This window comes from Coregonus lavaretus (assembly GCF_964263955.1).
Source record: "Coregonus lavaretus genome assembly, contig: HAP1_SCAFFOLD_3241, whole genome shotgun sequence".
Classification (NCBI taxonomy): domain Eukaryota; kingdom Metazoa; phylum Chordata; class Actinopteri; order Salmoniformes; family Salmonidae; genus Coregonus; species Coregonus lavaretus.
This window is the reverse complement of record NW_028158482.1, coordinates 1-66163: the sequence shown is the minus strand read 5'-3', so window position 1 is coordinate 66163 and position 66163 is coordinate 1. Positions and strand designations below refer to the sequence as shown.

The window sequence follows — 66163 nt, the reverse complement described above, 5'->3', positions numbered from 1 at the left end:
CTTGTCCACTTCCCTTCATGGATTTAAAAGGAAATGACTGGTATATGTAAACTCCCTCTACCCCATGCCAACACCAATCCAATTCTGTACAATTAATTCCATAGCTTAACAACATACATCACTCACACACACACTCACACAGACACACCTATTCACTTGGGCCTTCTCCCTCATGCCCTGCTGACATCCATGCAGGCCCACATTGACCTTGTGACCTCTGGAGCTCCATGCATCTTGTTCTACACTCCCTGCCTAGTAAAACCCTTTCTCCCATGGGCCTGAGAGTACAGCTCATTTGAGACCATTTTGGAAAAGATTTTCTGTCATTTTTAAATGCCCACAAAAAATTTCACATTATACTGCTGTTTTGAATGTATAGCAAAACCAGGTAGTTTTGAGGTTGAATAGCTACTTGAGTTGCTTGGTTCTACTGAAATTACCAACAGGCATTGGTCCAGGGTGATCAGGCCTATAATTTGAGACCATTTGGGTAAAGATTAGAGCTTTCTTTCCTTTTTAAATCACTCCAGGCAATATGTAATACAAATCTGATTTGGTTGCAATGCTGGGAAGAACTACACAACAGTAGATCCACGTTGCCTTTCAACTTTTTTCAAATAGGTTAAATCCTTCCAAAATGTCATATGAGGTGCAGCAGGCTAGGAGAAAGGGGGGAGAGAGTGGCCAGCCTCCACAGGGGATATAGAAATACATTGCCTGCTGCCCTAACTTCAACTTGATGCCTATGTGGGTTTATATTGCCATATCAAACTGTCTTCTTTGTCAACCCATCAGGCCACTATAAGGATTACCTGTGTTGAGTTTAAGCTTCCTGGAGCAACCGGAAGTGGGAAGATTGACCCTAAACATGGTTTAGATGTATCCACCAGCAGATAGTGAAAACGCTACATTCAACCCTCTGTAAAAAGTTTAGTTTTTCACGGATTGACCTGAAACTCAGGATTCTGTAAGAGCTTATCCCAATGAGGATATGTGTTTAATTACAGCTTCCTGTGACAACCGGAAGTGCCTTACATTGTTGTCATAGGTGCTGTTTCGAAGGGTTAAAAAGGTCACATCCTTCCAAAATGTCACATGTGTGATTAGGCAACCCTCATGAACCCGTACATATTAGAAAACCAGGTTTTTATCCGTTTGTTTTTTTATAAAGCTAGAAAAAAATATATTAAAAAAATAAAAAATATGAAGAAAATATGCATCACTAACTGTAAGTCGCTCTGGATAAGAGTGTCTGCTAAATGACTACCAAAAATATATATATATATATTTTTTTTTCATAAATATGAAAATGAAAAAAAAGACGACTACCAGGTGAACGCATAACTTACCACGTGCCCGTAGCCAAACACGTCTTTAAATGACCAGTGGGGTCAAATCCGGGTGGGGGGGGTGTGATAACTGCCTGAATGGAGGTGAAGCTTCACTTAATCTACTTTGAAGCAGAGAAAAAACCGGAATGTTGGAGAAGCTGACTTAATCTACTTTGAAGCAGAAAAAAAAATATGAAAAATTATTTTTTCAAAAATATGAAAATGAAAAAAAAGAAGACATGGGGGCGTGCGGGACGCACTCGCTAAGCGGACCGGCACATTGAACGCGGGTCGACGACTCCCCGCTTGCCAGGAGCCCTCCGAAAACGTGGACGGATCCTGCCGAGTAAGAAATGATACTCGGGAGGTGTTTACCCAGCTGACAGAGAGAGGGAGAGGGGAGTTTTTTTTTTTTTTTTTTTTTTTTTTGTCATTTAGCAGACGCTCTTATCCAGAGCGACTTACAGGAGCAATTAGGGTTAAGTGCCTTGCTCAAGGGCACATCGACAGATTTTTCACCTAGTCGGCTCGGGGATTAGAACCAGCGACCTTTCGGTTACTGGCACTATGCTCTTAACCACTAAGCCACCTGCCGCCCGACTCTCTCCAATCCCACTGACCTCACTGTTGGGTACATGCTGTCTGGACTATTTTCAGAGAATAGACTGCTTAATGTAACCGACGGGATATGAACCAGGTCTACCGCGGGAGAAAGCAACAGCTTGACCGTTACACCAAGAGGACATTCCCTACATTGGAGCTGAATGTCAACATTAAAGATGAAGAAGAGGAGGAGAAGATTGGGGAATCTGTTTCTCATGGTAAGAGCAGGTTCTATCACATTAATCATGATGTATGTTTCTGATGTGTATTGGTTGGCATTCAGAACCATTGATATGTTTTCTCAATTGGAACTATTATCTCCTTTCTAAGTGTGAACTTGTCCACTTCCCTTCATGGATTTAAAAGGAAATGACTGGTATATGTAAACTCCCTCTACCCCATGCCAACACCAATCCAATGCTGTACAATTAATTCCATAGCTTAACAACATACATCACTCACACACACACTCACACAGACACACCTATTCACTTGGGCCTTCTCCCTCATGCCCTGCTGACATCCATGCAGGCCCACATTGACCTTGTGACCTCTGGAGCTCCATGCATCTTGTTCTACACTCCCTGCCTAGTAAAACCCTTTCTCCCATGGGCCTGAGAGTACAGCTCATTTGAGACCATTTTGGAAAAGATTTTCTGTCATTTTTAAATGCCCACAAAAAATTTCACATTATACTGCTGTTTTGAATGTATAGCAAAACCAGGTAGTTTTGAGGTTGAATAGCTACTTGAGTTGCTAGTTTCTACTGAAATTACCAACAGGCATTGGTCCAGGGTGATCAGGCCTATAATTTGAGACCATTTGGGTAAAGATTAGAGCTTTCTTTCCTTTTTAAATCACTCCAGGCAATATGTAATACAAATCTGATTTGGTTGCAATGCTGGGAAGAACTACACCACAGTAGATCCACGTTGCCTTTCAACTTTTTTCAAATAGGTTAAATCCTTCCAAAATATCATATGAGGTGCAGCAGGTTAGGAGAAAGGGGGGAGAGAGTGGCCAGCCTCCACAGGGGATATAGAAATACATTGCCTGCTGCCCTAACTTCAACTTGATGCCTATGTGGGTTTATATTGCCATATCAAACTGTCTTCTTTGTCAACCCATCAGGCCACTATAAGGATTACCTGTGTTGAGTTTAAGCTTCCTGGAGCAACCGGAAGTGGGAAGATTGACCCTAAACATGGTTTAGATGTATCCACCAGCAGATAGTGAAAACGCTACATTCAACCCTCTGTAAAAAGTTTAGTTTTTCACGGATTGACCTGAAACTCAGGATTCTGTAAGAGCTTGTCCCAATGAGGATATGTGTTTAATTACAGCTTCCTGTGACAACCGGAAGTGCCTTACATTGTTGTCATAGGTGCTGTTTCGAAGGGTTAAAAAGGTCACATCCTTCCAAAATGTCACATGTGTGATTAGGCAACCCTCATGAACCCGTACATATTAGAAAACCAGGTTTTTATCCGTTTGTTTTTTTATAAAGCTAGAAAAAAATATATAAAAAAATATAAAAAATATGAAGAAAATATGCATCACTAACTGTAAGTCGCTCTGGATAAGAGTGTCTGCTAAATGACTACCAAAAAATATATATATATATATTTTTTCATAAATATGAAAATGAAAAAAAAGACGACTACCAGGTGAACGCATAACTTACCACGTGCCCGTAGCCAAACACGTCTTTAAATGACCAGTGGGGTCGAATCCGGGTGGGGGGGTGTGATAACTGCCTGAATGGAGGTGAAGCTTCACTTAATCTACTTTGAAGCAGAGAAAAAACCGGAATGTTGGAGAAGCTGACTTAATCTACTTTGAAGCAGAAAAAAAAATATGAAAAATTATTTTTTCAAAAATATGAAAATGAAAAAAAAGAAGACATGGGGGCGTGCGGGACGCACTCGCTAAGCGGACCGGCACATTGAACGCGGGTCGACGACTCCCCGCTTGCCAGGAGCCCTCCGAAAACGTGGACGGATCCTGCCGAGTAAGAAATGATACTCGGGAGGTGTTTACCCAGCTGACAGAGAGAGGGAGAGGGGACTCTCTCCAATCCCACTGACCTCACTGTTGGGTACATGCTGTCTGGACTATTTTCAGAGAATAGACTGCTTAATGTAACCGACGGGATATGAACCAGGTCTACCGCGGGAGAAAGCAACAGCTTGACCGTTACACCAAGAGGACATTCCCTACATTGGAGCTGAATGTCAACATTAAAGATGAAGAAGAGGAGGAGAAGATTGGGGAATCTGTTTCTCATGGTAAGAGCAGGTTCTATCACATTAATCATGATGTATGTTTCTGATGTGTATTGGTTGGCATTCAGAACCATTGATATGTTTTCTCAATTGGAACTATTATCTCCTTTCTAAGTGTGAACTTGTCCACTTCCCTTCATGGATTTAAAAGGAAATGACTGGTATATGTAAACTCCCTCTACCCCATGCCAACACCAATCCAATGCTGTACAATTAATTCCATAGCTTAACAACATACATCACTCACACACACACTCACACAGACACACCTATTCACTTGGGCCTTCTCCCTCATGCCCTGCTGACATCCATGCAGGCCCACATTGACCTTGTGACCTCTGGAGCTCCATGCATCTTGTTCTACACTCCCTGCCTAGTAAAACCCTTTCTCCCATGGGCCTGAGAGTACAGCTCATTTGAGACCATTTTGGAAAAGATTTTCTGTCATTTTTAAATGCCCACAAAAAATTTCACATTATACTGCTGTTTTGAATGTATAGCAAAACCAGGTAGTTTTGAGGTTGAATAGCTACTTGAGTTGCTTGGTTCTACTGAAATTACCAACAGGCATTGGTCCAGGGTGATCAGGCCTATAATTTGAGACCATTTGGGTAAAGATTAGAGCTTTCTTTCCTTTTTAAATCACTCCAGGCAATATGTAATACAAATCTGATTTGGTTGCAATGCTGGGAAGAACTACACCACAGTAGATCCACGTTGCCTTTCAACTTTTTTCAAATAGGTTAAATCCTTCCAAAATATCATATGAGGTGCAGCAGGCTAGGAGAAAGGGGGGAGAGAGTGGCCAGCCTCCACAGGGGATATAGAAATACATTGCCTGCTGCCCTAACTTCAACTTGATGCCTATGTGGGTTTATATTGCCATATCAAACTGTCTTCTTTGTCAACCCATCAGGCCACTATAAGGATTACCTGTGTTGAGTTTAAGCTTCCTGGAGCAACCGGAAGTGGGAAGATTGACCCTAAACATGGTTTAGATGTATCCACCAGCAGATAGTGAAAACGCTACATTCAACCCTCTGTAAAAAGTTTAGTTTTTCACGGATTGACCTGAAACTCAGGATTCTGTAAGAGCTTGTCCCAATGAGGATATGTGTTTAATTACAGCTTCCTGTGACAACCGGAAGTGCCTTACACTGTTGTCATAGGTGCTGTTTCGAAGGGTTAAAAAGGTCACATCCTTCCAAAATGTCACATGTGTGATTAGGCAACCCTCATGAACCCGTACATATTAGAAAACCAGGTTTTTATCCGTTTGTTTTTTTATAAAGCTAGAAAAAAATATATAAAAAAATATAAAAAATATGAAGAAAATATGCATCACTAACTGTAAGTCGCTCTGGATAAGAGTGTCTGCTAAATGACTACCAAAAAAAATATATATATATATATTTTTTCATAAATATGAAAATGAAAAAAAAGACGATTACCAGGTGAACGCATAACTTACCACGTGCCCGTAGCCAAACACGTCTTTAAATGACCAGTGGGGTCGAATCCGGGTGGGGGGGTGTGATAACTGCCTGAATGGAGGTGAAGCTTCACTTAATCTACTTTGAAGCAGAAAAAAAAATATGAAAAAATTATTTTTTCAAAAATATGAAAATGAAAAAAAAAGAAGACATGGGGGCGTGCGGGACGCACTCGCTAAGCGGACCGGCACATTGAACGCGGGTCGGCGACTCCCCGCTTGCCAGGAGCCCTCCGAAAACGTGGACGGATCCTGCCGAGTAAGAAATGATACTCGGGAGGTGTTTACCCAGCTGACAGAGAGAGGGAGAGGGGACTCTCTCCAATCCCACTGACCTCACTGTTGGGTACATGCTGTCTGGACTATTTTCAGAGAATAGACTGCTTAATGTAACCGACGGGATATGAACCAGGTCTACCGCGGGAGAAAGCAACAGCTTGACCGTTACACCAAGAGGACATTCCCTACATTGGAGCTGAATGTCAACATTAAAGATGAAGAAGAGGAGGAGAAGATTGGGGAATCTGTTTCTCATGGTAAGAGCAGGTTCTATCACATTAATCATGATGTATGTTTCTGATGTGTATTGGTTGGCATTCAGAACCATTGATATTTTTACATTTTACATTTTAGTCATTTAGCAGACGCTCTTATCCAGAGCGACTTACAGGAGCAATTAGGGTTAAGTGCCTTGCTCAAGGGCACATTAACGTCATTTAGCAGACGCTCTTAGCCAGAGCGACTCACAAATTGGTGCGTTCACCCTATAGCCAGTGGGATAACCACTTTACAATTGGGGGGGGGGGGGTAGAAGGATTCCTTTATCCTATCCCAGGTATTCCTTAAAGAGGTGGGGTTTCAAATGTCTCCGGAAGGTGGTGATATGTTTTCTCAATTGGAACTATTATCTCCTTTCTAAGTGTGAACTTGTCCACTTCCCTTCATGGATTTAAAAGGAAATGACTGGTATATGTAAACTCCCTCTACCCCATGCCAACACCAATCCAATGCTGTACAATTAATTCCATAGCTTAACAACATACATCACTCACACACACACTCACACAGACACACCTATTCACTTGGGCCTTCTCCCTCATGCCCTGCTGACATCCATGCAGGCCCACATTGACCTTGTGACCTCTGGAGCTCCATGCATCTTGTTCTACACTCCCTGCCTAGTAAAACCCTTTCTCCCATGGGCCTGAGAGTACAGCTCATTTGAGACCATTTTGGAAAAGATTTTCTGTCATTTTTAAATGCCCACAAAAAATTTCACATTATACTGCTGTTTTGAATGTATAGCAAAACCAGGTAGTTTTGAGGTTGAATAGCTACTTGAGTTGCTTGGTTCTACTGAAATTACCAACAGGCATTGGTCCAGGGTGATCAGGCCTATAATTTGAGACAATTTGGGTAAAGATTAGAGCTTTCTTTCCTTTTTAAATCACTCCAGGCAATATGTAATACAAATCTGATTTGGTTGCAATGCTGGGAAGAACTACACCACAGTAGATCCACGTTGCCTTTCAACTTTTTTCAAATAGGTTAAATCCTTCCAAAATGTCATATGAGGTGCAGCAGGCTAGGAGAAAGGGGGGAGAGAGTGGCCAGCCTCCACAGGGGATATAGAAATACATTGCCTGCTGCCCTAACTTCAACTTGATGCCTATGTGGGTTTATATTGCCATATCAAACTGTCTTCTTTGTCAACCCATCAGGCCACTATAAGGATTACCTGTGTTGAGTTTAAGCTTCCTGGAGCAACCGGAAGTGGGAAGATTGACCCTAAACATGGTTTAGATGTATCCACCAGCAGATAGTGAAAACGCTACATTCAACCCTCTGTAAAAAGTTTAGTTTTTCACGGATTGACCTGAAACTCAGGATTCTGTAAGAGCTTGTCCCAATGAGGATATGTGTTTAATTACAGCTTCCTGTGACAACCGGAAGTGCCTTACATTGTTGTCATAGGTGCTGTTTCGAAGGGTTAAAAAGGTCACATCCTTCCAAAATGTCACATGTGTGATTAGGCAACCCTCATGAACCCGTACATATTAGAAAACCAGGTTTTTATCCGTTTGTTTTTTTATAAAGCTAGAAAAAAATATATAAAAAAATATAAAAAATATGAAGAAAATATGCATCACTAACTGTAAGTCGCTCTGGATAAGAGTGTCTGCTAAATGACTACCAAAAAAAAAATATATATATATTTTTTCATAAATATGAAAATGAAAAAAAAGACGACTACCAGGTGAACGCATAACTTACCACGTGCCCGTAGCCAAACACGTCTTTAAATGACCAGTGGGGTCGAATCCGGGTGGGGGGGTGTGATAACTGCCTGAATGGAGGTGAAGCTTCACTTAATCTACTTTGAAGCAGAAAAAAAAATATAAAAAATTATTTTTTCAAAAATATGAAAATGAAAAAAAAGAAGACATGGGGGCGTGCGGGACGCACTCGCTAAGCGGACCGGCACATTGAACGCGGGTCGGCGACTCCCCGCTTGCCAGGAGCCCTCCGAAAACGTGGACGGATCCTGCCGAGTAAGAAATGATACTCGGGAGGTGTTTACCCAGCTGACAGAGAGAGGGAGAGGGGACTCTCTCCAATCCCACTGACCTCACTGTTGGGTACATGCTGTCTGGACTATTTTCAGAGAATAGACTGCTTAATGTAACCGACGGGATATGAACCAGGTCTACCGCGGGAGAAAGCAACAGCTTGACCGTTACACCAAGAGGACATTCCCTACTTTTTTTTTATTTATTTCACCTTTATTTAACCAGGTAAACCAGTTGAGAACAGGTTCTCATTTACAACTGTGACCTGGCCAAGACAAAGCAAAGTAGTGCAACAAAAAACAACACAGAGTTACATATGGGGTAATAAAAAAAAACATAAAGTCAGAGATACAACAGAAAATATATATACAGTGTGTGCAAATGTAGCAAGTTATGGAGGTAAGGCAATAAATAGGCTATAGTGCAGAATAATTACAATAGTATTAACACTGGAATGCTAGATGTGCAAGAGATTATGTGCAAATAGAGATAATGGGGTGCAAAAGAGCAAATTAAATAACAATATAGGGATGAGGTAGTTGGGTGGGCTAATTTCAGATGGGCTGTGTACAGGTGCAGTGATCGGTAAGGTGCTCTGACAACTGATGCTTAAAGTTATTGAGGGAGATAAGAGTCTCCAGCTTCAGAGATTTTTGCAATTCGTTCCAGTCATTGGCAGCAGAGAACTGGAAGGAATGGCGGCCAAAGGAGGTGTTGGCTTTGGGAATGACCAGTGAGATATACCTGCTGGAGCGCAGACTACGGGTGGGTGCTGCTATGGTGACCAATGAGCTAAGATAAGGCGGGGATTTGCCTAGCAGTGATTTATAGATGGCCTGGAGCCAGTGGGTTTGACGACGAACATGTAGTGAGGACCAGCCAACAAGAGCGTACAGGTCACAGTGGTGGGTAGTGTATGGGGCTTTGGAGACAAAACGGATGGCACTGTGATAGACTACATCCAATTTGCTGAGTAGAGTGTTGGAGGCTATTTTATAAATGACATCGCCGAAGTCAAGGATCGGTAGGATAGTCAGTTTTACGAGGGCATGTTTGGCAGCATGAGTGAAGGAGGCTTTGTTGCGAAATAGGAAGCCGATCCTAGATTTAACTTTGGATTGGAGATTCTTTATGTGAGTCTGGAAGTTGAGTTTACAGTCTAACCAGACACCTAGGTATTTGTAGTTGTCCACATACTCTAGGTCAGACCCGTCGAGAGTGGTGATTCTAGTCGGGTGGGCGGGTGCTAGCAGCGTTCGATTGAAAAGCATGCATTTAGTTTTACTAGTGTTTAAGAGCAGTTGAAGGCTACTGAAGGATTGTTGTATGGCATTGAAGCTCGTTTGGAGGTTTGTTAACACAGTGTCCAATGAAGGGCCAGATGTATACAAAATGGTGTCGTCTGCGTAGAGGTGGATCTGAGAGTCACCAGCAGCAAGAGCGACATCATTGATATACACGGAGAAAAGTGTCGGCCCAAGAATTGAACCCTGTGGCACCCCCATAGAGACTGCCATAGGTCCAGACAACAGGCCCTCCGATTTGACACACTGAACTCTATCTGAGAAGTAGTTGGTGAACCAGGCGAGGCAGTCATTTGAGAAACCAAGGCTATTTACTCTGCCAATAAGAATGCGGTGGTTGACAGAGTCGAAAGCCTTGGCCAGGTCGATGAAGACGGCTGCACAGTACTGTCTATTATCAATCGCGGTTATAATATCGTTTAGGACCTTGAGCGTGGCTGAAGTGCACCCGTGACCAGCTCGGAAACCAGATTGCATAGCGGAGAAGGTACGGTGGTATTCGAAATGGTCGATGATCTGTTTATTAACTTGGCTTTCGAATACTTTCGAAAGGCAGGGCAGGATGGATATAGGTCTGTAGCAGTTTGGATCTAGAGTGTCACCCCCTTTGAAGAGGGGGATGACCGCGGCAGCTTTCCAATCTCTGGGGATCTCAGACGTTATGAAAGAGAGGTTGAACAGACTAGTAATAGCGGTTGCGACAATTTCGGCGGCTAGTTTTAGGAAGAAAGGTTCCAGATTGTCTAGCCCAGCTGATTTGTAGGGGTCCAGATTTTGCAGCGCTTTCAAAACATCAGCTGTCTGAATTTGTGTGAAGGCGAAGCGGGGGGGGCATGGGCAAGTTGCAGCAGAGGGTGCAGAGTTGGTGGCCGGGTTAGTGGTAGCCAGATGGAAAGCATGGCCAGCTGTAGCAAAATGCTTGTTGAAATTCTCGATTATTGTAGATTTATCGGTGGTGATAGTGTTTCCTAGCCTCAGTGCAGTGGGCAGCTGGGAGGAAGTGCTCTTATTCTCCATGGACTTTACAGTGTCCCAAAACTTTTTGGAGTTAGTGCTACAGGATGCAAATTTCTGTTTGAAAAAGTTAGCCTTTGCTTTCCTGACTGCTTGTGTATATTGGTTCCTAACTTCCCTGAAAAGTTGCATATCGCGGGGGCTATTTGATGCTAATGCTGTACGCCACAGGATGTTTTTGTGCTGGTCAAGGGCAGTCAAGTCTGAGGAGAACCAGGGGCTATATCGGTTCTTAGTTCTGTATTTTTTGAAAGGGGCATGTTTATTTAAGATTGAGAGGAAATTACTTTTAAGGAACAACCAGGCATCCTCTACTGACGGAATGAGATCTATATCCATCCAGGATACCTGGGCCAGGTCAATTAGGAAGGCCTCCTCGCTAAAGTGTTTTAGGGAGCGTTTGACAGTGATGAGGGGTGGTTGTTTGACCGCGGACCCGTTACGGACGCAGGCAATAAGGCAGTGATCGCTGAGATCCTGGTTGAAGACAGCTGAGGTGTATTTAGAGGGTATGTTAGTCAGGATGATATCTATGAGGGTACCTATGTTTAAGGATTTAGGGTTGTACCTGGTAGGTTCGTTGATAATTTGCGTGAGGTTGAGGGCATCTAGCTTGGATTGTAGGATGGCTGGGGTATTAAGCATATCCCAATTTAGGTCACCAAGCAGTACAAACTCAGAGGATAAATGGGGGGCAATCAGTTCACATATGGTGTCCAGGGCACAGCTGGGGGCTGAGGGGGGTCTGTAGCAAGCGGCAACAGTGAGAGACTTATTTCTGGAAAGGTGGATTTTTAGAAGTAGAAGCTCAAACTGTTTGGGCACAGACCTGGATAGTATGATAGAGCTCTGCAGGCTATCTCTACAGTAGATTGCAACTCCACCCCCTTTGGCAGTTCTATCTAGACGGAAAATGTTGTAGTTGGGGATGGAAATTTCAGAATTTTTGGTGGCCTTCCTGAGCCAGGATTCAGACACTGCTAGAACATCAGGGTTGGCAGAGTGTGCTAACGCAGTGAATAACTCAAACTTAGGAAGTAGACTTCTGATATTTATGTGCAAGAAACCAAGACTTTTGCGATTACAGAAGTCAACAAATGATAGCTCCTGGGGTGTAGGAGTGATACTGGGGGCTACAGGGCCTGGGTTAGCCTCTACATCACCAGAGGAACAGAGGAGGACTAGAATAAGGATACGGCTAAAGGCTTTAAGAACTGGTCTTCTAGTGCGTTGGGTACAGAGAATAAAGGGGGCAGTTCTCCGGGCATTGTAGAAAAGATTCAGGGCATTATGTACAGACAAGGATATGGAAGGACATGAGTAAAGTGGAGGTAAACCTAAGCGTTGGGTAACACTGAAAGAGATAGTATCTCTAGAGGCATCAATTGAGTCGGTTTCTGAGTGTATTGGTGGAGGGACAAAGGAGCTAACTAAGGCATGTTTAGCTAGGCTGGGGGGTCTACAGTGATATAGTACAATTAGAAATAACCGAAACAACAATAAACTAACCATGTTTGGGCTGAGGCTAAACATAAACAGGATGTAGTACCGTAAAAAGGAACAGTCCAGCAGATATCAGCTGTATAGCTGAGTTATCATAAGGTCCGGTGGTGAAGCACTAGTAAGAGGCCACGGCTAGCGTGTGCTAGCGGGCCAGGGCTAGCAGATGGATGGAATCTTCGTGGTTAACGTCGTAACCACATCAGACGATTTCGTCGGCAGACCAGTCGTGTAGGATCGGCGGGGCTCCGTGTCAATACTATGTGGTCCCGTCCAGTTGATAGAGAGGTAGATAGCCGGGAGATGGGCCTAGCTCAGGTTGATTAGCCAGACCACAGCGTCCGTTTTGTTGTAGCCAGCTGGTGGCGATGAATCCGGAGTTAAAGGTCCAGTGAATCAGTGATTCCGCGGAAGAACTGATATGTTCTGGGTCGATAACGCGCTGTGCAGACTGGCCGAATATCCGGTGATCAATGTCCAGTGATTAAAATTAATCCCGCGGAAAAAATCCAATGTTCTGGATGAAAACACCTTAGCTGTGGCTAAAAGCAAATAGCAAGTAGCTAGTTAGCTGGCTAGCTAGTTTCAACTGGAGATTCTAGATTCTAGATAAAGGTAAGTCAATAATATAATCCGTTCCACATTGAGTGAGGCGGGTTGCAGGAAAGTATATCTTGTAGAAGGATGAAAAGTCTGATAGGGAAATATGTACGAAAAATGTACGAAAATAGAGTATTTACAGGCTATTTACAGACAGACGATAAAAAAACAACTGCACTACCTCGCCATCTTGGTTGAAGCGAATGTCAACATTAAAGCTGAATGTTGGAGCTGAATGTCAACATTAAAGATGAAGAAGAGGAGGAGAAGATTGGGGAATCTGTTTCTCATGGTAAGAGCAGGTTCTATCACATTAATCATGATGTATGTTTCTGATGTGTATTGGTTGGCATTCAGAACCATTGATATTTTTACATTTTACATTTTAGTCATTTAGCAGACGCTCTTATCCAGAGCGACTTACAGGAGCAATTAGGGTTAAGTGCCTTGCTCAAGGGCACATTAACGTCATTTAGCAGACGCTCTTAGCCAGAGCGACTCACAAATTGGTGCGTTCACCCTATAGCCAGTGGGATAACCACTTTACAATTGGGGGGGGGGGGGGGTAGAAGGATTCCTTTATCCTATCCCAGGTATTCCTTAAAGAGGTGGGGTTTCAAATGTCTCCGGAAGGTGGTGATATGTTTTCTCAATTGGAACTATTATCTCCTTTCTAAGTGTGAACTTGTCCACTTCCCTTCATGGATTTAAAAGGAAATGACTGGTATATGTAAACTCCCTCTACCCCATGCCAACACCAATCCAATGCTGTACAATTAATTCCATAGCTTAACAACATACATCACTCACACACACACTCACACAGACACACCTATTCACTTGGGCCTTCTCCCTCATGCCCTGCTGACATCCATGCAGGCCCACATTGACCTTGTGACCTCTGGAGCTCCATGCATCTTGTTCTACACTCCCTGCCTAGTAAAACCCTTTCTCACATGGGCCTGAGAGTACAGCTCATTTGAGACCATTTTGGAAAAGATTTTCTGTCATTTTTAAATGCCCACAAAAAATTTCACATTATACTGCTGTTTTGAATGTATAGCAAAACCAGGTAGTTTTGAGGTTGAATAGCTACTTGAGTTGCTTGGTTCTACTGAAATTACCAACAGGCATTGGTCCAGGGTGATCAGGCCTATAATTTGAGACCATTTGGGTAAAGATTAGAGCTTTCTTTCCTTTTTAAATCACTCCAGGCAATATGTAATACAAATCTGATTTGGTTGCAATGCTGGGAAGAACTACACCACAGTAGATCCACGTTGCCTTTCAACTTTTTTCAAATAGGTTAAATCCTTCCAAAATGTCATATGAGGTGCAGCAGGCTAGGAGAAAGGGGGGAGAGAGTGGCCAGCCTCCACAGGGGATATAGAAATACATTGCCTGCTGCCCTAACTTCAACTTGATGCCTATGTGGGTTTATATTGCCATATCAAACTGTCTTCTTTGTCAACCCATCAGGCCACTATAAGGATTACCTGTGTTGAGTTTAAGCTTCCTGGAGCAACCGGAAGTGGGAAGATTGACCCTAAACATGGTTTAGATGTATCCACCAGCAGATAGTGAAAACGCTACATTCAACCCTCTGTAAAAAGTTTAGTTTTTCACGGATTGACCTGAAACTCAGGATTCTGTAAGAGCTTGTCCCAATGAGGATATGTGTTTAATTACAGCTTCCTGTGACAACCGGAAGTGCCTTACATTGTTGTCATAGGTGCTGTTTCGAAGGGTTAAAAAGGTCACATCCTTCCAAAATGTCACATGTGTGATTAGGCAACCCTCATGAACCCGTACATATTAGAAAACCAGGTTTTTATCCGTTTGTTTTTTTATAAAGCTAGAAAAAAATATATAAAAAAATATAAAAAATATGAAGAAAATATGCATCACTAACTGTAAGTCTCTCTGGATAAGAGTGTCTGCTAAATGACTACCAAAAAAAAAATATATATATATTTTTTCATAAATATGAAAATGAAAAAAAAGACGACTACCAGGTGAACGCATAACTTACCACGTGCCCGTAGCCAAACACGTCTTTAAATGACCAGTGGGGTCGAATCCGGGTGGGGGGGGTGTGATAACTGCCTGAATGGAGGTGAAGCTTCACTTAATCTACTTTGAAGCAGAAAAAAAAATATGAAAATTTATTTTTTCAAAAATATGAAAATGAAAAAAAAGAAGACATGGGGGCGTGCGGGACGCACTCGCTAAGCGGACCGGCACATTGAACGCGGGTCGGCGACTCCCCGCTTGCCAGGAGCCCTCCGAAAACGTGGACGGATCCTGCCGAGTAAGAAATGATACTCGGGAGGTGTTTACCCAGCTGACAGAGAGAGGGAGAGGGGACTCTCTCCAATCCCACTGACCTCACTGTTGGGTACATGCTGTCTGGACTATTTTCAGAGAATAGACTGCTTAATGTAACCGACGGGATATGAACCAGGTCTACCGCGGGAGAAAGCAACAGCTTGACCGTTACACCAAGAGGACATTCCCTACATTGGAGCTGAATGTCAACATTAAAGATGAAGAAGAGGAGGAGAAGATTGGGGAATCTGTTTCTCATGGTAAGAGCAGGTTCTATCACATTAATCATGATGTATGTTTCTGATGTGTATTGGTTGGCATTCAGAACCATTGATATGTTTTCTCAATTGGAACTATTATCTCCTTTCTAAGTGTGAACTTGTCCACTTCCCTTCATGGATTTAAAAGGAAATGACTGGTATATGTAAACTCCCTCTACCCCATGCCAACACCAATCCAATGCTGTACAATTAATTCCATAGCTTAACAACATACATCACTCACACACACACTCACACAGACACACCTATTCACTTGGGCCTTCTCCCTCATGACCTGCTGACATCCATGCAGGCCCACATTGACCTTGTGACCTCTGGAGCTCCATGCATCTTGTTCTACACTCCCTGCCTAGTAAAACCCTTTCTCCCATGGGCCTGAGAGTACAGCTCATTTGAGACCATTTTGGAAAAGATTTTCTGTCATTTTTAAATGCCCACAAAAAATTTCACATTATACTGCTGTTTTGAATGTATAGCAAAACCAGGTAGTTTTGAGGTTGAATAGCTACTTGAGTTGCTTGGTTCTACTGAAATTACCAACAGGCATTGGTCCAGGGTGATCAGGCCTATAATTTGAGACCATTTGGGTAAAGATTAGAGCTTTCTTTCCTTTTTAAATCACTCCAGGCAATATGTAATACAAATCTGATTTGGTTGCAATGCTGGGAAGAACTACACCACAGTAGATCCACGTTGCCTTTCAACTTTTTTCAAATAGGTTAAATCCTTCCAAAATGTCATATGAGGTGCAGCAGGCTAGGAGAAAGGGGGGAGAGAGTGGCCAGCCTCCACAGGGGATATATAAATACATTGCCTGCTGCCCTAACTTCAACTTGATGCCTATGTGGGTTTATATTGCCATATCAAACTGTCTTCTTTGTCAACCCATCAGGCCACTATAAGGATTACCTGTGTTGAGTTTAAGCTTCCTGGAGCAACCGGAAGTGGGAAGATTGACCCTAAACATGGTTTAGATGTATCCACCAGCAGATAGTGAAAACGCTACATTCAACCCTCTGTAAAAAGTTTAGTTTTTCACGGATTGACCTGAAACTCAGGATTCTGTAAGAGCTTGTCCCAATGAGGATATGTGTTTAATTACAGCTTCCTGTGACAACCGGAAGTGCCTTACATTGTGGTCATAGGTGCTGTTTCGAAGGGTTAAAAAGGTCACATCCTTCCAAAATGTCACATGTGTGATTAGGCAACCCTCATGAACCCGTACATATTAGAAAACCAGGTTTTTATCCGTTTGTTTTTTTATAAAGCTAGAAAAAAATATATAAAAAAATATAAAAAAATATGAAGAAAATATGCATCACTAACTGTAAGTCGCTCTGGATAAGAGTGTCTGCTAAATGACTACCAAAAAAAATATATATATATATTTTTTCATAAATATGAAAATGAAAAAAAAGACGACTACCAGGTGAACGCATAACTTACCACGTGCCCGTAGCCAAACACGTCTTTAAATGACCAGTGGGGTCGAATCCGGGTGGGGGGGTCTGATAACTGCCTGAATGGAGGTGAAGCTTCACTTAATCTACTTTGAAGCAGAAAAAAAAATATGAAAAATTATTTTTTCAAAAATATGAAAATGAAAAAAAAGAAGACATGGGGGCGTGCGGGACGCACTCGCTAAGCGGACCGGCACATTGAACGCGGGTCGGCGACTCCCCGCTTGCCAGGAGCCCTCCGAAAACGTGGACGGATCCTGCCGAGTAAGAAATGATACTCGGGAGGTGTTTACCCAGCTGACAGAGAGAGGGAGAGGGGACTCTCTCCAATCCCACTGACCTCACTGTTGGGTACATGCTGTCTGGACTATTTTCAGAGAATAGACTGCTTAATGTAACCGACGGGATATGAACCAGGTCTACCGCGGGAGAAAGCAACAGCTTGACCGTTACACCAAGAGGACATTCCCTACATTGGAGCTGAATGTCAACATTAAAGATGAAGAAGAGGAGGAGAAGATTGGGGAATCTGTTTCTCATGGTAAGAGCAGGTTCTATCACATTAATCATGATGTATGTTTCTGATGTGTATTGGTTGGCATTCAGAACCATTGATATGTTTTCTCAATTGGAACTATTATCTCCTTTCTAAGTGTGAACTTGTCCACTTCCCTTCATGGATTTAAAAGGAAATGACTGGTATATGTAAACTCCCTCTACCCCATGCCAACACCAATCCAATGCTGTACAATTAATTCCATAGCTTAACAACATACATCACTCACACACACACTCACACAGACACACCTATTCACTTGGGCCTTCTCCCTCATGCCCTGCTGACATCCATGCAGGCCCACATTGACCTTGTGACCTCTGGAGCTCCATGCATCTTGTTCTACACTCCCTGCCTAGTAAAACCCTTTCTCCCATGGGCCTGAGAGTACAGCTCATTTGAGACCATTTTGGAAAAGATTTTCTGTCATTTTTAAATGCCCACAAAAAATTTCACATTATACTGCTGTTTTGAATGTATAGCAAAACCAGGTAGTTTTGAGGTTGAATAGCTACTTGAGTTGCTTGGTTCTACTGAAATTACCAACAGGCATTGGTCCAGGGTGATCAGGCCTATAATTTGAGACCATTTGGGTAAAGATTAGAGCTTTCTTTCCTTTTTAAATCACTCCAGGCAATATGTAATACAAATCTGATTTGGTTGCAATGCTGGGAAGAACTACACCACAGTAGATCCACGTTGCCTTTCAACTTTTTTCAAATAGGTTAAATCCTTCCAAAATGTCATATGAGGTGCAGCAGGCTAGGAGAAAGGGGGGAGAGAGTGGCCAGCCTCCACAGGGGATATAGAAATACATTGCCTGCTGCCCTAACTTCAACTTGATGCCTATGTGGGTTTATATTGCCATATCAAACTGTCTTCTTTGTCAACCCATCAGGCCACTATAAGGATTACCTGTGTTGAGTTTAAGCTTCCTGGAGCAACCGGAAGTGGGAAGATTGACCCTAAACATGGTTTAGATGTATCCACCAGCAGATAGTGAAAACGCTACATTCAACCCTCTGTAAAAAGTTTAGTTTTTCACGGATTGACCTGAAACTCAGGATTCTGTAAGAGCTTGTCCCAATGAGGATATGTGTTTAATTACAGCTTCCTGTGACAACCGGAAGTGCCTTACATTGTTGTCATAGGTGCTGTTTCGAAGGGTTAAAAAGGTCACATCCTTCCAAAATGTCACATGTGTGATTAGGCAACCCTCATGAACCCGTACATATTAGAAAACCAGGTTTTTATCCGTTTGTTTTTTTATAAAGCTAGAAAAAAATATATTAAAAAAATAAAAAATATGAAGAAAATATGCATCACTAACTGTAAGTCGCTCTGGATAAGAGTGTCTGCTAAATGACTACCAAAAAAAATATATATATATATTTTTTCATAAATATGAAAATGAAAAAAAAGACGACTACCAGGTGAACGCATAACTTACCACGTGCCCGTAGCCAAACACGTCTTTAAATGACCAGTGGGGTCGAATCCGGGTGGGGGGGGGTGTGATAACTGCCTGAATGGAGGTGAAGCTTCACTTAATCTACTTTGAAGCAGAAAAAAAAATATGAAAAATTATTTTTTCAAAAATATGAAAATGAAAAAAAAGAAGACATGGGGGCGTGCGGGACGCACTCGCTAAGCGGACCGGCACATTGAACGCGGGTCGGCGACTCCCCGCTTGCCAGGAGCCCTCCGAAAACGTGGACGGATCCTGCCGAGTAAGAAATGATACTCGGGAGGTGTTTACCCAGCTGACAGAGAGAGGGAGAGGGGACTCTCTCCAATCCCACTGACCTCACTGTTGGGTACATGCTGTCTGGACTATTTTCAGAGAATGGACTGCTTAATGTAACCGACGGGATATGAACCAGGTCTACCGCGGGAGAAAGCAACAGCTTGACCGTTACACCAAGAGGACATTCCCTACATTGGAGCTGAATGTCAACATTAAAGATGAAGAAGAGGAGGAGAAGATTGGGGAATCTGTTTCTCATGGTAAGAGCAGGTTCTATCACATTAATCATGATGTATGTTTCTGATGTGTATTGGTTGGCATTCAGAACCATTGATATGTTTTCTCAATTGGAACTATTATCTCCTTTCTAAGTGTGAACTTGTCCACTTCCCTTCATGGATTTAAAAGGAAATGACTGGTATATGTAAACTCCCTCTACCCCATGCCAACACCAATCCAATGCTGTACAATTAATTCCATAGCTTAACAACATACATCACTCACACACACACTCACACAGACACACCTATTCACTTGGGCCTTCTCCCTCATGCCCTGCTGACATCCATGCAGGCCCACATTGACCTTGTGACCTCTGGAGCTCCATGCATCTTGTTCTACACTCCCTGCCTAGTAAAACCCTTTCTCCCATGGGCCTGAGAGTACAGCTCATTTGAGACCATTTTGGAAAAGATTTTCTGTCATTTTTAAATGCCCACAAAAAATTTCACATTATACTGCTGTTTTGAATGTATAGCAAAACCAGGTAGTTTTGAGGTTGAATAGCTACTTGAGTTGCTTGGTTCTACTGAAATTACCAACAGGCATTGGTCCAGGGTGATCAGGCCTATAATTTGAGACCATTTGGGTAAAGATTAGAGCTTTCTTTCCTTTTTAAATCACTCCAGGCAATATGTAATACAAATCTGATTTGGTTGCAATGCTGGGAAGAACTACACCACAGTAGATCCACGTTGCCTTTCAACTTTTTTCAAATAGGTTAAATCCTTCCAAAATGTCATATGAGGTGCAGCAGGCTAGGAGAAAGGGGGGAGAGAGTGGCCAGCCTCCACAGGGGATATATAAATACATTGCCTGCTGCCCTAACTTCAACTTGATGCCTATGTGGGTTTATATTGCCATATCAAACTGTCTTCTTTGTCAACCCATCAGGCCACTATAAGGATTACCTGTGTTGAGTTTAAGCTTCCTGGAGCAACCGGAAGTGGGAAGATTGACCCTAAACATGGTTTAGATGTATCCACCAGCAGATAGTGAAAACGCTACATTCAACCCTCTGTAAAAAGTTTAGTTTTTCACGGATTGACCTGAAACTCAGGATTCTGTAAGAGCTTGTCCCAATGAGGATATGTGTTTAATTACAGCTTCCTGTGACAACCGGAAGTGCCTTACATTGTTGTCATAGGTGCTGTTTCGAAGGGTTAAAAAGGTCACATCCTTCCAAAATGTCACATGTGTGATTAGGCAACCCTCATGAACCCGTACATATTAGAAAACCAGGTTTTTATCCGTTTGTTTTTTTATAAAGCTAGAAAAAAATATATAAAAAAATATAAAAAATATGAAGAAAATATGCATCACTAACTGTAAGTCGCTCTGGATAAGAGTGTCTGCTAAATGACTACCAAAAAAAAAATATATATATATTTTTTCATAAATATGAAAATGAAAAAAAAGACGACTACCAGGTGAACGCATAACTTACCACGTGCCCGTAGCCAAACACGTCTTTAAATGACCAGTGGGGTCGAATCCGGGTGGGGGGGTGTGATAACTGCCTGAATGGAGGTGAAGCTTCACTTAATCTACTTTGAAGCAGAAAAAAAAATATGAAAAATTATTTTTTCAAAAATATGAAAATGAAAAAAAAGAAGACATGGGGGCGTGCGGGACGCACTCGCTAAGCGGACCGGCACATTGAACGCGGGTCGGCGACTCCCCGCTTGCCAGGAGCCCTCCGAAAACGTGGACGGATCCTGCCGAGTAAGAAATGATACTCGGGAGGTGTTTACCCAGCTGACAGAGAGAGGGAGAGGGGACTCTCTCCAATCCCACTGACCTCACTGTTGGGTACATGCTGTCTGGACTATTTTCAGAGAATAGACTGCTTAATGTAACCGACGGGATATGAACCAGGTCTACCGCGGGAGAAAGCAACAGCTTGACCGTTACACCAAGAGGACATTCCCTACATTGGAGCTGAATGTCAACATTAAAGATGAAGAAGAGGAGGAGAAGATTGGGGAATCTGTTTCTCATGGTAAGAGCAGGTTCTATCACATTAATCATGATGTATGTTTCTGATGTGTATTGGTTGGCATTCAGAACCATTGATATGTTTTCTCAATTGGAACTATTATCTCCTTTCTAAGTGTGAACTTGTCCACTTCCCTTCATGGATTTAAAAGGAAATGACTGGTATATGTAAACTCCCTCTACCCCATGCCAACACCAATCCAATGCTGTACAATTAATTCCATAGCTTAACAACATACATCACTCACACACACACTCACACAGACACACCTATTCACTTGGGCCTTCTCCCTCGTGCCCTGCTGACATCCATGCAGGCCCACATTGACCTTGTGACCTCTGGAGCTCCATGCATCTTGTTCTACACTCCCTGCCTAGTAAAACCCTTTCTCCCATGGGCCTGAGAGTACAGCTCATTTGAGACCATTTTGGAAAAGATTTTCTGTCATTTTTAAATGCCCACAAAAAATTTCACATTATACTGCTGTTTTGAATGTATAGCAAAACCAGGTAGTTTTGAGGTTGAATAGCTACTTGAGTTGCTTGGTTCTACTGAAATTACCAACAGGCATTGGTCCAGGGTGATCAGGCCTATAATTTGAGACCATTTGGGTAAAGATTAGAGCTTTCTTTCCTTTTTAAATCACTCCAGGCAATATGTAATACAAATCTGATTTGGTTGCAATGCTGGGAAGAACTACACCACAGTAGATCCACGTTGCCTTTCAACTTTTTTCAAATAGGTTAAATCCTTCCAAAATGTCATATGAGGTGCAGCAGGCTAGGAGAAAGGGGGGAGAGAGTGGCCAGCCTCCACAGGGGATATAGAAATACATTGCCTGCTGCCCTAACTTCAACTTGATGCCTATGTGGGTTTATATTGCCATATCAAACTGTCTTCTTTGTCAACCCATCAGGCCACTATAAGGATTACCTGTGTTGAGTTTAAGCTTCCTGGAGCAACCGGAAGTGGGAAGATTGACCCTAAACATGGTTTAGATGTATCCACCAGCAGATAGTGAAAACGCTACATTCAACCCTCTGTAAAAAGTTTAGTTTTTCACGGATTGACCTGAAACTCAGGATTCTGTAAGAGCTTGTCCCAATGAGGATATGTGTTTAATTACAGCTTCCTGTGACAACCAGAAGTGCCTTACATTGTGGTCATAGGTGCTGTTTCGAAGGGTTAAAAAGGTCACATCCTTCCAAAATGTCACATGTGTGATTAGGCAACCCTCATGAACCCGTACATATTAGAAAACCAGGTTTTTATCCGTTTGTTTTTTTATAAAGCTAGAAAAAAATATATAAAAAAAATTAAAAATATGAAGAAAATATGCATCACTAACTGTAAGTCCCTCTGGATAAGAGTGTCTGCTAAATGAATACCAAAAAAAATATATATATATTTTTTCATAAATATGAAAATGAAAAAAACCAGGTGAACGCATAACTTACCACGTGCCCGTAGCCAAACACGTCTTTAAATGACCAGTGGGGTCGAATCCGGGTGGGGTGGTGTGATAACTGCCTGAATGGAGGTGAAGCTTCACTTAATCTACTTTGAAGCAGAAAAAAAAATATGAAAAATTATTTTTTCAAAAATATGAAAATGAAAAAAAAGAAGACATGGGGGCGTGCGGGACGCACTCGCTAAGCGGAACGGCACATTGAACGCGGGTCGGCGACTCCCCGCTTGCCAGGAGCCCTCCGAAAACGTGGACGGATCCTGCCGAGTAAGAAATGATACTCGGGAGGTGTTTACCCAGCTGCCGAGTATACCAGGTGATGTAGGACAGGTTCACTCACACACACACTCACACAGACACACCTATTCACTTGGGCCATCTCCCTCATGCCCTGCTGACATCCATGCAGGCCCACATTGACCTTGTGACCTCTGGAGCTCCATGCATCTTGTTCTACACTCCCTGCCTAGTAAAACCCTTTCTCCCATGGGCCTGAGAGTACAGCTCATTTGAGACCATTTTGGAAAAGATGTTCTGTCATTTTTAAATGCCCACAAAAAATTTCACATTATACTGCTGTTTTGAATGTATAGCAAAACCAGGTAGTTTTGAGGTTGAATAGCTACTTGAGTTGCTTGGTTCTACTGAAATTACCAACAGGCATTGGTCCAGGGTGATCAGGCCTATAATTTGAGACCATTTGGGTAAAGATTAGAGCTTTCTTTCCTTTTTAAATCACTCCAGGCAATATGTAATACAAATCTGATTTGGTTGCAATGCTGGGAAGAACTACACCACAGTAGATCCACGTTGCCTTTCAACTTTTTTCAAATAGGTTAAATCCTTCCAAAATGTCATATGAGGTGCAGCAGGCTAGGAGAAAGGGGGGAGAGAGTGGCCAGCCTCCACAGGGGATATAGAAATACATTGCCTGCTGCCCTAACTTCAACTTGATGCCTATGTGGGTTTATATTGCCATATCAAACTGTCTTCTTTGTCAACCCATCAGGCCACTATAAGGATTACCTGTGTTGAGTTTAAGCTTCCTGGAGCAACCGGAAGTGGGAAGATTGACCCTAAACATGGTTTAGATGTATCCACCAGCAGATAGTGAAAACGCTACATTCAACCCTCTGTAAAAAGTTTAGTTTTTCACGGATTGACCTGAAACTCAGGATTCTGTAAGAGCTTGTCCCAATGAGGATATGTGTTTAATTACAGCTTCCTGTGACAACCGGAAGTGCCTTACATTGTGGTCATAGGTGCTGTTTCGAAGGGTTAAAAAGGTCACATCCTTCCAAAATGTCACATGTGTGATTAGGCAACCCTCATGAACCCGTACATATTAGAAAACCAGGTTTTTATCCGTTTGTTTTTTTATAAAGCTAGAAAAAAATATATAAAAAAAATAAAAAATATGAAGAGAATATGCATCAATAACTGTAAGTCGCTCTGGATAAGAGTGTCTGCTAAATGACTACCAAAAAAAAAATATATATATATTTTTTCATAAATATGAAAATGAAAAAAACCAGGTGAACGCATAACTTACCACGTGCCCGTAGCCAAACACGTCTTTAAATGACCAGTGGGGTCGAATCCGGGTGGGGTGGTGTGATAACTGCCTGAATGGAGGTGAAGCTTCACTTAATCTACTTTGAAGCAGAAAAAAAAATATGAAAAATTATTTTTTCAAAAATATGAAAATGAAAAAAAAGAAGACATGGGGGCGTGCGGGACGCACTCGCTAAGCGGACCGGCACATTGAACGCGGGTCGGCGACTCCCCGCTTGCCAGGAGCCCTCCGAAAACGTGGACGGATCCTGCCGAGTAAGAAATGATACTCGGGAGGTGTTTACCCAGCTGCCGAGTATACCAGGTGATGTAGGACAGGTTCACTCACACACACACTCACACAGACACACCTATTCACTTGGGCCATCTCCCTCATGCCCTGCTGACATCCATGCAGGCCCACATTGACCTTGTGACCTCTGGAGCTCCATGCATCTTGTTCTACACTCCCTGCCTAGTAAAACCCTTTCTCCCATGGGCCTGAGAGTACAGCTCATTTGAGACCATTTTGGAAAAGATGTTCTGTCATTTTTAAATGCCCACAAAAAATTTCACATTATACTGCTGTTTTGAATGTATAGCAAAACCAGGTAGTTTTGAGGTTGAATAGCTACTTGAGTTGCTTGGTTCTACTGAAATTACCAACAGGCATTGGTCCAGGGTGATCAGGCCTATAATTTGAGACCATTTGGGTAAAGATTAGAGCTTTCTTTCCTTTTTAAATCACTCCAGGCAATATGTAATACAAATCTGATTTGGTTGCAATGCTGGGAAGAACTACACCACAGTAGATCCACGTTGCCTTTCAACTTTTTTCAAATAGGTTAAATCCTTCCAAAATGTCATATGAGGTGCAGCAGGCTAGGAGAAAGGGGGGAGAGAGTGGCCAGCCTCCACAGGGGATATAGAAATACATTGCCTGCTGCCCTAACTTCAACTTGATGCCTATGTGGGTTTATATTGCCATATCAAACTGTCTTCTTTGTCAACCCATCAGGCCACTATAAGGATTACCTGTGTTGAGTTTAAGCTTCCTGGAGCAACCGGAAGTGGGAAGATTGACCCTAAACATGGTTTAGATGTATCCACCAGCAGATAGTGAAAACGCTACATTCAACCCTCTGTAAAAAGTTTAGTTTTTCACGGATTGACCTGAAACTCAGGATTCTGTAAGAGCTTGTCCCAATGAGGATATGTGTTTAATTACAGCTTCCTGTGACAACCGGAAGTGCCTTACATTGTGGTCATAGGTGCTGTTTCGAAGGGTTAAAAAGGTCACATCCTTCCAAAATGTCACATGTGTGATTAGGCAACCCTCATGAACCCGTACATATTAGAAAACCAGGTTTTTATCCGTTTGTTTTTTTATAAAGCTAGAAAAAAATATATAAAAAAAATAAAAAATATGAAGAGAATATGCATCAATAACTGTAAGTCGCTCTGGATAAGAGTGTCTGCTAAATGACTACCAAAAAAAATATATATATATATTTTTTCATAAATATGAAAATGAAAAAAACCAGGTGAACGCATAACTTACCACGTGCCCGTAGCCAAACACGTCTTTAAATGACCAGTGGGGTCGAATCCGGGTGGGGTGGTGTGATAACTGCCTGAATGGAGGTGAAGCTTCACTTAATCTACTTTGAAGCAGAAAAAAAAATATGAAAAATTATTTTTTCAAAAATATGAAAATGAAAAAAAAGAAGACATGGGGGCGTGCGGGACGCACTCGCTAAGCGGACCGGCACATTGAACGCGGGTCGGCGACTCCCCGCTTGCCAGGAGCCCTCCGAAAACGTGGACGGATCCTGCCGAGTAAGAAATGATACTCGGGAGGTGTTTACCCAGCTGCCGAGTATACCAGGTGATGTAGGACAGGTTCACTCACACACACACTCACACAGACACACCTATTCACTTGGGCCATCTCCCTCATGCCCTGCTGACATCCATGCAGGCCCACATTGACCTTGTGACCTCTGGAGCTCCATGCATCTTGTTCTACACTCCCTGCCTAGTAAAACCCTTTCTCCCATGGGCCTGAGAGTACAGCTCATTTGAGACCATTTTGGAAAAGATGTTCTGTCATTTTTAAATGCCCACAAAAAAATTCACATTATACTGCTGTTTTGAATGTATAGCAAAACCAGGTAGTTTTGAGGTTGAATAGCTACTTGAGTTGCTTGGTTCTACTGAAATTACCAACAGGCATTGGTCCAGGGTGATCAGGCCTATAATTTGAGACCATTTGGGTAAAGATTAGAGCTTTCTTTCCTTTTTAAATCACTCCAGGCAATATGTAATACAAATCTGATTTGGTTGCAATGCTGGGAAGAACTACACCACAGTAGATCCACGTTGCCTTTCAACTTTTTTCAAATAGGTTAAATCCTTCCAAAATGTCATATGAGGTGCAGCAGGCTAGGAGAAAGGGGGGAGAGAGTGGCCAGCCTCCACAGGGGATATAGAAATACATTGCCTGCTGCCCTAACTTCAACTTGATGCCTATGTGGGTTTATATTGCCATATCAAACTGTCTTCTTTGTCAACCCATCAGGCCACTATAAGGATTACCTGTGTTGAGTTTAAGCTTCCTGGAGCAACCGGAAGTGGGAAGATTGATCCTAAACATGGTTTAGATGTATCCACCAGCAGATAGTGAAAACGCTACATTCAACCCTCTGTAAAAAGTTTAGTTTTTCACGGATTGACCTGAAACTCAGGATTCTGTAAGAGCTTGTCCCAATGAGGATATGTGTTTAATTACAGCTTCCTGTGACAACCGGAAGTGCCTTACATTGTGGTCATAGGTGCTGTTTCGAAGGGTTAAAAAGGTCACATCCTTCCAAAATGTCACATGTGTGATTAGGCAACCCTCATGAACCCGTACATATTAGAAAACCAGGTTTTTATCCGTTTGTTTTTTTATAAAGCTAGAAAAAAATATATAAAAAAAATAAAAAATATGAAGAGAATATGCATCAATAACTGTAAGTCGCTCTGGATAAGAGTGTCTGCTAAATGACTACCAAAAAAAAAATATATATATATTTTTTCATAAATATGAAAATGAAAAAAACCAGGTGAACGCATAACTTACCACGTGCCCGTAGCCAAACACGTCTTTAAATGACCAGTGGGGTCGAATCCGGGTGGGGTGGTGTGATAACTGCCTGAATGGAGGTGAAGCTTCACTTAATCTACTTTGAAGCAGAAAAAAAAATATGAAAAATTATTTTTTCAAAAATATGAAAATGAAAAAAAAGAAGACATGGGGGCGTGCGGGACGCACTCGCTAAGCGGACCGGCACATTGAACGCGGGTCGGCGACTCCCCGCTTGCCAGGAGCCCTCCGAAAACGTGGACGGATCCTGCCGAGTAAGAAATGATACTCGGGAGGTGTTTACCCAGCTGCCGAGTATACCAGGTGATGTAGGACAGGTTCACTCACACACACACTCACACAGACACACCTATTCACTTGGGCCATCTCCCTCATGCCCTGCTGACATCCATGCAGGCCCACATTGACCTTGTGACCTCTGGAGCTCCATGCATCTTGTTCTACACTCCCTGCCTAGTAAAACCCTTTCTCCCATGGGCCTGAGAGTACAGCTCATTTGAGACCATTTTGGAAAAGATGTTCTGTCATTTTTAAATGCCCACAAAAAATTTCACATTATACTGCTGTTTTGAATGTATAGCAAAACCAGGTAGTTTTGAGGTTGAATAGCTACTTGAGTTGCTTGGTTCTACTGAAATTACCAACAGGCATTGGTCCAGGGTGATCAGGCCTATAATTTGAGACCATTTCGGTAAAGATTAGAGCTTTCTTTCCTTTTTAAATCACTCCAGGCAATATGTAATACAAATCTGATTTGGTTGCAATGCTGGGAAGAACTACACCAAAGTAGATCCACGTTGCCTTTCAACTTTTTTCAAATAGGTTAAATCCTTCCAAAATGTCATATGAGGTGCAGCAGGCTAGGAGAAAGGGGGGAGAGAGTGGCCAGCCTCCACAGGGGATATAGAAATACATTGCCTGCTGCCCTAACTTCAACTTGATGCCTATGTGGGTTTATATTGCCATATCAAACTGTCTTCTTTGTCAACCCATCAGGCCACTATAAGGATTACCTGTGTTGAGTTTAAGCTTCCTGGAGCAACCGGAAGTGGGAAGATTGACCCTAAACATGGTTTAGATGTATCCACCAGCAGATAGTGAAAACGCTACATTCAACCCTCTGTAAAAAGTTTAGTTTTTCACGGATTGACCTGAAACTCAGGATTCTGTAAGAGCTTGTCCCAATGAGGATATGTGTTTAATTACAGCTTCCTGTGACAACCGGAAGTGCCTTACATTGTGGTCATAGGTGCTGTTTCGAAGGGTTAAAAAGGTCACATCCTTCCAAAATGTCACATGTGTGATTAGGCAACCCTCATGAACCCGTACATATTAGAAAACCAGGTTTTTATCCGTTTGTTTTTTTATAAAGCTAGAAAAAAATATATAAAAAAAATTAAAAATATGAAGAAAATATGCATCACTAACTGTAAGTCGCTCTGGATAAGAGTGTCTGCTAAATGACTACCAAAAAAAATATATATATATATTTTTTCATAAATATGAAAATGAAAAAAACCAGGTGAACGCATAACTTACCACGTGCCCGTAGCCAAACACGTCTTTAAATGACCAGTGGGGTCGAATCCGGGTGGGGTGGTGTGATAACTGCCTGAATGGAGGTGAAGCTTCACTTAATCTAATTTGAAGCAGAAAAAAAAATATGAAAAATTATTTCTTGACTCGGAAAGCTAAATTGTTTGACGACATAATTGTCTGTGGGTTCCTATAGATTCAACAAGGCCTATCATTGACCATAAGGAGCGTGGACCAGCTTTCTTCCCTCATATCTCGAATGTAGGCTATGCTTTTGAATTCACCACAACAAGACGCTTTGAATATCCAAAAGGCATTTAGCAGAGTCAATTTCCATTTAGGCCTGCTTTCATGGGAGGTAGGCCTAAAGCCACATTCAATTCAACAGACCATACTGAGTTGAACAGTGCTGGCAGGTAGCCTAGCGGTTAAGAGCATTGAGCCAGTAACCGAAAGGTCGCTGGTTAAAATCCTTGAGCCGACTAGGTGAAACCTTTGTCAATGTACCCTTGAGCAAGGCATTTAACCCGAATTGCTTCTGTAAGTCACTCTGGATAAGAGCGTCTGCTAAATGACTCAAATGTCAAACATAAACACATTCCATACGTCACCATGTGGATATGTTATGCTCCCATAGAGAATGATAGAGACTAAAAGGCCATATTAGCATGGGCAGCGCCATTGAGGGCTTCCACCATGTAGTCAACTGGGTGGGTCTTCCACTTCATGATCTCTCCTGGTGACCCTGTTGGATGTCCAATCAGGTCATCTGGACGGATCAGCCAATCATGAAGAAGAAAAATGACTACTTTAAAATTGAGATAGCCTTAATGTCACAGACACAAAGAGGAGTCTTCTGTCTCTATGTTTGCTCCTCATCTGAATCTTGGGTGACAAGGGATGTGGTACTATGGCTACGTTTACACAGGCAGCCCAATTCTGATCTTTTTTCACTAATTGGTCTTTTGACCTGAAAAATATCTAAGTGAAAATATCTGATGTTTAGGGTCAAAAGACCAATTAGTGGAAACAAAGCTCAGAATTGGGCTGCCTGTGTAAGTAGACGCAGCCTATGTAGCATCTACCATTCAGACATGTTGGCTCATGTAACCTAGTAGGCTATAATTACAATTTCATCAATAAATAACGTTTAATCTAATTAGCCTATAATAAAGACTAACACATAATGAACCGTATGATGCTTTGTGCGTTTAAATGCAGTGGGAATAGACTGACAACACGAAGGCTACCGTGCAAGCACTATAGCGGTTATTAGGCCTACCGTATGAGGCGATTGCAAACTCCAAGAACAAATCGCGTAACATCCAATTGACCCGACATAGTGAATCTACCCAAGCCAGGGCCGCCGCCGCATTCCGCGGCCCAGCTGTCAAACATTCAACAACTCAGAATTGGCTTGCTTTCAAAACTAAGTTCTGGCCAATGGATAGTCTCGCTGCTATGGTACAAATTCATCTATAAAATAAAAACAAAAGACTGCACTAAACTGTCCTTGTTGTCTGTTTCAGATAGGCCTATAGAGTGCCCTTTACATCTACGCCTAATTTAGGCTTTAACATACCATGTCATTCGTTGACAATAACAATAATGTATTGTCTTTCATCAGCAAAAAGGTTAGGGGCAGGCAACAAAACATTTATATATTTTGAGACTAAGATCCAGAGAATTGTGAATGCGCACGTTACTTGTTTACGCGAATGTGGATAGCGAATATATCCAACAAAGAGAACATCCTATAGACTATAAATCACCTATCTGTCCCTAGATGTCTCAGTCGGAATATATTAGCAGCATATATCTTTGCACTTAATACCCAGTTTATCTTTTGACACTTACCGACTTTGAACGGGTGAAACGCGTTTTTTATTGGCCGGAATCTCTTTCCATGTCAGAATCACACGGTTTAACAATACTTCGAAGACGCTGTTTTTCAGGAGGAGTTGGGATGCCAATAACCTCGGTTGTTTTTCCATGTCTTCACCAATAAGTCACCACACTGGGTGACTTAGAGAGCGTATCAATGTTATCTTAATCTAAGCATTTCTTTAGTAATTTATCGGGTTACTGAGACCCATTCTCTACACAAGGAAACAATGTTGCTGTTTTCGACTGCCACAATTGGATAGCGGATTCTCCATTCACCAAAAGGGGACGGGCTGAAATTACGCTTGACGTCACGACGCATTCCAATTTTGGTGCTAGAGAAAGAGGCTTTGAGATGAGCTTGTTCAGAGAGCAAATATTTCAATAAAATAAAATATAATTAATATGATTGTAGGCCTATGTGTATATTTGTAAAATAAATACAATTAAATAAGTGTTATGTATTTTAAAAACGTCAGAATGACACTCAAACGGACCATTATTATTTCACTTTCATGTTAGGCCTACTACTTCTGTCCAATAGAGATAGATAGAGGACTCTAGTGGCCAAAATCCTGATCGTTTTAGCATGGGCAGCACCATTGAGGACTTTCACCATTTTGAAGTAGTGAACTGGATGGGACTTCCTAGGGGTTAAGGAAGGATCACAGAATTCCATCCAGGTCACCAAGAGGGATCAGCCAATGAATTATACTTGTGAGCAAACATTCCATAACTACAGGTGCCAGTAAATCGCCAACCTTGGCATTATATCTGTTCAAACAACACACTCCAGGTGGCAGTATGCACCCTTTCAGTTTGTTTACCAACTCATAAAAGTAGTAGTTGAAGAAAATTGACTACTTCAAAATGGAGATGGCCTTAATGGCAGTGCCCCATGCTCTCACAGACGCCATAATGGGACAGATACAATGATGCCATGTCTATCTAAGTCTATGTTCTATCCAGCACTTATAGTCCTTGATTTTGTGCCATAGGTGGACAAAAAATGAGTTTTATTTTGACATGAGGTAAGCCGAGAGGAAGTGGGTCTACAACAGACCCACGTTTGTAAAGTCTGTTCAATAATATTATCCTTTAGATATTTTGTCTCAAATTACCCCTCTCATAATGACCAACCGCCCTGCCCACCGGCACATTAAGTTTAAATGGAATTGTATTTAACTTCTGGCTTCCCAAGGACTGTTGTTGTGCAACCGAGTACATTTGAAAGCAACGCTAGTGTGTGTACTGTAAATACAGCTGCGTTGCTAAAAGTAACTAGTACATTGGGTGCAGTAGGTCTTTAGACTCTCCTGGAGGTGGTTTGTAAATCTTCCCTAGCGTGAGGTCATTTTTTTCTTATTTCTCTGGACTCTCGTTTGAGGTCAAGCAGGTCATAAACAGTTTCTCTGTATTGTAAAATTATGCTTTTGTTAATTCCATGAAGTTTGGACGTTGAAAGGGATTGAATGCATTTCTCACAAAATGTATTGCTGCAAAGCAGATCAATCTATGTGCTAGTTAGTCACTGCAGTAGATCATTCAAGAAAACAAAGTCTTCAATGGCCAGTACTGTATAATCAATGATCTCACTAACAAAGAATCATTGGTTTAATTGGAACACAACACATCTCTGTTATGTAGTGGCTGTGTGAGCAATGACAGCTTTGTCAGAGTCCCATTACAATGAACTGGGAGTCTGTAGTTGTACATAGTGAAGCATTGAGGATGAGTAGAATGCCATCTTGGAGTGATGTCATAATGGGGTCATAAGAAGATAGAATCCTCTTGCCATTAGGCCAGAATCTTAGGTGGGAGAACATTCAGAGAGAAGGTTAGTTGGAGAAAGTCATCATATTGGTAAGTAATGTTTCTAAATTGTTCCTAAAGTTATGGTGAATCTACTATAATGGAGAGGACGGTTTTAGGCAAATATGATAGAATTTCATATCACTTTGCGTAGCCTACTGCGAGTATCAAATTCCTGTCTTATGTTTAAATGAATATTTTCATGGTTAAATATTGGTATGCATTCATTTATCTAAACTGATTACTGTATAATCTAGATTACCGAACCTGAGAGTGATTTCTAATGAGATTGAATTGATTAGTACTGTCTTAAAACACATTTAACAGCATAGTGTACTATACTATAAACATTTTTGAAAAGATTTACACAAAATCTATAGTATAAAGAGAAGTTTGCATAATTGGTTTGTCACAGCTTGTTTAGTTTGGATACAGGGCTGTTTTATGGTGAGATGCAAAATAATGTGTTAGCGGCACTAGAAATGTAGGCATTGATGAAAGGCACCGCATAGGGTAAAAGGCTTTAATAGTAGTTTGAATGGCTATAGGGACACTGAGAGGTCATGTTTATTGGACATACTGTCACTATAATCACAGGATGCATAGCCGCGGGAAGTAGTTGTCACGATCGTCGGGAACAGAGGAGGACCAAGGCGCAGCGTGGAATGCGAACATATTTATTAATTGATGATCACACGAACAAAAACAAAACGAAAACGTGACGTCCCTGGTTACATTCACAAACCAACACGGAACAAGAAACCACACCAAATGAATGCCTAACGGCTACCTAAGTATGACTCCCAATCAGAGACAACGAGCTACAGCCGTCTCTGATTGGGAGCCACCCTGGCCAACATAGATATACAAAACCAGAACAAACACAAATGAAAACTCACACCCTGGCTCAACATACTAGAGTCCCCAGAGCCAGGGCGTGACAGTACCGAGTGGAGGACAGAGGAGCCTCTTAAAGAAGAAGTTACAGGTCTGTGAGAGCCAGAAATCTTGCTTGTTTGTAGGTGACCAAATACTTATTTTCCACCATAATTTGCAAATAAATTCATTAAAAATCCTACAATGTGATTTTCTAGATTTTTTTTCTCAATTTGTCTGTCATAGTTGACGTGTACCTATGATGAAATTACAGGCCTCTCTCATCTTTTTAAGTGGGAGAACTTGCACAATTGGTGGCTGACTAAATACTTTTTTCCCCCACTGTAAATGTAAATTCTGTCAATTTGGAATTTACGTTAATGTCAAATTAATCTTTGGCAATTGGGTAAAACATTTATGTGGAACTGTTAAAAGTGATTTGCTTAATTTCTTTTGATGTCGATGCTGTCTTTAGGTTGTTTAAGGATTTGTTTTCCATTAGCAGCATCCTGTAGGTTGCTAACATTTAGGAACTCTCTTTTAGAGCTCATTCGTATTGGAAGTGCACAGTATTGGTCAGGGCGACTTGCATGTTGAGGTGGGCCTGCTAAGGACGGAGCTGAAGCAATTGGCCTGTATGGGGGAGATGAGATGGATAGAGAGACAGTCTCTGGAGATGAATAGAGAGATGGTGTTGAAGGAAGTGGAGAGGGACAGACTTGAGAGGATGAAGAGGGAGGAGAAGAAGGAGCATGCAAAAATAAATCAGATGAAGGATGAAGAGTTGCTGTTGATGGATATTAGAATGAGGGAAAGGGAGAGAGAGATGGAGGAGGAAAGGAGGAGGTTAATGGAGAAATCTGAGAGGCACAAGGTAGAGAAACAGATGGCGCTCCAGAAGAAAAGACAGGAGGAGAGAGACAAGTGGGAGATATCTGAAAAGAAGAGAGTGGAGGAATGGAAAGAGTTTTACTGGAAGGAAGAAGAAAACCGAAAGGAAGATGCATGGATGAAAGCAGAGAGGAAGGCAAAGAGAAAGGTGGAAGAAGCAAATAGAAAGGTGGAAGAAGCAAAGAGAAAGATGGAAGAAGCAAAGAGAAAGGTGGAAGAAGCAAAGAGAATGATGGAAGAAGCAAAGAGAACGGTGGAAGAAGCAAAGAGAAAGGTGGAAGAAGCAAAGAGAAAGATGGGAGAAGAACAACAGAGGCTGAAAAAGCAAGCCAGGCTAACGGAGACCCTGAGCGATAGAAAAAGAAGAGACGGGGAAGAGAGAAAGGAAGATGAAAATAAGTGTGTGAAGGAAGCAAGGGAAGGAGACAGGAGAGAGCTCCTGAAAGAAAAGAGACTAAGTGCAGAAGAAAATATGACACACATGGAGAAACAAATGAGAGAGCTGGAGGTCAAAGGTAAAAAGGAGAGGGAATAGACGGAGAATAAAGTGTGATATGTGAGGTTAGCTTCAACACCTTAACTTATACTGTCTGTTTCCCAACTCCCTCTCTCCCAGATTCCTCCATCTTCTCAGCTGGTGCTGAGGTCAAACAGACCCAGTGCAAAGGTCATCTTAGTTTACAGTTCTTTTGTACATTGAAAGTGTTATACAACTGCACACATGGAGTGTGGTATTAACATCCTCCATTTTCCTTTGTCTTGTCAGATGTCTCCATGGTTACTGCAACTGAGTCAAAGACTCTGAACCCTCAGAAGGACCAGCCAGCAAAGTGCAAAGGTAAAGACCAGGGCCCGGTTTCCTGATAGCGATGGAACTTAAGCTTACTAGTGTTTTAACGATGTATCGTTTTTATAATGGCCGAAGATGTCAAAATTACAGACAGTGTAGCCTACAAATAGAAGTAAATTGACTGAACATGAAATTGATTTCAATATGATTGAAACATAGGCCTATACAGCCTACTGGATTTATTTTCTAATGCAGTCATCTCGGTTTTCAGTTGAAGCATATTTTTATCCTTCGCTTGTTGAATTGCAAAGATATTGGCAACTTTGTATTTGTAGTCAACTTCCTGTCGAAGTTATCGTAAGTCACAGAGAGACAGATAAACAGCTTGATTCTATGTTTAGCGGATGTCTTCTGTGTAGAAAGTGACGCGGAAGGGCAAAAAAGAATCTAACGACGCATTTAGCTGTCTGATATCAGTGGAGTTTTCTGGTTGAATCACCCTTCTTTCCACCCAATTTTGTTTTTATGTGATGACGTTGAATCAACATCTCTCTCTCTCTCTCTCTCTCTCTCTCTCTCTCTCTCTCTCTCTCTCTCTCTCTCTCTCTCTCTCTCTCTCTCTCTCTCTCTCTCTCTCTCTCTCTCTCTCTCTCTCTCTCTCTCTCTCTCTCTCTCTCTCTCAGAATTCTCTGTGTTTTCCATGAGCAGTCAAGGCGTGGCCAAGGTCCCCCAGGTTCTGCAGGTCAAAGTGAGTAAGAAAAGTGAGAGTGTCCAAAAGAAAGATGGGAATGACAAAGTAACAGCGCCAAAGACAGAGGCAGAGCTCCTTATGGACAAATTTGAGAGGATGGCAGAAGAGGAGAGAATTTGGCCTTGTCAGAAGGATAGGAGAGATAAAGACCAGGCCAAAGAGATAGAGGGAAAGAGAAAGGAGGAGGAGGTGCTGTCTAAAGAAGAGCAGCGCAGGCTGAGGAATGAGAAGGCCTTACAGGAACACCTGGACAGGGTAAAGAATCCGGAAAGGACAGGCAAACAGACCAGACAACCACAATGTAAAGGTAGGACCAGGCAAAGTGACAAGGGACTCAAACACAAAACATTTAATTCTCTGTGGTTTAAAAGCAAAGAGCACCATCGCGCTCTCCCTAAAGTTAGGTTGGTGCGTAAAACCCTTAAATTCAAATAAGCAATAAAGTGTGATGGTCCGCACTCAAAAAGATGTCGCATAAAGCTGACGTCATTTTTTTTGTTTTTGTTTTTGTCTTTTTCACTGCATGAGGGATAGCATACACAGATTTTTCTGCTTTGCATCCTTCAGGGTGGTTTAGCATCACGTTGTACTCCGACGATGCCATCTTAATCCCCATGGGGAGGCTAATAAAACTGTATTACATTTAAGTAACAGCAGTGTATCTCACTAAGGTACTGAGTTATGTGTGACTACTCCTCTGGTGCATTGAAACAGCCTATAGGACTTAACTCTACTTTTACTGCTGTGTGTTATTGTCCTATCAAATCTCCATTCATATATATTCCTTTTCTGTCCTTAGATTACTCTATTTTCACTGCATCAGGGCTAAAGAGCAAGGACCCGCATGATCAACAGTCAGCAAAATGCAAAGGTAAAACATGAAGGGGGATAGAGAGGGACAGACTTTTCACAAAGTATTTGATGACACAGTGCAAAGATAAAAAGGATGAGAGATCTAGAGAGAGGGAGACAAGGACGAGAGAGAGAAAGAGAGAGAGACAGAGAGAAAGAGAGAGAGAGAGAGAGACAGAGAGAGACAGAGAGACAGAGAGAGAGACACAGAGAGAGAGAGACAGAGAGAAATTCATTATTAGAGAGCGGACCCCATACTTCGCTGCCATATAGAGCACTTGGTTCTATAACTGATTGAGCCAGATTCTAATTGGAATTTCGATTTTAATATTCCTTTTAATGGCTCTTCTTGCTTTGTCTCTCAGCTCATTCACAGCCATGTGAAAGCTACCTGTGTTGCAGATATTTAGTCCTAGATACGTGTAATTTTTGGTGTGTTCTAATAGAACTGTGTCCAAATAGAATTTATATTTGTCATCCTGATTTCCTGACTTTTTTTGGAATATCATTATGTTCGTTTTTTTTTAGATTAACGGTCAGAGCCCAGGTCTGACAGAACCTGTGCAGATGATCTAGATGCTGCTGTAACCCCTCCTAAGTGGGAGACAGTTGCACCAGGTCATCTGCGTACAGCAGACACTTGATTTCAGTGTTGTGTAGGGTGAGACCAGGTGCTGCTGATTCTTTTAATGTTTTTGCCAATTCATAGAGGTTAAATAGTGTTGCACTTATTGGGCAGCCCTGTTTCACTCTACGTCCCTGAGAGAAGAAGTCTCGGCTTGTTGCCGATTTTAAGTTGTTTTTAGTGTACATTGATTTAACAACATCATATGTTTTCCCTCCAATACCACTTACTATTCATTTGTAATACAATACCTTAGTGCAAAATTGAATCAAATGCTTTCTTGAAGTCTAACAAACACGAGTAGATTTTGCCTTTGTTTTGGTTGACTTGTTTGTCAATTAGAGTGTGGAGGGTGTAAATGTGGTCTCTCTCTCTCTCTCTCTCTCTCTCTCTCTCAATTCAATTTCAATTTAAGGTCTTTATTGGCATGGGAAACGTATGTTAACATTGTCAAAGCATGTGCAGTAGGTAGTAAACAAAAGAGAAATAAACAATAAATATTAACAGTAAACATTACACTCAGAAGTTCCAAAAGAATAAAGACATTTCAAATGTCATATTACGTCTATATACAGTGTTGTAACGATGGGCAAATAGTTCAAAATTCTTTGTGGGTCTGTGTAATCTGAGGGATTCCACCACATTTTGTGGGCAGTGCCTACGGCGGCCTCTCTCAATAGCAAGGCTATGCTCACTGAGTCTGTATATAGTCAAAGCTTCTCTCTCTCTCTCTCTCTCTCTCTCTCTCTCTCTCTCTCTCTCTCTCTGTCTCTTTCTCTCTCTCTCCCTCTGTCTCTCTCAATTCAATTTCAATTTAATGTCTTTATTGGCATGGGAAACGTATGTTAACATTGTCAAAGCAAGTGAAGTAGGTAGTAAACAAAAGAGAAATAAACAATAAATATTAACAGTAAACATTACACTCAGAAGTTCCAAAAGAATAAAGACATTTCAAAATGTCATTTTACGTCTATATACAGTGTTGTAACGATGGGCAAATAGTTCAAATTTCTTTGTGTGTCTGTGTAATCTGAGGGATTCCACCTCATTTTGTGGGCAGTGCCTACGGCGGCCTCTCTCAATAGCAAGGCTATTCTCACTGAGTCTGTATATAGTCAAAGCTTTCTCTCTCTCTCTCTCTCTCTCTCTCTCTCTCTCTCTCTCTCTCTCACTCTCTCTCTCTCTCTCTCTCTCTCTCTCTCTCTCAGATTTCTCTGTGTTTTCCACGAGCAGTCAAGGTGTGGCCAAGGTCCCCCAGGTTCTGCAGGTCAAAGTGAGTAAGAAAAGTGAGAGTGTCCAAAAGAAAGATGGGAATGACAAAGTAACAGCGCCAAAGACAGAGGCAGAGCTCCTTATGGACAAATTTGAGAGGATGGCAGAAGAGGAGAGAATTTGGCCTTGTCAGAAGGATAGGAGAGATAAAGACCAGGCCAAAGAGATAGAGGGAAAGAGAAAGGAGGAGGAGGTGCTGTCTAAAGAAGAGCAGCGCAGGCTGAGGAATGAGAAGGCCTTACAGGAACACCTGGACAGGATAGAGAATCCGGAATTGAGAGGCAAACAGACCAGACAACCACAATGTAAAGGTAGGACAAGGCAAAGTGACAAGGGACTCAAACACAAAACATTGCATTCTCTGTGGTTTAAAAGCAAAGAGCACCCTCGCGCTCTCCCTAAAGTTAGGTTGGTGCGTAAAACCCTTAAATTCAAATAAGCAATAAAGTGTGATGGTCCGCACTCAAAAAGATGTCGCATAAAGCTGACGTCATTTTTTTTGTTTTTGTTTTTGTTTTTGTCTTTTTCACTGCATGAGGGATAGCATACACAGATTTTTCTGCTTTGCATCCTTCAGGGTGGTTTAGCATCACGTTGTACTCCGACGATGCCATCTTAATCCCCATGGGGAGGCTAATAAAACTGTATTACATTTAAGTAACAGCAGTGTATCTCACTAAGGTACTGAGTTATGTGTGACTACTCCTCTGGTGCATTGAAACAGCCTATAGGACTTAACTCTACTTTACTGCTGTGTGTTATTGTCCTATCAAATCTCCATTCATATATATTCCTTTTCTGTCCTTAGATTACTCTATTTTCACTGCATCAGGGCTAAAGAGCAAGGACCCGCATGATCAACAGTCAGCAAAATGCAAAGGTAAAACATGAAGGGGGATAGAGAGGGACAGACTTTTCACAAAGTATTTGATGACACAGTGCAAAGATAAAAAGCATGAGAGATCTAGAGAGAGGGAGACAAAAAAGGACGAGAGAGAGAAAGAGAGAGAGACAGAGAGAAAGAGAGAGACAGAGAGACAGAGAGAGACAGAGAGACAGAGAGAGAGACACAGAGAGAGAGAGACAGAGACAGAGACAGATAGAAACAGAGAGAGAGACAGAGAGAGAAACAGAGAGAGAGAGAGAGAGAGAGAGAGAGAGAAAGAGCGAGACAGAGAGAGAGAGACAGAGAGAAATTCATTATTAGAGAGCGGACCCCATACTTCGCTGCCATATAGAGCACTTGGTTCTATAACTGATTGAGCCAGATTCTAATTGGAATTTCGATTTTAATATTCCTTTTAATGGCTCTTCTTGCTTTGTCTCTCATCTCATTCACAGCCATGTGAAAGCTACCTGTGTTACAGATATTTAGTCCTAGATACGTGTAATTTTTGGTGTGTTCTAACAGAACTGTGTCCAAATAGAATTTATATTTGTCATCCTGATTTCCTGACCTTTTTTTGGAATATCATTATATTCGTTTTTTTTAGATTAACGGTCAGAGCCCAGGTCTGACAGAACCTGTGCAGAGGATCTAGATGCTGCTGTAACCCCTCCTAAGTGGGAGACAGTTGCACCAGGTCATCTGCGTACAGCAGACACTTGATTTCAGTGTTGTGTAGGGTGAGACCAGGTGCTGCCGATTCTTCTAATGTTTTTGCCAATTCATAGAGGTTAAATAGTGTTGCACTTATTGGGCAGCCCTGTTTCACTCCACGTCCCTGAGAGAAGAAGTCTCGGCTTGTTGCCGATTTTAAGTTGTTTTTTGTGTACATTGATTTAATAACATCATATGTTTTCCCTCCAATACCACTTACTATTCGTTTGTAATGAAATACCTTAGTGCAAAATTGAATCAAATGCTTTCTTGAAGTCTACAACACACGAGTAGATTTTGCCTTTGTTTTGGTTGACTTGTTTGTCAATTAGAGTGTGGAGGGTGTAAATGTGGTCTCTCTCTCTCTCTCTCTCTCTCTCAATTCAATTTCAATTTAAGGTCTTTATTGGCATGGGAAACGTATGTTAACATTGTCAAAGCAAGTGAAGTAGGTAGTAAACAAAAGAGAAATAAACAATAAATATTAACAGTAAACATTACACTCAGAAGTTCCAAAAGAATAAAGACATAAAAAATGTCATATTACGTCTATATACAGTGTTGTAACGATGGGCAAATAGTTCAAAATTCTTTGTGGGTCTGTGTAATCTGAGGGATTTCACCTCATTTTGTGGGCAGTGCCTACGGCGGCCTCTCTCAATAGCAAGGCTATGCTCACTGAGTCTGTATATAGTCAAAGCTTCTCTCTCTCTCTCTCTCTCTCTCTCTCTCTCTCTCTCTCAATTCAATTTCAATTTAATGTCTTTATTGGCATGGGAAACGTATGTTAACATTGTCAAAGCAAGTGAAGTAGGTAGTAAACAAAAGAGAAATAAACAATAAATATTAACAGTAAACATTACACTCAGAAGTTCCAAAAGAATAAAGACATTTCAAAATGTAATTTTACGTCTATATACAGTGTTGTAACGATGGGCAAATAGTTCAAATTTCTTTGTGTGTCTGTGTAATCTGAGGGATTCCACCTCATTTTGTGGGCAGTGCCTACGGCGGCCTCTCTCAATAGCAAGGCTATTCTCACTGAGTCTGTATATAGTCAAAGCTTTTCTCTCTCTCTCTCTCTCTCTCTCTCTCTCTCTCTCTCTCTCTCTCTCTCTCTCTCTCTCTCTCTCTCTCTCTATCTCTCTCTCTCTCTCTCTCTCTCTCTCAGATTTCTCTGTGTTTTCCACGAGCAGTCAAGGTGTGGCCAAGGTCCCCCAGGTTCTGCAGGTCAAAGTGAGTAATAAAAGTGAGAGTGTCCAAAAGAAAGATGGGAATGACAAAGTAACAGCGCCAAAGACAGAGGCAGAGCTCCTTATGGACAAATTTGAGAGGATGGCAGAAGAGGAGAGAATTTGGCCTTGTCAGAAGGATAGGAGAGATAAAGACCAGGCCAAAGAGATAGAGGGAAAGAGAAAGGAGGAGGAGGTGCTGTCTAAAGAAGAGCAGCGCAGGCTGAGGAATGAGAAGGCCTTACAGGAACACCTGGACAGGATAGAGAATCCGGAATTGAGAGGCAAACAGACCAGACAACCACAATGTAAAGGTAGGACAAGGCAAAGTGACAAGGGACTCAAACACAAAACATTTCATTCTCTGTGGTTTAAAAGCAAAGAGCACCCTCGCGCTCTCCCTAAAGTTAGGTTGGTGCGTAAAACCCTTAAATTCAAATAAGCAATAAAGTGTGATGGCCGGCACTCAAAAAGATGTCGAATAAAGCTGACGTCATTTTTTTTGTTTTTGTTTTTGTTTTTGTCTTTTTCACTGCATGAGGGATAGCATACACAGATTTTTCTGCTTTGCATCCTTCAGGGTGGTTTAGCATCACGTTGTACTCAGACGATGCCATCTTAATCCCCATGGGGAGGCTAATAAAACTGTATTCCATTTAAGTAACAGCAGTGTATCTCACTAAGGTACTGAGTTATGTGTGACTACTCCTCTGGTGCATTGAAACAGCCTATAGGACTTAACTCTACTTTTACTGCTGTGTGTTATTGTCCTATCAAATCTCCATTCATATATATTCCTTTTCTGTCCTTAGATTACTCTATTTTCACTGCATCAGGGCTAAAGAGCAAGGACCCGCATGATCAACAGTCAGCAAAATGCAAAGGTAAAACATGAAGGGGGATAGAGAGGGACAGACTTTTCACAAAGTATTTGATGACACAGTGCAAAGAATTTTATTTTTCTTTATTTTATTTTATTTTTTTTATTTTTTTTTGTCATTTAGCAGACGCTCTTATCCAGAGCGACTTACAGGAGCAATTAGGGTTAAGTGCCTTGCTCAAGGGCACATCGACAGATTTTTCACCTAGTCGGCTCTGGGATTAGAACCAGCGACCTTTCAGTTACTGGCACAATGCTCTTACCCACTAAGCTACCTGCCGCCCCAAAGATAAAAAGGATGAGAGATCTAGAGAGAGGGAGACAAAAAAGGACGAGAGAGAGAAAGAGAGAGAGACAGAGAGAGAGACAGAGAGAGACAGAGAGAAAGAGAGAGAGACAGAGAGAGAAACTCTCTCTCTCTCTCTCTCTCTCTCTCTCTCTCTCTCTCTCTCTCTCTCTGATGGTATTAACATCCCCCATTTTCCTTTGTCTTGTCAGATGTCTCCATGGTTACTGCAACTGAGTCAAAGACTCTGAACCCTCAGAAGGACCAGCCAGCAAAGTGCAAAGGTAAAGACCAGGGCCCGGTTTCCTGATAGCGATGGAACTTAAGCTTACTAGTTTTTTAACGATGTATCGTTTTTATAATGGCCGAAATGTCAAAAATTACAGACAGTGTAGCCTACAAATAGAAGTAAATTGACTGAACATGAAATTGATTTCAATATGATTGAAATATAGGCCTATACAGCCTACTGGATTTATTTTCTAATGCAGTCATCTCGGTTTTCAGTTGAAGCATATTTTTATCCTTCGCTTGTTGAATTGCAAAGATATTGGCAACTTTGTATTTGTAGTCAACTTCCTGCCGAAGTTATCGTCAGTCACAGAGAGACAGATAAACAGCTTGATTCTATGTTTAGCGGATGTCTTCTGTGTAGAAAGTGACGCGGAAGGGCAAAAAAGAATCTAACGACGCATTTAGCTGTCTGATATCAGTGGAGTTTTCTGGTTGAATCACCCTTCTTTCCACCCAATTTTGTTTTTATGTGATGACGTTGAATCAACATCTCTCTCTCTCTCTCTCTCTCTCTCTCTCTCTCTCTCTCTCTCTCTCTCTCTCTCTCTCTCTCTCTCTCTCTGATGTCTCTATATTTGCAGCTGGGAAAAATCGCTTTGCTAAATTCTTGAAAACCCTTGTGTTCAGAAAAACGAAGGCATAATGCATAGGTAAGAGAGGAGAATGTTACAACTCAGAGAATGTTAAAGCTGATGACTGAAGTTTGTTTGACACACAGTATTACATGATTCTAACAATGATACCTTTTTGTATTTTTTCCAGTTCCTGACGTTTTCCTTGCTAACAAGTGACCTCTGCAATTTTACAAATATTTTCTGAAATTCATTCTCATTCTTTCCTTTGTTTTCTATATCCATTTCTATATAACATTCTTCAAGCATTATAAAATAATAAAAATAATTTTAGCATCAAATGTTTGTGTGTGACATTGTTTTTAAGGGTCAGGTCAAAACCAATTCTGTGTTCTGTGTTTTGCTAGAGAGAAACTGTATGGATATTAGCCCAGATTCCTAACCTCTAGTTTTGCCAAAACTTTCAAAAAAAAATTGTCACCAGCCTTAGATTCTCAACAATTATTTTGTCGCATTAGACTTGAAAGATATGCTAAGAGAATTGAGCGTGCCAGAGAAAATGGTCTCTAATGGTCTCTAATGTATCCACAGTTTTGTACTCAAAGCATTCTTTCTCTCTTTAGATTGTCACAGATGGTTGTGGCCATAGAGCTCGCCAGTTTGTAGTCCTAAAAACTGGAAATGAAACCTCATTCACAGATAGGGGTCTACCTGTGCCTGAGCACCTGCCCTTTGCCCTCCCACTCACAAGTGCCCTTTTGGTGGTATATTTATACTTTTTTGTATACAGTTTTTGCCATTGTTGTTCTAAACCCACTGTCCGCAAGTTGTCGTCAAGTTCCCCACACCCCACCCCCACCCCATCCATGGTTGGTTGTGCCTGTTTCCCAGTCTGCCCTGAATGGAGATTGCACCCGTCCAGTATCCAAACATGCATGGCTTGAGATGTATATATATCTATCTCTCTCTCTCTCTCGCCCCCCCCCCCTCTCGCCCTCTCTCTCTCGCCCTCCCTCTCTCTCTCGGCCTCTCTCTGTCTCTGTGCATGCCAATACATCAGCTTAATGGAGATACAAGTCAAATGCCTATATGTCAGCATGAATACATATTCAAACACATATTCTCAGCTGGATAATGCTGTGGGATAGTGCCCTCTAGTTCAGGATGTGATCAATAATCCAGTCATTGCACAGTCTATTAAAGTAGGTGTATATAGAAATCAGCCACAGGGCTGTCTGCCTCACAGACATTCTGAGTACGTACCGTATGTTATTGAGAAATAGGTTCTGGGGGATCCTTGCCAATTGGATGAGGAGACAAAGAAAGGAGACCAGGAAAAGAGACTAGGAAAGAAAGTCAGCTCCCATTGCTGGGACACATCACGAGACATGAACCCTGATGTCAAACGTACTCTTAGATGGCTGTTCTCTCTCCATACAAGCTGTGAGGGTCGCATGAAAGCTCAGCTGAAATGAACAGGATCAGATATGCCCCCGGTTGCCAGATTGAAGGTTGCCAGATTGACTTAAATGTAAAATAATGGGCTAAAGCTAAATGCAGACAAATGGGAGTTCAGAAAGACAGAAATAACCTTCTTGGGTGAAAAACTAACATGTGAAGGTGTTCAGACAGACCAGAGCAAAGTGACTGCCATCAAGAACATGCCACTGCCTACCGATCAAGAGGACGTACAAAGGTTCTAAGGGATGGTTAACTATGTGGGCTAATGTGTACCTAATCTGGCAACTCACACTAGTCAGATGAGAAGTCTACTGTGTAAAACTACAGATTGGTGTTGGAACAGTAATCACCAGAAAGAGTTTTGAGGAGCTCAAGGCATTGATCATTGTGAGGACAACAATGACTAGATGATGTTCTAATACTGTTATTGCATCAAATGGTTGTTTTCTGCAGTAGAAAAGGGTTCTTAGAACTCTCATGTGTCTGTTAACACTGACAGTAGATGAACGATGCCTTTGGTGATAAAACCTACAGAACGCATTCCATAGAATGAGTTGGTGTAATGAGGTACCAGGGAGAGATGGCTCGGCTATGGATAATGATGAGAGGAAGCTTGTTTTGGAGGCTAAACTCTGATTTCCATACAGTAAGAACAGTCTTCATAGCAAATGCTTTCTGGCTGGGGGATACTCCTTTCTCATATATCAAGTCTCACCTTTTGACTCATTCCATACATCTGTTATTTGTCATGTAGACTAAGAGGGTGTATCTTTGCTATAAAAGATCTTTAGTATTCTTTGTGTCAAGACTGTTGGGTCGACCAGTCTCAACTTATTACCTTATTACATTTACATTTTAGTCATTTAGCAGACGCTCTTATCCAGAGCGACTTACAGTTAGTGAATACATTTTTTTTATTTTTTTATACTTGCCCCCCGTGGGAATCAAACCCACAACCCTGGCATTGCAAACGCCATGCTCTATCAACTGAGCTACATCCCTGCCGGCCATTCCCTCCCCTACCCTGGACGACGCTGGGCCAATTGTGCGCCGCCCATGAGTCTCCCGGTCGCGGCCGGCTGCGACAGAGCCTGGATTCGAACCAGGATCTCTAGTGGCACAGTTAGCACTGCGATGCAGTGCCTTAGACCACTGCGCCACTCAGGAGTACCACTCAGGAGTACTTATTGATAAGTTTTGAATAAAGTAATATCCTTAATTGGTGATTGACCCTGTCTCTCCTCATTATTGATTAGAATGTCCACTACATCATGCATGCTCCACTACTGAGGTTCTATGATAAAAAGATCAAAACCTAAATCTCAGCAGATGCCTCTAAAGCAGGTTAAGGTGCAGTGTTGTTACAGCAGTATGGCACTAGATGGCGCCCAGTTGCATATGCCTCCAGGGCTCTGACAACTTCTGAGTGGAACTATGCTCAGATTGAGAAAGAGGCATTGGCACTGTCATATGCATGTGAGAAATGCAGTGTGTTTATCTGTGGTAAAACAGTGTGGGCTGAAACAGATCATCAACCTTAAGTTACTATTGCAAGGAAGGGTCTAACACACACACCACCAAGAGAACAGGGACTGTTTCTAAAACTTCAGAAATATGACTTGCAACTCGAGTACAGGCCAGGGAAAGAATTGGTAGTGGTAGACACATTGGCCAGAGCTTTGGACAGCTCAGAACCAAACCAGATATATATGAGCAGGACGAGACCATACATGTAAACCTTATCAGAGAGAGTTGCCCAGTCTCAGATGAAATGTGGACAGTTATTTCACGTGCAGAAGATGAGTGTTTGCGAAAGGTGATTCAAGCCATAACATGCAGGTAGTCTGTACAAGCTATACCATACCCTTTTGGTCAATACAGGGATGAGCTATCTGGACTTGATGGAATTCTGTTTAAGGGTTCAAGAATTGTGATACCAAGTGTGTTACAGAAAAACATTCTGATCAAAATACACAAGGACCATCTAGGGATGGAAAAGTCAAAACGAGGTGCTAAAGCAGTGTTATTCTGGCCCAAGATGAATGCTGATATAGAGCAGACAGTCAGAGCCTGTATACAGTACCAGTCTAAAGTTTGGATATCTTCACTACTGGTCAAAAGTTTTAGAACACCTACTCATTCAAGGGTTTTCCTTTATTTGACTATTTTCTACATTGTAGAATAATAGTGAAGACATCTAAACTATGAAATAACACATGGAATCATGTAGTAAAAGTGTTCAATCAAATCAAAATATATTTTAGATTTTAGATTCTTCAAAGTAGCCACCCTTTGCCTTGACAGCTTTGCACACTATTGGCATTCTCTCAAACCGCTTCATGAGGAATGTTTTTCCAACAGTCTTGAAGGAGTTCCCACATATGCTGAGCACTTGTTGGCTGCTTTTCCTTCACTCTGCGGTCCAACTCATCACAAATCATCTCAATTGGGTTGAGGTCGGGTGATTTGTGGAGGCCAGGTCATCTGATGCAGCACTCCAACACTCTCCTTCTTTGTCAAATAGCCCTTACACAGCCTGGAGGTGTGTTGGGTCATTGTCCTGTTGAAAAAACAAATGATAGTCCCACTAAGACCAAACCAGATGGTGATGGTGTATCGCTGCAGAATGCTGTGGTAGCCATGCTGGTTAAGTGTGCCTTGAATTCTAAAGAAATCGCAGACAGTGTCATAAGTAAAGTACCCCCACACCATCACACCATCTACTCCATGCTCCACGGTGGGAACCACACATGTGGAGATCATCCGTTCACCTACTCTGTGTCTCACAAAGACACTGCGGTTGGAACCCAAAATATCAAATTTGGACTCATCAGACCAAAGGACAGATTTCCACCGGTCTAATGTCCATTGCTTGTGTTTTCTTGGCCGAAGCAAGTCTCTTCTTCTTATTGGTGTCCTTTAGTAGTGGTTTCTTTGCAGCAATTTGACCATGAAGGCCTGATTCTCCTCTGAACAGTTGATGTTGGGATGTGTCTGTTACTTGAACTCTGTAAAGCATTTATTTGGGCTGCAATCTGAGGTGCAGTTAACTCTAATGAACTTATCCTCTGCAGCAGAGGTAACTCTGGGTCTTCCTTTCCTATGGCGGTCCTCATGAGAGCCAGTTTCATCATAGCGCTTGATGGTTTTTGCGACTGCACTTGAAGAAACTTACAAAGATCTTGAAATGTTCCGTATTGACTGACCATGTCTTAAAGTAATGATGGACTGTCGTTGCTCTTTGCTTATTTGAGCTCTTCTTGCCATAATATGGACTTGGTCTTTTACCAAATAGGGCTATCTTCTGTATACCACCCCTCCCTTGTCACAACACAACTGATTGGCTCAAACGCATTAAGAAAGAAAAAAAATCCACAAATTAACTTTTAAGGAACACCTGTTATTTGAAATGCATTCCAGGTGACTACCTCATGAAGCTGGTTGAGAGAATGCCAAGAGTGTGCAAATCTATCATCAAGGCAAAGGGTGGCTATTTGAAGAATCTCAAATATCAAATATATTTTGATTTGTTTAACACTTATTTGGTTACTACATGATTCCATATGTGTTATTTCATAGTTTTGATGTCTTCACTGTTATTCTACAATGTAGAAAATAGTACAAATAAAGAAAACCCTTGAATGAGTAGGTGTTCTAAAACTGCCTTATTGCTATTAACGTACCAACGTAATTAGAGCAGTAAAATAAATGTTTTGTATACGGTCTGATATACCACGGCTGTCGGCCAATCAGCATTCAGGGCTTGAACTACCCAGTTTATAAATATATTTACACTCCAGACTCCTACATTGCTCGTCCTAATATTTATATATTTCTTAATTCCTTTCCTTTCCTTTTTAGATGTGTGTACTGTTAGTTGTTACTGCACTGTTGGAGCCAGGAACACAAGCATTTCACTACACCTGCAATAACATCTGCTAAATATGTGTATGCGACCAATAATTTGATTTGATTTTTGAAAGTGTTCCATAATTCTCAATCCGCATTGCGTTGTGCCTAAGAACAGCCCTTAGCTGTGGTATTGTATATTGGCCATATACCACACCTCCTCAGGCCTTATTGCTTAAGTAGAACACATTAGTGTATTATAAGGCATTATAAAGGTCATTAAAATAATTATACATATGTTCTTCATAGAAACTGTTATCCTTTATATATTCTAACAACTCACATTTTAAGATTCATTATTTCATTTGTTCCATGTTAAGGACTGTAACCTAGGAACAAAACTATTTGTCTCCCTCTTCCTGTTGCATGCAGTTCCTCTCTCTCTTCCTCCATTCCTCTAACCCCTCCCTCCCTCCTTTTAACCCCACCCCTCTGGCAGAACCAGGAAGTCCCTCCCCTCCACAAACTCTCTTCTGTGGAAACGAAACTGATCTGAGTCTCTGTGTCGTCTGTCTGTGTGAGAGTGAACAACCGTCCAAATGGCTCAGCAGGGAGTTCTTCTGAACCAGGACCAGTTCTGTTGTTCTGTCTGTCTGGATCTACTGAAGGAGCCGGTCACCATCCCCTGTGGACACAGTTACTGTAGAAGCTGTATTGAGGACTGCTGGGATCAGGATGTTCTGAAAGGGGTCTATAGCTGTCCTCAGTGCAGAGAGACCTTCACTCCAAGGCCTACTCTGAGGAAAAATAACATATTGGCTGAGTTGGTGGAGAAACTGAAGAAGACAGGACTCCAGGCTGCTCCCCCTCCTGCTCTGTGCTATGCTGGACCTGGAGATGTGGCGTGTGATTTCTGCACTGGGACCAGAAAGCAGAAAGCCCTCATGTCCTGTCTGGTGTGTCTGGCCTCTTACTGTGAGACTCACCTCCAACCTCACTATGAATTTCCTGCTTTCAAGAAGCACAAGCTGGTCAAAGCCACCGCACAACTACAGGAGAAGATCTGCTCTCATCATGACAAACTGCTGGAGGTTTACTGTCGTACCGATCAACAGTGTATCTGTATGCTGTGTACAATGGATGAACATAAAGGCCATGATACAGTGTCAGCTGCAGCAGAGACGACTGAGAAACAGGTAAGACCAGAACTACTTGTTGGTGACTGTCTGATAAACAAAGAATTAAAGATACAGTAGGAACTAAGGCTGTTTGAATATGAGATCATTCAAATGATATCGATCCACGGCAGAACAAATATGAACACAAACCTTGATTATATAGATATGCTAACCCAGATTCTCCAAATGTATCACCATTTTCTAAAGTCAAACACCATTATCATTCGTTATCAAACACCCAATCTGCTCCCCTGTTTTGTGCACAGTTAAAACTATAATCTTTCACATAACAACATAATAATATAATTTCACACACACTCTTCCTCAACATTTTAATCCCTATCTTCTATGGGCCCTATGTCACATTACTATACTATTGATCTACTGGACAAATAAAGCTTGATAGCTCATTGAAGATTGATTCTCCACAGAGGCAGCTGGGGATGAGTCAGCAGAAAGTCCAGCAGAGATTCCAGGAGAGAGAGAAGGAGCTGAAGGAGCTCCAACAGGCTGTGGAGTCTCTCAAGGTGAGTATTGTTGACCAGAGGAGAGGCATCATTTCACATCTCTCCTCCAGTCAGAGAGAGAGAGAGGCCCCTCTCCAATCCCACTGACGGGAACAGGCTGTCTGGACCCCTTTCAGAGAATAGACTGCTTAATGTAACCGGTGGGATATGAACCCGGGTCTACTGAGGAGAGAAACCAACATCTTGACCGTTACACCAAGAGGACATTCCCTTTGGGTCGAGGGCCGACACAGATTTTGAAGTTGCAGGCGGGGCTTTCTCATCACATAACCTTGAGTAACCATGACTGACTCATGTCCCCTATACATTAACATGAAGCCCTCTCTCTCTCTCTCTCTCTCTCTCTCTCTCTCTCTATCTCTCTCTCTCTCTCTCTCTCTCTCTCTCTCTCTCTCTCTCTCTCTCTCTCTCTCTCTCTCTCTCTCTCTCTCTCTCTCTCTCTCTCTCTCTCTCTCGCTCTCTCTCTCTCTCTCTCTCAATTCAATTGAATTCAAAGGGCTTTATTGGCATGGGAAACATATGTTTACATTGCCACAGCAAGTGAAATAGATAATAAACAAAAGTGAAATAAACCACCAGAAATGAACAGTAAACATTACACTCACAAAAGTTCCAAAGGAATAGAGACATTTCAAATGTTATAACTCAAGTGCAAACAGAGTGAGCCGTGCGCCAGACCGAGTTCTGGAGGTGAAATGGAAATGAATGAGGGAGAGTTAAGTGATGTAGAAGGTGTGGTGAAGAGCTCAGAACCAGAGCCTGGCATCAATGGACATGATAAAGAAGAATCTGGTGCAGTAGGAGATACATTGTTGGAGAAAGTGGATCCATACCTTTTGGCAGATCCATTTGTAGTTTCAGGGTGGGTGGGAAAGGAGTTGGGTGCAATTGAATCAGTGAAGGTAACCTGTAGTGGACTTGGGATATTTGTTTGTGTTTCTTCTGACCAGAGGGAGTGGGCGCTCCGTGTCACTTAACTTGGGTCAAGATCTGTTTCTTGCTTTGCTCTTAGGAACAGGGCACCATTGAAAGGAGTGATTTCTGGGGTAATGTTAAGTGTGGAGGTGGAGCAATTGAAGATGAAGATTCCTGGTGTTTGTGATTCCCGCCGTTTGGTGGGACGCAGACCCGGTGGTGAGCGTGGTGAAACAGAGGAGTCACTGTCAGTCCTTTTGAGTTTTTAGTCTTTACCCGACAAAGTCATGGTAGGATATATCAGTTATCCTGTTAGAGCTTTTGTGGCGAATCCACTGCACTGGTTCAGGTGCAACGTTTATGGTCATGTTGCAGCAGTTTGTAGGAGGGAGATTCCAAGATGTGGGAAGTGTGCAGGAGGGCATGGGATAGAGGATTGTGTAGTTTCGGTGGATAAAAATGTGTCAACTGTTGGGATGTCCATGTTGCTGGGGATCTGAAGTGTCCGGTGCGAGAGAGGCAGGTTGAGGTGGCTAGAGTCAGAGTAGTGCAGAAGGTGTCGTATGCTGAGGCAGTGAAGGAAGTAGAGGAGGATGGGTTTAAGGATATGTATTGGTGCATTTAAATCAACATCTGTATGTGTCTTACTGGTGGAGGCAGGAGAGATGCCTTTGGATATACAGCGTAAAAAATTGTCATTATCTTATTGGGTTGAAAGGCTGTGAGGTTGAGCATCCCACTGCTACTGTTCTAGATGACTGTTGGGAATATATGTATATATGCTCGATGCTGGTTGATGAATTTTACAATTAATGTACTAGGAAAATAAGTTTTTGTTGACCAGAGGTGACTGAATTAATGTTCAGGCGTATGGATAATCATTATAGTAATGAAGTATAATTTCAAAACATGACCATAAAAACAGGTAATAATAAACATGACTCATCATTATATTACTTCACAGTAATGTGTTTTCAGTCCTTCCTCTTGCGTTAGCAGTGTGGAAAGGGACAGTAAAAAGCTCAGGCAGGAGTTTTCCTGTGAGGGGGAGTGGTGGTGTATCCAGGGAGAGAACTAAACTAATCTTCTGAAATGTCATTCATGGTCTTATGCTGCCATCTATTGGAATTATTAAGCAACTGCAGTAGTACTGAATAAAGTGTTTTTCCTTACTAATCCTTACTAAAATAGTGATTACTCAGAAATGCAAATAAATGGCAGGGGTACCAGGAGGGAGGAGAGTACATGTTTTACATTTTAGTCATTTAGCAGATGCTCTTATCCAGAGCGACTTACAGTTAGTGAGTGCATACATTTTCATACTTTCCCCCCATGGGAAACGAACCCACAACCCTGGCGTTGCAAGCGCCATGCTCTACCAACTGAGCTACACGGTAGTAGTGCATGGCCAAGTGGTGGTGCGCAGGCCGTGGAGAAAGTGGTGGTGGGGAGGGTTGCAGCTGGGCTACATGAGCTGAGGCAGGTTTCTGTAGTAACAGAGACTCCGGTGGACGAAGGCTTAGTGGGCTCATCCCAGGAAATATTGCCTGTCATTGGGGAAGAGGCTCTGATCAGGGGGGAAGTGCAGGGGGGCAGAGACTGGGGAGGAGGAGGACGGTACCGTGCCAATGGAGGAGGAGGAAGAGGGGGGAGGTGAGTCTGCGGGAGCGAAAGACAAGGCGTCTCGTTTTCAGACGGCTCATTGGATCCAGAGCTGACAGCCAGTCAGGCTGAGGGCCCAGTATATACAGTGAGAGAACTTTCTAGGTTCCTGATGGAGACTAAAGGGGAAAAAGAAGGTTCTGCTGGAGTCTTATTTGATTGATCCTGGAAGGTTTGTAAGGTCAGTACAACACGTGATGAAGAATGAGGGGTTTAGTGTCCTCTCACCCAGGAAGCGGTATAGGCTGAGAAAATGGGTCATGGGTTCTTAAGGGCATGTCTTCAGAATCTGCTTAAATTGATGTTTTTTTCTGGCATGGCGGCTTTATGGGCTTCTCTACTGGTTTCTGATTGTGGTGATTTCCCTCCCACCTCTTATGGAGATTTCACGGTTAGACTTCCTTAACATGAACGGCGGCAAAGACTGGGGGAATATGTCAATCAAAAACATTTAAATGCCATGGCAGAAATCTTAGTGCAGGGGTAGCAAAAGAGGTGTGTAAGGGTAGGTTGTTAGTGGTTAGAGCAAAAATCAGTGACCTTGTCTTTGCTTTCCAAAATGTGTCTGCACCTAGTACAGGACTCAGTTCTCTGTTTCAACAGGGCCCAGGCAGGTGTCCTATTGGAAATTCCATGTAATGCTCTTCCAAGATGTGACCCATCAGGCTCCCTCATCTCCCCACAACAGAAGTTACCCACCCATCAGACTCCCTCATCTCCCCACAACAGAAGTTACCCGCCCATCAGACAAACGTAAAACAAGGGATTTTCTTGGTTTCCCCACTCTGTTTTTCCAACCCCTCTGGTGAAACAGAGAATTGAGCCCTGTACTATAATATAATATAATGTGCCATTTTGCAGACGCTTTTATCCAAAGCGACTTACAGTCATGTGTGCATATATATATATATATATTTTTTGTGTATGGGTGGTCCCGGGGATCGAACCCACTACCCTGGCGTTACAAGCGCCGTGCTCTACCAGCTGAGCTACAGAGGACCACGTAATGTCGCGGTCGTATGCTGGGGCTTCATGTATGGTCAAGGTGTGGGGAGGGCTCAGTAGGCCAGTCTGGGTAGGGAGGGGCATTCACCAGGGATGCCCTCTGTCAGGGCAGCTATACACTCTTGTTATTGAGCCCTTTCTGGGCCTGCTACGCAGGAGGCTACAGGGAGTGTGGGAGCCAGGCATAGGGTTGGGGACAGGCATAGCAGTGTCAGCATACGCTGATGACGTCTGTGTTGGTTAGGGATGAGCAGAACCTACAGGCCCTGGAGAATAGTTTGAGGGTGTACGAGGGGGCGTCTTCTGCTTTGGGAAACTGGGGCAAGAGTGAGGCTCTGTTATGTGGGGCATGGAGGGACAGGGCACCTCCGCAGCTTCCAGGGGGGTTGCAGTAGGGCTGTGAGTGGCTCAAGATGCTTGGGGTGTATCTGGGCTCGGAGGGGTGTGTTAGGAAGAACTGGGAAGGAGTGTCACAAGCGGTGGTGTCGAGGCTGACAAAGTGGAGGTGGCTCATCTCCCTAGTGTCATACAGAGGGAGGGTGCTGATCATCAACAACTTGGTGGCATCCTCTCTATGGCTTAAATTGGCCAAACTCAACGCCCCCGGTGGTCTGCTTGTGGACCTGCAGCGCAAGTTAGTAAACATTTTCTGGTCAGGGTGGCAGCGTTCTGACTCAGCAGCACAGAGGCTACTGTACCGTACGGAGGTGGGCTGGAGGGAACCAGCATGTGCTCTGTTGAGGAGGGCTGGTGGTTTGGGGCTGGATCAGCAGCTCTTCATCATGCGGCAGGAGAGACTCAATACAGCAGGGGTCTCTGATTTCTATGCTGCAGTACTGAGGGCTGGAGCAGCCTGAGGAGGGGCCACCACCGTTTCCACCACTGCAAGTGACAGCAGAGACTGGGGACTGGCAGGAGAGTCTGGAGGACTTACTGACTTTTAACACTCTGAGCTTAGTGGGAGTGAAGGGGCATCAGTGGCAGGGGGTTGTGGGGGCTGAGAGCATGGCAGCGTATAGGTGGAGGGGCTTTATAAGCTCCCAGTGCTGGAAAGGTCAGGGGTCGTCCAGTGGAGGGTATTACATGGAGCCCTGGACACCAATAGCTGGTTGGCTCGGGTTGACCTGGGAGTTGGGGAGGGCTGTTCATCATGATTTTTCTGTGTTGCCAGGGTAATGCCATTACTGTTGACGCCTTAGGGTTGAGTTTGAGTTGTACAAAATGATCAACAGTGTGGAGATGTTTCAGGAGGTATGGGGGCTCAGGGGGGCTGTCTGTACGGCTGGAGAGGAGGGGTTGGATGGACGGTTGGAATGTGGTGCTGGTTGCTGTATTGTACTGTGGTGTTGGGTACTGGATAATGTGATTGTGTGGAGGTTGTGGTGTCTCGCAATGTGCTTTTAGGGGTGGGAGTGGGGGTGTTAGTGTAATGAGGATGGCTCATTAAAGTAAGACAAGTCAGTCTCTCTCTCTCTCTTAACAGCGCTCTGCACAGGCAGCAGTGGAGGACAGTGATAAGATCTTTACTGAGCTGATCCGCTCCATTGAGAGAAGGCGCTCTGAGGTGAAGGAGCTGATCAGAGCCCAAGAGAAGGCTCAAGTGAGTCAAGCTGAAGGACTCCTGGAGCAACTGGAGCAGGAGATATATGAGCTGAGGAAGAGAAGCACTGAGCTGGAGCAGCTCTCCCACACAGAGGATCACATCCATTTCCTCCAGGTAACTCAACTGCCTTGATACATGTGATATGAAATTAATACTCTCAATCATTTGGTTCTGCTCCCTCTCACTCTCTCTCTCTCTCTCTCTCTCTCTCTCTCTCTCTCTCTCTCTCTCTCTCTCTCCCTCTCTCTCTCTCTCTCCAGAGTTATCAGTCTCTCTCCAGTACCAGTGTATCTTCAGACTTACCCAGCATCGTTGTCCGTCCTCTTCAGTACTTTGGAGATGTGAGTAAGACTGTGTCTGAACTGAGAGAGAAACTAGAAGACGTCCTTAAAGGAGAATGGACCAAGATCTCCACTACAGGTGTGTTGAAAATAATAAGAACATCAACTTTAGACCATTGAAAGTTCCCTACTAGTCATATACATGTGGAATATGGTATGATGATAACATTCCCTCTCTCTGTGAATGTGTTTGTGTGTCTGTAGTGAATATAGTGGATGTTGTACTGCCTCCAGAGCCCAAGACCAGAGAACAGTTCTTACAATGTGAGTCTCTTTATTCTGAAGTAACTAACAGTCTCTTTTTACTGACACTCCTAACAATCCCTCTAGAAATATATAGCAATAGTAGATCTAATCAAAGACTGGGTATCTACCTGACTCCTCATATTTCTCTGATTTGATCTCTGCTGTGCTCTAATCAAAGACAGGGTAGATACAGTATCTGACTTCACTTATTGTTCTAACTCCCCTCATTGGTCTCTGCTCTGCTCTTCTCCCAGATTCCTGTCAGCTCACACTGGACCCAAACACAGCATACACACGCCTCTCTCTGTCTGAAGGGAACAGAAAGGTGACCGTTACAGGCCAAGAACAACCATATCCTGATCATCCAGACAGATTCACCAACTGGTGCCAGGTTCTGTGTAGAGAGGGTCTGTCTGGACGCTGTTACTGGGAGGTGGAGTGGAGTTTGGTGTGGGTTTATACAGCAGTCTCATATAAAGACATCAGCAGAACAGGGACAGATGGTGCATTTGGATTCAATGACAAGTCCTGGAGTTTACAGTGTTATAGTGGTGGTTATTGGTTCAGACACAATAATGTTGTGACTAAAGTATCAGGCCCTCAGTCCTCCAGAGTAGGAGTGTACCTGGATCACAAGGCAGGTACTCTGTCCTTCTACAGTGTCTCTGACACAATGACCCTCCTCCACAGAGTCCAGACCACATTCACTCAGCCCCTCTATCCTGGGTTTTATCTCTCTGGTACTGCTGAGCTGGTTAAACTGTAGTAGGGTCCACATAGATACTAGTCATGCTGGTGTAGTCTATAGCTGAGCTGGTTAAACTGTAGTAGGGTCCACATAGATACTAGTCATGCTGGTGTAGTCTATAGCTGAGCTGGTTAAACTGTAGTAGGGTCCACATAGATACTAGTCATGCTGGTGTAGTCTATAGCTGAGCTGGTTAAACTGTAGTAGAGTCCACATAGATACTAGTCATGCTGGTTTAGTCTATAGCTGAGCTGGTTAAACTGTAGTAGGGTCCACATAGATACTAGTCATGCTGGTGTAGTCTATAGCTGAGCTGGTTAAACTGTAGTAGGGTCCACATAGATACTAGTCATGCTGGTGTAGTCTATAGCTGAGCTGGTTAAACTGTAGTAGGGTCCACATAGATACTAGTCATGCTGGTGTAGTCTATAGCTGAGCTGGTTAAACTGTAGTAGGGTCCACATAGATACTAGTCATGCTGGTTTAGTCTATAGCTGAGCTGGTTAAACTGTAGTAGGGTCCACATAGATACTAGTCATGCTGGTGTAGTCTATAGCTGAGCTGGTTAAACTGTAGTAGGGTCCACATAGATACTAGTCATGCTGGTGTAGTCTATAGCTGAGCTGGTTAAACTGTAGTAGGGTCCACATAGATACTAGTCATGCTGGTGTAGTCTATAGCTGAGCTGGTTAAACTGTAGTAGGGTCCACATAGATACTAGTCATGCTGGTGTAGTCTATAGCTGAGCTGGTTAAACTGTAGTAGGGTCCACATAGATACTAGTCATGCTGGTGTAGTCTATAGCTGAGCTGGTTAAACTGTAGTAGGGTCCACATAGATACTAGTCATGCTGGTGTAGTCTATAGCTGAGCTGGTTAAACTGTAGTAGGGTCCACATAGATACTAGTCATGCTGGTGTAGTCTATAGCTGAGCTGGTTAAACTGTAGTAGGGTCCACATAGATACTAGTCATGCTGGTGTAGTCTATAGCTGAGCTGGTTAAACTGTAGTAGGGTCCACATAGATACTAGTCATGCTGGTGTAGTCTATAGCTGAGCTGGTTAAACTGTAGTAGGGTCCACATAGATACTAGTCATGCTGGTGTAGTCTATAGCTGAGCTGGTTAAACTGTAGTAGGGTCCACATAGATACTAGTCATGCTGGTGGTGATGGTCCCCAGATGTGATGATTCATTCTGCTCTGTTTTTATGTACAATGATTTGATTGATTTGATCTTCAGAAGATGTTATGAATTACAATTCAATGCATTCATATTTTTTTTAAGTGCAATGTTTTAATCTTATATATTTACATTAATCATGATGTATGCTGTTAATGTATGTTGGTTGTCATTCAGAACCATTGAAATGTTTTCCCAATTGGTTCTCTGTCTCAATGTCATTTTCCTCAGTATCATGGAACAGGTAGTGTTACTTACTTGCTAATTGAACTATATGGGCCGGTTTCCCGGACACAGATGAAGCCTAGTCCTAGACTAAAAAGCATGTTCAATGGAGATGTCCGGTAAACCGACCCTAAGTTTGGCATCTTTTATTCTCCCATACTGCTCAGTCAAGCAACATTAAACCTGTCCAGCAGGTGGTGCTATTAACCAAACAATAAAAACAGCAGATATCTTGACTTGCCACTCAGTATATCAGTAATGTTCAGAATTGTACTTTAATATCATTGGAGATTGATGGTCTTTTTAATCCACTACCCAGAGTCAGGAACAGATGAAGTTAGGTCTGCTACTGTTCAGTTATTAAATATGATTCATGGTGATGGGAAATAAAAAATACATCTAGTAGTAGTTTTCCTTTGCTATTTATTCCAAGGTGTGTCTTTAACTTGTAAATGGATTGTGTTGAAGCTGGCATGTGGTGTGGATGATAGAATATAGTGAATAGAGGAGAGAAGAGAGGAGGAGAGGAGAACATCATATAGAAGACAGATAAGATAGAGAGAGAATTCATACCCAGGGGAGTTACTGACTCTGGCCCAAATGACACCCTGTTCCCTACGTAGTGCACTAGGCTTCTTTTGACCAAATCTAAAGTAGTCTTCTAGATTTTATTTTGTTTTCTCCCTGTCGTTAGAAAATGACAATATGGTAATTACTTTAGTGGTTTCCTCCCCCTTTGTTTTTATTGGTTGTGTGTTATGTGTGTTGTTGTGTTAGGTTTTCCCCCTGTGTTCCTAATGGAAAATCCATTAACAATGAATCAGAAACAAATTATATTCCAGTTGTGTTTAGACAACTTCATGGCTGACATCCCCCAGTTCTGTTAAGACCCATTGAACTGGGTCACATTCTAAATGGTCACTTGTATTGATAGTCCATACTGGGCCTAACTGGGGTTAACCATACTGGAGGGTTTCTTTCTGCACACATATTCCCTCATCTCCAGAACTTTACCTGATGTCCTCTCTCTCTCTCTCTCTCTCTCTCTCTCTCTCTCTCTCTCTCTCTCTCTCTCTCTCTGTCTCTCTCTCTCTCTCTCTCTCTCTCTCTCTCTCTCTCTCTCTCTCTCTCTCTCTCTCTCTCTCTCTCTCTCTCTCTCTCTCTCTCTCTCTCTCTCTCTCTGTCTCTGTCTCTGTCTCTGTCTCTCTCTCTCTCTCTCTCCCATCAAACCGTATAGAAAGCAGCCAACCTCAATATGGTTCCATTCCTGTAGTTATCAGGACACATGAGGTGTGGAACTATTATCTCCTTTCTAAGTGTGAACTTGTCCACTTCCCTTCATGGATTTAAAAGGAAATGACTGGTATATGTAAACTCCCTCTACCCCATGCCAACACCAATCCAATGCTGTACAATTAATTCCATAGCTTAACAACATACATCACTCACACACACACTCACACAGACACACCTATTCACTTGTAATACAAATCTGATTTGGTTGCAATGCTGGGAAGAACTACACCACAGTAGATCCACGTTGCCTTTCAACTTTTTTCAAATAGGAAAACCAGATTTTTATCCGTTTGTTTTTTTATAAAGCTAAAAAAAAATATATATATAAAAAAAAAAAAAAAATATGAAGAAAATATGCATCACTAACTGTAAGTCGCTCTGGATAAGAGTGTCTGCTAAATGACTACCAAAAAAATAAAAAATATTTTTTTTCATAAATATGAAAATGAAAAAAAAGACGACTACCAGGTGAACGCATAACTTACCACGTGCCCGTAGCCAAACACGTCTTTAAATGACCAGTGGGGTCGAATCCGGGTGGGGGGGTGTGATAACTGCCTGAATGGAGGTGAAGCTTCACTTAATCTACTTTGAAGCAGAGAAAAAACCGTAATGTTGGAGAAGCTGACTTAATCTACTTTGAAGCAGAAAAAAAAAAATGAAAAATTATTTTTTCAAAAATATGAAAATGAAAAAAAAGAAGACATGGGGGCGTGCGGGACGCACTCGCTAAGCGGACCGGCACATTGAACGCGGGTCGGCGACTCCCCGCTTGCCAGGAGCCCTCCGAAAACGTGGACGGATCCTGCCGAGTAAGAAATGATACTCGGGAGGTGTTTACCCAGCTGCCGAGTATACCAGGTGATGTAGGACAGGTTCACTCACACACACACTCACACAGACACACCTATTCACTTGTAATACAAATCTGATTTGGTTGCAATGCTGGGAAGAACTACACCACAGTAGATCCACGTTGCCTTTCAACTTTTTTCAAATAGGAAAACCAGATTTTTATCCGTTTGTTTTTTTATAAAGCTTGAAAAAAATATATATATAAAAAAAAAAAAAAAATATGAAGAAAATATGCATCACTAACTGTAAGTCGCTCTGGATAAGAGTGTCTGCTAAATGACTACCAAAAAAATAAAAAATATTTTTTTTTCATAAATATGAAAATGAAAAAAAAGATGACTACCAGGTGAACGCATAACTTACCACGTGCCCGTAGCCAAACACGTCTTTAAATGACCAGTGGGGTCGAATCCGGGTGGGGGGGTGTGATAACTGCCTGAATGGAGGTGAAGCTTCACTTAATCTACTTTGAAGCAGAGAAAAAACCGTAATGTTGGAGAAGCTGACTTAATCTACTTTGAAGCAGAAAAAAAAAAATGAAAAATTATTTTTTCAAAAATATGAAAATGAAAAAAAAGAAGACATGGGGGCGTGCGGGACGCACTCGCTAAGCGGACCGGCACATTGAACGCGGGTCGGCGACTCCCCGCTTGCCAGGAGCCCTCCGAAAACGTGGACGGATCCTGCCGAGTAAGAAATGATACTCGGGAGGTGTTTACCCAGCTGCCGAGTATACCAGGTGATGTAGGACAGGTTCACTCACACACACACTCACACAGACACACCTATTCACTTGTAATACAAATCTGATTTGGTTGCAATGCTGGGAAGAACTACACCACAGTAGATCCACGTTGCCTTTCAACTTTTTTCAAATAGGAAAACCAGATTTTTATCCGTTTGTTTTTTTATAAAGCTTGAAAAAAATATATATATAAAAAAAAAAAAAAAATATGAAGAAAATATGCATCACTAACTGTAAGTCGCTCTGGATAAGAGTGTCTGCTAAATGACTACCAAAAAAATAAAAAAATTTTTTTTTTCATAAATATGAAAATGAAAAAAAAGATGACTACCAGGTGAACGCATAACTTACCACGTGCCCGTAGCCAAACACGTCTTTAAATGACCAGTGGGGTCGAATCCGGGTGGGGGGGTGTGATAACTGCCTGAATGGAGGTGAAGCTTCACTTAATCTACTTTGAAGCAGAGAAAAAACCGTAATGTTGGAGAAGCTGACTTAATCTACTTTGAAGCAGAAAAAAAAAAATGAAAAATTATTTTTTCAAAAATATGAAAATGAAAAAAAAGAAGACATGGGGGCGTGCGGGACGCACTCGCTAAGCGGACCGGCACATTGAACGCGGGTCGGCGACTCCCCGCTTGCCAGGAGCCCTCCGAAAACGTGGACGGATCCTGCCGAGTAAGAAATGATACTCGGGAGGTGTTTACCCAGCTGCCGAGTATACCAGGTGATGTAGGACAGGTTCACTCACACACACACTCACACAGACACACCTATTCACTTGTAATACAAATCTGATTTGGTTGCAATGCTGGGAAGAACTACACCACAGTAGATCCACGTTGCCTTTCAACTTTTTTCAAATAGGAAAACCAGATTTTTATCCGTTTGTTTTTTTATAAAGCTAGAAAAAAATATATATATAAAAAAAAATAAAAAATATGAAGAAAATATGCATCACTAACTGTAAGTCGCTCTGGATAAGAGTGTCTGCTAAATGACTACCAAAAAAATAAAAAATATTTTTTTTCATAAATATGAAAATGAAAAAAAAGACGACTACCAGGTGAACGCATAACTTACCACGTGCCCGTAGCCAAACACGTCTTTAAATGACCAGTGGGGTCGAATCCGGGTGGGGGGGTGTGATAACTGCCTGAATGGAGGTGAAGCTTCACTTAATCTACTTTGAAGCAGAGAAAAAACCGTAATGTTGGAGAAGCTGACTTAATCTACTTTGAAGCAGAAAAAAAAAAATGAAAAATTATTTTTTCAAAAATATGAAAATGAAAAAAAAGAAGACATGGGGGCGTGCGGGACGCACTCGCTAAGCGGACCGGCACATTGAACGCGGGTCGGCGACTCCCCGCTTGCCAGGAGCCCTCCGAAAACGTGGACGGATCCTGCCGAGTAAGAAATGATACTCGGGAGGTGTTTACCCAGCTGCCGAGTATACCAGGTGATGTAGGACAGGTTCACTCACACACACACTCACACAGACACACCTATTCACTTGTAATACAAATCTGATTTGGTTGCAATGCTGGGAAGAACTACACCACAGTAGATCCACGTTGCCTTTCAACTTTTTTCAAATAGGAAAACCAGATTTTTATCCGTTTGTTTTTTTATAAAGCTAGAAAAAAATATATATATAAAAAAAAATAAAAAATATGAAGAAAATATGCATCACTAACTGTAAGTCGCTCTGGATAAGAGTGTCTGCTAAATGACTACCAAAAAAATAAAAAATATTTTTTTTCATAAATATGAAAATGAAAAAAAAGACGACTACCAGGTGAACGCATAACTTACCACGTGCCCGTAGCCAAACACGTCTTTAAATGACCAGTGGGGTCGAATCCGGGTGGGGGGGTGTGATAACTGCCTGAATGGAGGTGAAGCTTCACTTAATCTACTTTGAAGCAGAGAAAAAACCGTAATGTTGGAGAAGCTGACTTAATCTACTTTGAAGCAGAAAAAAAAAAATGAAAAATTATTTTTTCAAAAATATGAAAATGAAAAAAAAGAAGACATGGGGGCGTGCGGGACGTGTGTGTGTGTGTGTGTGTGTGTGTGTGTGTGTGTGTGTGTGTGTGTGCCCAGGCTGTGTTCAGTAGAGAACAACAATTGTCGAAAGTTCAGATATAAATTCATTGTCTAGATATTCTCTTATGTGTCTCTTTTTATTTAATTTTTATTTTTTTTATTTCACCTTTATTTAACCAGGTAAGCCAGTTGAGAACAGGTTCTCATTTACAACTGCGACCTGGCCAAGACAAAGCAAAGTAGTGCAATAAAAACAACACAGAGTTACATATGGGGTAAAAAAAACATAAAGTCAGAAATACAACAGAAAATATATATACAGTGTGTGCAAATGTAGCAAGTTATGGAGGTAAGGCAATAAATAGGCCATAGTGCAGAATAATTACAATAGTATTAACACTGGAATGCTAGATGTGCAAGAGATGATGTGCAAATAGAGATACTGGGGTGCAAAAGAGCAAAATAAATAACAATATAGGGATGAGGTAGTTGGGTGGGCTAATTTCAGATGGGCTGTGTACAGGTGCAGTGATCGGTAAGGTGCTCTGACAACTGATGCTTAAAGTTATTGAGGGAGATAAGAGTCTCCAGCTTCAGAGATTTTTGCAATTCGTTCCAGTCATTGGCAGCAGAGAACTGGAAGGAATGGCGGCCAAAGGAGGTGTTGGCTTTGGGAATGACCAGTGAGATATACCTGCTGGAGCGCAGACTACGGGTGGGTGCTGCTATGGTGACCAATGAGCTAAGATAAGGTAGGTCTAGCAATTAATCATATCATCTCTACTCATTACATTTTTTTTTATTTTATTTCACCTTTATTTAACCAGGTAAACCAGTTGAGAACAGGTTCTCATTTACAACTGTGACCTGGCCAAGACAAAGCAAAGTAGTGCAACAAAAAACAACACAGAGTTACATATGGGGTAAAAAAAAAAAAAAAAAAAGTCAGAGATACAACAGAAAATATATATACAGTGTGTGCAAATGTAGCAAGTTATGGAGGTAAGGCAATAAATAGGCTATAGTGCAGAATAATTACAATAGTATTAACACTGGAATGCTAGATGTGCAAGAGATTATGTGCAAATAGAGATAATGGGGTGCAAAAGAGCAAATTAAATAACAATATAGGGATGAGGTAGTTGGGTGGGCTAATTTCAGATGGGCTGTGTACAGGTGCAGTGATCGGTAAGGTGCTCTGACAACTGATGCTTAAAGTTATTGAGGGAGATAAGAGTCTCCAGCTTCAGAGATTTTTGCAATTCGTTCCAGTCATTGGCAGCAGAGAACTGGAAGGAATGGCGGCCAAAGGAGGTGTTGGCTTTGGGAATGACCAGTGAGATATACCTGCTGGAGCGCAGACTACGGGTGGGTGCTGCTATGGTGACCAATGAGCTAAGATAAGGCGGGGATTTGCCTAGCAGTGATTTATAGATGGCCTGGAGCCAGTGGGTTTGACGACGAACATGTAGTGAGGACCAGCCAACAAGAGCGTACAGGTCACAGTGGTGGGTAGTGTATGGGGCTTTGGAGACAAAACGGATGGCACTGTGATAGACTACATCCAATTTGCTGAGTAGAGTGTTGGAGGCTATTTTATAAATGACATCGCCGAAGTCAAGGATCGGTAGGATAGTCAGTTTTACGAGGGCATGTTTGGCAGCATGAGTGAAGGAGGCTTTGTTGCGAAATAGGAAGCCGATCCTAGATTTAACTTTGGATTGGAGATTCTTTATGTGAGTCTGGAAGTTGAGTTTACAGTCTAACCAGACACCTAGGTATTTGTAGTTGTCCACATACTCTAGGTCAGACCCGTCGAGAGTGGTGATTCTAGTCGGGTGGGCGGGTGCTAGCAGCGTTCGATTGAAAAGCATGCATTTAGTTTTACTAGTGTTTAAGAGCAGTTGAAGGCTACTGAAGGATTGTTGTATGGCATTGAAGCTCGTTTGGAGGTTTGTTAACACAGTGTCCAATGAAGGGCCAGATGTATACAAAATGGTGTCGTCTGCGTAGAGGTGGATCTGAGAGTCACCAGCAGCAAGAGCGACATCATTGATATACACGGAGAAAAGTGTCGGCCCAAGAATTGAACCCTGTGGCACCCCCATAGAGACTGCCATAGGTCCAGACAACAGGCCCTCCGATTTGACACACTGAACTCTATCTGAGAAGTAGTTGGTGAACCAGGCGAGGCAGTCATTTGAGAAACCAAGGCTATTTAGTCTGCCAATAAGAATGCGGTGGTTGACAGAGTCGAAAGCCTTGGCCAGGTCGATGAAGACGGCTGCACAGTACTGTCTATTATCAATCGCGGTTATAATATCGTTTAGGACCTTGAGCGTGGCTGAAGTGCACCCGTGACCAGCTCGGAAACCAGATTGCATAGCGGAGAAGGTACGGTGGTATTCGAAATGGTCGATGATCTGTTTATTAACTTGGCTTTCGAATACTTTCGAAAGGCAGGGCAGGATGGATATAGGTCTGTAGCAGTTTGGATCTAGAGTGTCACCCCCTTTGAAGAGGGGGATGACCGCGGCAGCTTTCCAATCTCTGGGGATCTCAGACGTTATGAAAGAGTTGTTGAACAGACTAGTAATAGCGGTTGC

At 42.3% G+C, this 66163-nt stretch overlaps 2 protein-coding genes and 2 long non-coding RNA genes across 6 annotated transcripts; all 4 read left to right on the top strand.

Moving 5' to 3' along the window:
- The first annotated feature begins 34874 nt into the window (after window positions 1-34874).
- Window positions 34875-35396, top strand: LOC311123933. Its single transcript, XR_014612666.1, has 3 exons — window positions 34875-35033; window positions 35135-35185; window positions 35285-35396. It is a non-coding gene; the product is annotated as an uncharacterized lncRNA (long non-coding RNA).
- A 612-nt stretch (window positions 35397-36008) lies between these two features.
- Window positions 36009-41630, top strand: LOC311123934 (uncharacterized protein; the record flags this gene model as incomplete). Its single annotated transcript, XM_084198152.1, has 5 exons — window positions 36009-36366; window positions 36859-36930; window positions 38745-38809; window positions 39617-39688; window positions 41580-41630. The coding sequence occupies 4 exons, from the start codon at window positions 36009-36011 to the stop codon at window positions 39644-39646; spliced, it is 525 nt and encodes a 174-aa protein (XP_084054278.1). The 3' UTR covers window positions 39647-39688; window positions 41580-41630.
- A 723-nt stretch (window positions 41631-42353) lies between these two features.
- Window positions 42354-43717, top strand: LOC311123932. Its single transcript, XR_014612665.1, has 3 exons — window positions 42354-42524; window positions 43019-43090; window positions 43682-43717. It is a non-coding gene; the product is annotated as an uncharacterized lncRNA (long non-coding RNA).
- Window positions 43718-49517: 5800 nt separating this feature from the next.
- LOC311123931 (tripartite motif-containing protein 16-like) lies at window positions 49518-59017 on the top strand. Of its 3 annotated transcripts, none has more exons than XR_014612663.1 (7): window positions 49518-50178; window positions 50592-50687; window positions 55753-55986; window positions 56133-56292; window positions 56418-56477; window positions 56714-57415; window positions 58097-59017. XR_014612663.1 is itself a non-coding variant. In XM_084198151.1 (6 exons), exons 1-6 carry the CDS (start codon window positions 49582-49584, stop codon window positions 57223-57225), a joined length of 1659 nt encoding a protein of 552 aa, XP_084054277.1. In that variant the 5' UTR covers window positions 49518-49581; the 3' UTR covers window positions 57226-59017. The 3 variants fall into 3 exon arrangements, 1 of the variants encoding a protein (XP_084054277.1); XR_014612664.1 differs by having other exon boundaries at window positions 49520-50178; window positions 56714-57410; window positions 57784-59017; XM_084198151.1 differs by having other exon boundaries at window positions 56714-59017.
- Window positions 59018-66163: the final 7146 nt, after the last annotated feature.

Bases quoted from the DNA above. Each gene is read 5' to 3' on its own strand.
- LOC311123931 (XM_084198151.1), top strand. From the start codon at position 49,582: ATGGCTCAGCAGGGAGTTCTTCTGAACCAGGACCAGTTCTGTTGTTCT. The intron at 55,987-56,132 runs GTAACTCAACTG...CTCTCTCTCCAG, and splicing joins ATCACATCCATTTCCTCCAG to AGTTATCAGTCTCTCTCCAG. The intron at 56,293-56,417 runs GTGTGTTGAAAA...GTGTGTCTGTAG, and splicing joins GACCAAGATCTCCACTACAG to TGAATATAGTGGATGTTGTA.